The sequence below is a fragment of the Suricata suricatta genome, chromosome 1 (genome assembly GCF_006229205.1).
Source record: "Suricata suricatta isolate VVHF042 chromosome 1, meerkat_22Aug2017_6uvM2_HiC, whole genome shotgun sequence".
In the NCBI taxonomy this organism is placed as follows: Eukaryota; Metazoa; Chordata; class Mammalia; order Carnivora; family Herpestidae; genus Suricata; species Suricata suricatta.
Window position 1 is genome coordinate 184867166 of NC_043700.1, and position 72089 is coordinate 184939254.

The following is a 72089-nucleotide window of genomic DNA, read 5'->3' on the forward strand; positions in this document are numbered from 1 at the left end:
CAACACCAAGCTTAGCCTTCTTTGAGCCTTCTTTGAACTGCATGCTGGATTCTTCAGAGTTTTCAGATGCCAGCAACAGAAGCAGATATCGGCTACTTTGAGGAAAGGGAAGTATGAAAGGTTATAAACAGCTAACAATTTGGGGGAGCTCTAAAGGACCAGGCTTAGAGCCACACAGCCAGAACCTGTACCTCAAAAAGTAGACTCTTAGGGAAACCTGGAGTTACTTGATCAAATAGGGTGCAAAATGGAACTAATAGGGTAGGAAACAATAACGGAAGACTGAGGGTCAGGTGTGATGGTCCAAGCAAGAGATGATGTGGGTCTGAACTCAGGCAGGCAGTATTGAGATGGAGTGAGCAGACAGATTCAAGAAACCAATGAAAGATGGATGAATGGAACCTGAAGACAGTTATGAGGGATGAGTGAGTGGGGCATTCTCAGACCACTTCTGAGCTGCCAGCTGGCTCATGGGATGGATGTCAGGGCCACAAGCAGCAATAGGAAACATAACTGGAGAGGTGGAGCTGGGGCTGGGTGGCAGAGGGCCGGGGCTGAGAGCAGTCTGAAGTACACTCAGGTAGAGAAAACTATGGCACTCTCCATGATCATGTCCAGCGTGCAGATGGACTACAGCTCAGGGGAGACATTGGGAAGGATACACAGGAAGGGTAAGGACGTGCAGGTGTTCAAAGTCTGTGGATTGCGCGCGTCTGTCCAGGGAGCGCTCATGGAGAACAAAAGTGAATCAATGCCAGAATCAGAGTGGCATGACATTTTCCAGGTTTTAGAACTAAACATCCCATGTTACAGAAAACTCCTCAGTCCCAGGAAATTCAGAACCCGCCACGCAGGCAGCAAGAAATAACATTAGAGGGAGATGATTTGCCCAAGGCCATCTAGCCAGTTGGCTGCAAAAGCATGTCTAGAACCCAAACTTCCTAACTCCCAGGTACTTCCTTCACAGTCTGCTGGACAAAAACTATATTGAATGAAACAAGTCGGAAAGTGGAAGACTAAGGCCCAAATCCTAGACGCCAGACTCACTGGCGTATATAACTTCGGCAAACCAGCGACTCTTTCTGAGTCTTACTTCCTCCACCTTAAAAACAAAGGTAATCCATGTATATTCCCTAACCCCAGGAGGAAACATAAGATCAAATAAAAACACAGAGAGGAAGAAAAGTGAAGCATCTGTAGGCAAACTGACCAGAGGGAGAGAACCGCGCACAAAGGTACCTTTCCCTGACTTGGGAATCTAAGCCCAGCAGGGCTGGACCTTTCTTGGCCCAGATTTCACACTGGTTTGAAAAGTTTAACCCTCACGAAAGTGTCCTCACGACTCCTTTGAAAAATATGGTCCCACTACTAAAACTGTCTGGAGTAAAATATATTTCTCCCAGAAAATGCTAGTGGATTTATCACGACCGGGCCATTTATCTGTTAAAAAGCAGAATGGCATTTATTGCCTATTGCTCCCTTTATGAGAGAAACGAAACAGGGAGCCTAATAAGCTTGGTTAATTTTTTTCTTTTATGGCTCCAGCAACTGCACTAAATATTCCGTCTGCTTTTCTTACACAGTTTGGAGGTGGCTCTGAACCTCAGAAGTGTTCGGAGGAAGATTCCAGCAGAACCACTTGCTGCAGCCCCAGGAGGAGACACTGAGTAGAAAGAGACTTTGAGAACTGACCCCAGTAAATGTGTCTGCTGCGGGTTGCATGATCACTGATCAGTTTACACGATGTCACTTTTAGAGATCCATCAGTCAGTGGGCAAGCTACGTGTAGTGACTTGGCTGAAATAATTTTGAGACATATTGGTTTTCTTACTCAAATAAAAAAGCAGTGTAGGTTTCTGAGGGAAACATCTATGAAGTTACGTGGAGGTGTAAGCCCTGACACGGGTTAATTGTGTTAACCCGGTTGACATCAGGGAACCTCACAAGGTCTATTTCGAGTGCTCACCACTCAACATCCCACAGCACCCAAATATCCATCCTGATGTTTCTGCTAATTTCACTCATCCCCTACTTAAGGAGTTTGAGAGCATCTGGTAGAGGTGACACATCCTTTCTCTGGAGCACACCACTGCACAAAAGCATCAAAGGTGTGGATTTTTAGATCCCCACCCTACCATTTAAATGAACTTCCAGGCCAGTGCTATCCACAAGAACTTGCTGAGATGATGCGGATATTCTCATATGCACTGTCCAATATGGTAGCCACAAGCCACATGGAGCGACTGAGACTTGAAATGGGGCTGGGGTGACTGGTGAATTGAATTTTTAAGCTTATTCCATTTTAATTAGTGCAAATGCAAATCTAAATAGCCGTATGTGGCTAGCGGCTATCACACTGAACAATTAGGACCTAGCTGGTTTGAGCCTCAGTAACTTTATCTGTAAAGTACATCCTGTGCTAGGTTGCTTTGAAGGTCATATGTTATAATCCATGGAAAGTCCCTAGACTTGTGTCCAGCATGGAGTCAGGTTGGTAAGACAATAAAGTGGGACCCTTCATGGATATATCTTTATTTGGCCCTGGAATCTGTATTTTTTATTATAGTTTATTGTCAAGTTGGTTTTCATATAACACCAGTGCTCATCCCAACAAGCGCCCCCTTCCATGCCCATCACCCATTTTCCCCTCTCCCCCACCTCCCATAAACCCTGAGTTTGTTCTCAGTAATTAAAGAGTCTCTTATGGTTTGCCTCCCTCCCTCTCTGTAACTAATTTTCCCCTTCCCCTCCCCCATGGTCCTCTGTTAACTTTCTCCTGTTCCACATATGAGTGACAACATATGGTATCTGTCCCTCTCCACCTGACTTATTTCACTTAGCATGACGCCCTCGAGGTCCATCCATGTCGCTACAAATGGCCAGATTTCATTCTTTCTCATTGCCATGTAGTATTTTATTGTATAGATAAACCACATCTTGATCCATTCATCAGTTGATGGACATTTAGGCTCTTTCCAAGTTTTGGCTATTGTAGAAAGTGCTGCCATGAACATTGGGGTACATGTGCCCCTGTGCATCAGCACTCCTGCATCCCTTGGGTAAATGGAATCAGTATTTTGATGCTTGATATTAACTGGGGGTGTCAGGCAGCGTAAAGATTCCAACCAGCAGTTGTCCTGAGGCCATGGGACAGCAATCCATCTTTTAGAGAACTTTTCCATTGGTGGCCAAGAATGTTCTGCATGAGGAAATCTATTAACTGCTTCATGTGAGCGAATATTTACAGGAAGTCAGAAAATGCTGACTTTAGCTAAAGAAAATGTGCCTCTGTGGAGTTTCATGGCCAATTAATGCTCTGGAATTTCATTGAGGGGATTTATAGATAAAGGTTACTAATTAACTATACAAGTGCATTTTTAAATATGTTCTCACAGACTGGAGATTCTATTCAAGATGCGGCACTGGAGAGCTTCCAATGGGCAAAGGAGAGCTCTTTTAATACAGAACTGAATAATAGCAGAACTGTGTTGCTCCAAGGTTGTCAGCCACTGGCAGCATTTCACAAAGGCTTAGACTCTCAGCCTCAGAGGAACCTGGAAGACCGTCTCATCCCATCCCTCTTCCAATGCTCAAATCCTCCTAACACCTTAGCTTCCACTTGACCAACTCCTGTGTTAGAAGATCTCCCTGTATCCTAAGGCAATTGTTGCATTATTGGATGTGTGATATTGTTAGAAAGAGCTTCCCATGGTGAGCAAAAATCCACAGAAGAAACATGGTGTCTGAGAAGAGTTTTGAGCTCTGCCATTTTCAATTCTGTGAGCTTCAAACTCTCCAGACATAAAAGAGGGATGATAAAAATCCAGCAGAGGGTTGTTGGGAAAACTAAGCTAGACAGAGATGCAATGCAGTATGTTCCATTCCATTCCTTCCACTGGCTCTGCTTCTTCAGCTCTGGAAGCAAGCTGAAGATGGCTAATTTCTCACAGTGTCTGTCCCCACAGTGGTAATAGCAATGGTAGTAGTAGTCACACAACTATTGTTGTAACATTTTTTTTTTACTAATACTATTACTTTTAATAACTCTTACAGACTTGTGAATATATGGACATGTGCCATCTCCCTTTACCAGGCTTGGCAACTTTCCCTCCATTGATATCCCGTGTGTGTTAGAGTTTCAGATGTCCTGTGGCCTTATATATTCAACAAGTATGAATTGCTGTGCTAGAGACCAGCTGACACTTGTAACTTCACCGTAAGCTGACATCTGGAATCTGTCCTTCCCTCCAGCTTTACTTTGTATGTCGTTGGTGATAGTGTTGGTCATATTACAAGCAACACTGATAACATTGAGTTTTTTAATATTTGTTATTTTTTGTGTGTTTTATTTACTTTTAAGAAAGAGAGACAGACAGCGTGGGCGGGGGAGGGTCAGAGACAGAGGGAGACACAGAATCTGAAGACAGGCTCCAGACTCTGAGCTGTCAACACAGAGTCCGACGCGGGGCTTGAACCCACAAACTGTGAGATCATGACCTGAGCCGAAGCCGGACACTTAACTGACTGAGCCACCCAAGCACCCCAATATTTATTATTTTTGAGAGAGTGTGTGTGTGAGCAGGGAAGGGACACAGAGAGAGGGAGACAGAATCTGAAGCAGGCTCCAGGCTCTGAGCTGTCTGTACAGAGCTCGATGTGGGGCTCAAACTCATGACCACGAGATCATGACCTGAGCCAAAGTCAGCCACCCTACCAACTGAGCCACCCAGGTGCCCCAACATTGAGGTTTTAAGATGACCATGAATCAGGCAGTCACTATGATAAGTACTTAACAGAGACTATTGTGTTTAATCTCTAAAACCACTTTGGGTGGTAGGTATTATTATTGCCTAGAGATAGGAAAACAGAGCAAGACAAGTTAAGTACCTTGTCCAAAAATATGTAAGTGAAGTTGGGAATTAATCTCTCTCTCTTACTGCATAATAGAGGTATTAAAAGTGTAAGCTCTAAAGCCATCGCTGAAGGGTTTCTATCCCAAAGGCAGAGGCACTAGCAAAAGATTATTATATAGTAACAGTTCCAGCAAGAGACAAGGGGATGGCGACCCAAAAGTGGAAAAATGGAGGACCAGGTGAGTGGATTCACAGGACTCAGTACTTGATGGGATGGGAGATGAAAGGATCTTTTATGAAAAGGAGCACATTAAAGAAAGATAGGAAGAGATAAAGGAAGGATAGCAAGGCCAGTGTCCATCATGGGGAATAAGGTCCCTGAAAATTTGCAAAATGCTGAAACATCAAGACCCTGGAAGAGAGAACTCAAAGGCTTTTCAAAAGAAAGGTATGAAACTAAACATACTCTTGCCCTGCTCTCCAGCAATCATGCTCCTTAGCATTTACTCAAAGGAGTTGAAAACTTACATCCATAAAAAACTTGCACATGGAAGTTTACAGCAGCTTAATGCCTATTTGCCAGAAGTCTGAGGCAACCAAGATGTCCTCTAGTAGGCGAACGGATTATGGCGAATGGAACACCAGGACAATGGGTTATTACTCAGTACTAAAAAGAAATGAGCTTTCATAAAAAAGACATAGAGGAAACTTAAATGCATGTTACTAAAAGAACACATACTGTGTAATTCCAACTATATGATTTTCTAGGAAAGGCAGAACTATGGAGACAATAAAAAGATCAGAAGTAGGGGTTTGGGGAAGAGGGAGGTAGGGGAGGAAGAGATGAATAGAGCAAAGAGAATTTTAGGGAAGTGAAAATATGTGTATGACATCACAATGATAAATATATGACATTATACATGTGCCCAGACTCATGAAATGTACAATGCCAAGAGTAAACCCTGGACTTTGAGTGATTATGATGTGTCAGTGGAGGCTCATACTTGGTTTAAAAAATAAGAAGTGCATTTCTGGTGAGTGATGCTGATAAGGTGGAAGGAGATGCATGGGTGGGTCAGGGGATATACAGGAAATCTTCTCTCAACTGTCTTAAAGACCTAAAACTGCTCTTAAAAAATTAAGAAAACAAAAAAACAAAGAAAGGACAATCACCTACATAAAAACAAATTTGATGCTTGGGTCATCAGATGAGCATTATTCCCAGAGACCTGGCTCTCAAACTCCAACATCATTAGCCCAGTTTTCATTTTAGAGCCTTCCTTCTGCCCTTTAAACATGTTTATCTTCAAAACAAAGTTGCACCTCTTCTAGTGGTCCAGAGAACTCCTTTTTGACCTCCACATCTGGTCCTCCCCTCTGGTCAGTTCCACTTTGGCCTCAGTGCCTGAGGCGGGCTTACAGAAACCATGGGTACGCAGCAGGGTTCTGCATTCTGTGTGGACGTGTGCTCCATGTTTCTTAACCAGCCAGGAGCCACTAGCATTCACTGAGCACCTACTATGTGCCAGTCGCTGCTCTAGCACTTACATTTATTAAGCATTTCACTCCTTGCTTGACCCGGTGAAATAGGTACTATTAACCACCGCAGTTTTATAAGTGGGATACAGTGATCAAGTAACTTGTTAAATACCAAATAGTTCAGCCAGAATTTGAACCCAGGCAGCCTGATGTCACAGCCTGTGATTTAAAGCATTTGGTGTATTTATTGTTCAGTTCATCAAGATTGTTGAGCACCTAGCCTGTGCCTTTCAACGTGTGAGGGACTATAGCTTCCACTTTAAATAACACAAAGTATCAAAGCATCATAGAAAAGCAGAGTTCAGGTCCCAAATCAGATACATAAGTTGATACCCACGGAAAGACAGTCATCTAAGGTCATTTTGCCGCAATAAAACCCGATTCAAGCTTTGGTCTCTCATTTTTACTGCACTCTGAATGATACAGTGCGGTACATGAAAATAATTTGAAAAATCTCCGCAAGTTCATGATATATTTATTATTGTTAACATTCCTCTCCCACAAGGCAAAATGTTTTTCACACAATAGGTGGCCGACAGATATGTTTAGACTATAAAAAGTGGACCTAAGAATATAATTCAAAATTCAAGGTCTTAGGTAAGAAAGGCCTTTCTGGAAATATATAAAAAGGTATTTTTGCAGGGCCAACACTCCATTAGTACTCCAAATCATTAATCATATTTTGTGCTTCAAGTCAACCCAATGCCTTTGCCTATAAACTTTTAACAGATTGGAAACAGGTGACCTGCTTCCTGGACTCTCCTTCAGTAGTGAAGCACTTAGGAAAAACTGCAGGGGACAGAAACTCAGGTCCAGGCTAATGAGCCTGGACTGCCTATAAAATGTCACTGTGGAATCAGCTGATGTGTCACAGGAGCTCACAGCTCAGACCAAAGAAGCCAGTCAGGGAAACAAGATGATCACTTAACAGAGTAGAAAACTAAAGTTCCCTGAGGGGCTGTGTGCACAGTGACCGAACAAAGACTAACAGAAGTAGAAACCAAACTCATATCTTACAACTCCAAAACTCTAGGGCATTAATCAAATACCTTCATCCTAAAGAGATAATTCCATTATAGAGGGAAAATAATCAAGAGCTAATGGAAACACATCTATCGATCAACTGCCTTTTATCCAGAACTAGACTGAGTATCTTGAGATTTCATAGTAAGTGTTGGACATGATTTCACCCACTCAGAGTATCTATATCAACAATTAGCTTTAGAAATATTTTGGAGAAATCTCTAAGGGCCCTTTCAATTCTTGCATAATTCTGCATTGGTCCTAAAGCCACATGAAAGAATGGCTAAGAACATGGACTGGAGAACCAGATTTTGGAGGCTCAAATCTTATCTCTGACACTTACTAGCTATGAAACTTACTAGCTTGATCTTAGGCAAGTGACCAGCTTTCTAAGCTTCAGTTCCCCCTTCTGTAAAATGAGGCAATATTAGTACCTCAGAGGGTTGTTGCAAAGATTAAATAAGTAAGAATCTGTAAAGCCCTATGTTATGAATGAACATGTACTAAGCATTTTGTCAATACTCATTATGTCTTTATAGATTAGAAAACCAAGGCTGACAAGGGTAGTTGTGTCCAGAGGTAGTGCAGACAATAATGTCCGTGTCAGAGTGGGAAGCTCAAGGTCTGGTGCAGTGATGACATGCTAGAACGGATGTGTCTTCCTTTGACCCCCTTCGGGATTGCAGAAGGAATCCCCAAGCTATCCGACCAACACTGGAAATGGGCAACTCTACTCAAGCTGCTTGGGATAGGTACTTGTTTGGATCTAATAATCTGTTTTTAATCTTGTGTGTAAATGAATACAGAGGTTAGTCACTGGGTGCATATTAATCTAAAATAAATGAATACATTTGAATTAATCAGATCTTCAGTCTATGTAAATTGATGATTTATAATGATATTAGCACAAATTGCAACGATAAATCATTTTAAAATTAGATCCAACGTGCCTTAAGGCAGCAAGGACTCTGGAAATTCTAACATAACTTGTGACAACTTTAAAATGTAGATTGGTAGGCTGTAGCTTGAGGGCAGAAGCAAGGGACTGGAAGACCAGAGGGCAATGTTGAACCACATCCTACGAAGGGGCGATGATGATGGGACCTACAAGGTGACAAAAATAAGAACGGAGCAAGAGAAAGTCGATGAAACAGACACATTCTGCATTTCATGGTTTCTTTTCTGGCTTGAGACAGAAGACCTTGAGACTTTGATTCAATTCAATGCAACAAGGAGAAAGTAAAGTGAGACAGCCTAATGAAAAACAAAGATTTCAAGGGGTTCCTCCACTTAATTAGTGAGTTAGGGCTAATTAACTTTGCCGAGTCTAGTGATTTCATCTAAATAATGGGCTTCATCATCCCAACTTTAAAATACTGTTAGAAAAATTAAATAATATTGGATTCTCAGTGAAAATCCTCAGTTTATGAATAACTGAATAGGAATTTTAAAAATGGAGTCGTACTGCCTGGTACAAATCCTGGCATTACCACTTGCTGACTGTCAGACTTCAGATAACTCTATAGTCTTTCTGGGCCTCTGTTTTCTCCATTATGGAATGGGGATAATACTATAACATAATACTATTATTATATATTAATATTATATAATGTATATAATTATATAATTATAGTATAATAATATCTTAGGATTGGTAAGAGAATTAAATGTAAACATTCAGGTCCTGTAACCAAGGAGATACTTGGTGAATATTAGCTATTAGCATAAATGACTGTCATTGACATTACCATGAATCCTGGGTGGTGATATTATGGGAAACTGACCTAAGAATAAAGAAACAACTATAATGAACATACCAATGGAAGAGAGAATAAGTGACCAGAAAATCGAGGGGAGGAGGAAGCAAATATCTGTAGGGGGAGGCAAATGTACAGCATCCAGATTCAATCCTCTTTCCTCGTGCAAGGAAGACGCTGCTGACCACATGCGGTATCTCCCTGTCAACCCCTAGACTGTCACTCTTTTCACATGTACAAGGTTAGAGAACTGCCTGAAGAGAGGATCCCCTAAAGGTAAGAAACTGAGCGATATTTTGCAAATGAAGGGGTCAGAATCACACTGGGCTTCCTCTCCTGGGAATGAGCCCTGAATAAAAGATCATTAAGGTCTTTGACGAGCTGAAATTTGCCCTGGTGTCCAAAGCTGTGATTCTCATCTGTAACTATTCCTAAATAATAGTACCAATGCCCTGGGATCCCATCAGAATTTTTGAACCATCTGACTGATGGAACCACTTTGGAGCCTTAAGAAAGAAATCCCAAGATGAGTGTAGAACACTGCTCCATAAACATCATAGGTGGGAAAGGAGAGTGAATAAGAAGTTAACTTTGGCAAGAAAGCATCATGAACTATGTTTCTGAACCAATGAAAATCTTTGTCCATGTGTCACAGAAGGACGTACTAAGACCATTGTCCTAACAGTTTGCGATGAGGACGTAACCACTTTTTTTAATGAACTGAGTATTTGTGTCTCCTCAAAATTCATATTTTGAACTCTTACCCTCACCAAAATGGTTTTTGAAGATAGAGGCTTTAGGAAATAATTAGGTTAAGATGAGATAATAAGGGTAGGGCCCTCAGCCCTTAAAAGAAGAGGAAGTTGTAAGGGGTGTTGAATGGCTCAGTCAGGTGAGCTTCTGACTCTTGGTTTCAGCTTGAGTCATGATCTCATGATCTCACAGTTCGTGAGTTAGAGCCCCGAATTAGGCTTTGTGCTGACAGTGCAGACCCTGCTTGGTATTCTCTCTCTCTCTTTCTCTCTCTCTCTCTCTCTCTGCCCCTCCCCCTCCTGTTCTCTCTGTCTCTCTCAAAATAAATAAATGAATGAATAAATTAAAAACTTAAAAAAAGAAGAGGAAGTTATAAGTGCCTTTGTAAGGGAATCTTATCTTGATCTTGGACTTCCCAGGCTCTAGAAATAAGTAATAAATGTCTGATTGAAGTCACCCAATCTAATAGCCGAGGCAGACTCACAGTTATTCTGTAAATAGCACTTGCCAGAGTTAGGGTAGAAATTCAAGACAATCACACCTCATCTTTAAATTACAGTCCTCTTATGTGTATAATTGTGCCTGTATGCAAGCAGACACACACGCATACACACACAAACACACTCATTCATGACATATGCAAACATATCTGACTGTAATTTACAAAATCACATTAACCATTTATTCTTTCCCCTTCAAAATCACACTGTTCCAATTATCTTACAATTTACAATAAACAAAAATATAATGCTTTCCTCTAGCCAAAAACTTTCTCTTCCTAACAGTCAATTTATAGCCAGCCTATCTATCACCAAATTGTTTCTGGTAGTTCATCGCTGCTATAACTTTGAGGCATTGACTCTAAATCATCAAATCATCACTAAATAAGCCATTTCTAAAATGGTCAAATCAGATCATTGAAAGGACACCAACGTTTTCAAACGCACATAGCACATTCATTTAAAGATAACCTCCTAGAGAAACACTCAACTTGGGTCGAAGGAGTCATGCACAAGATGCTCATCACATCATCATTTCAAATGATACTTAGAGTTAGGAAATAACCTCTATATCCATCAACAATGGATGGGCAAAGGTGTTTTGCCTTGTTTTGCATTTAATGTGGCAGCTCTATAAGTATTAGGTGTCCAAAAAGTATTATTGATGGAGAAAAACTTTAGATGGGCATACAAAGACACTTTTCATGTCAAATAAAACACAAACATGAGGCACCTGGGTGGCTCATTTGGTTGGACGTCTGACTTCAGCTCAGGTCCTGATCTCCTGGTTTGTGGGTTTGACGAGGAAGCAGATGGAGGCACACACAATATAACACTGGCCATGAGTTGGTAACTTGAAATTGTCTCATGGGTACATGGAAATAATTTATTATAGTATGCTCTCTACTTCTTATATGTCTAAAATTTTCTATAATAATTTTTAAAATGCTGGGGCACCTGGATGTCTCAATTGGTTAAGCATCTGACTTTGGCTCAGGTTGTGATCTCATGATTTGTAAATTCAAGCCCCATGTCAGGCTCTGTGCTGACAGCTCAGAGCCTGGATCCTGCTTCAGATTCTGTGTCTCCCTCTCTCTCTGTCCCTCCACCATTTGTTCTCTGTCTCTCTTTCTCAAAAGTAAATAAATGTTTAAAAATAAACAAACAAAAAAACCAAACACAAAATAACACTTTGTGTTGTCTATGGAGACATGTCAGCAAATGCCTCAAAAGAACTGGAAAACTGGAAAACTCAAAGTTGTTTACTTTGAGAAGAAGGGAAATTAGACTAGAGAGGAGATGGGAAAAGGGCATTTCAACATGCATAAAACTCCACTTTAAATAAGGATGCATATATATATGCACATTATAAGTAGATAATAAAACTACCAATTTTTTAAAGGAAGTCCAAAATCCATCACGTCACCTAGGTCACTTGCAATATCACTGCACAGTCTGATGCTGCCCATGCAGAGGGAGTGCCAGACTCCACCGGCTGGGGGCGCAGTCTCCAACTAGACTGCCCTGACTTTAGACACCTGCCACAAATTTGGGAGTCCTCAGGACACCTGCACTTCTGACCGATTCCCTATACATTCAGAGGTTCCCATGACACCCCTCAGTTTTGATAATTTGCTAAAACAACTCATGAAGTCTATCCTTATGTCTACAGTTTTATTATAGAGAATATAAATCAGGATGAGGAAAATGAAAAAAAACACAGGGCAAAGTCTAGGAGGGTCCTGAATGCAGAGCCTCTTGTTCTCAACCTGTGGAATCAGGACAGGTCTCCCCTCTGGCACACTGATATTTTCACCAACCAGAAAGCCTCACTAAGCCTCCATGTTCAAAAGTTTTATTGGGAACTCATTATGAGGGCATGGTTGATGGACTCATTGGCCATATGATTGAACGCAATCTCGAGCCCCTCTTTTCTCTCCCTTCCTGGTTAGTGAGAGATCTGACTCAAAGCCCCAACCCTCTAATTATTTGGTTTGCCTTTCCAACAGGACGAGCCCACGTCCTGAGTCACCTCATTAGCATAAACTCAGGTGTGTAGGTCTGAGGGGCTCATAAATAATAAGGACGCTCCTATTCCTATTACTAAGGAAATTCCAAGGATTTAGAGTCTCCTTCCCAGAACTAGAACAAGGGCTAGTCACATGCTTTATTAAACCCCATCTTCTGGTGCCACACACTCACTTCAGGCTGGTGGATCTGTAAGGCATCAAGGAGGCATAACTTATCAAATGTGGGCTCACATGTCAGGAAAGAAGATACACGTTAGATGTGACTGGAGGAGCTGCTCTGTGTTATCTATGTGCATGTTATAAAACTTATTTTGTTCTCATATGTTCAAATTTTCTTCCTCTTTCTCTCTATTAGTCTTGTTATAGTTACATTTTGGTTAAACATAAGTTTATTCTGCAATGTCTCTTGGTCATCCAATCTAAAATAAAACAAAACAAAAAAAGCACAAAAACTATCCTGTCTGCTCCTAAGTCTCCCGTGTAGCAGTGCTAATACCATGAAGACCAGCCACGTGGAGAAGAGCTTTAGTTATCAAGCCAGCTAGACCTGGATTCAAATCCCGGTATCACACACTGGACTCAGTCCGGCTCCGCACGTCTCCTACCTGCACAACATCTACATGTTCTCATGGTGATGATCAGGAGACAAGAGATTTGGAACTAGCACATCATCATTCCCACCCCATTCTATTGATCAAAGAGCATCATATGGCTGAATCTGGACACCTAGTGGAAGACACTAAAAAGTTACATGCAAGAGGATCGATATAGAAAGGGAAAAGAACTGGGGCCAGTGGGGAATCTACCACAATAGCTAATGCTTTCTGCGACTTTATATGATCCTAGGATGTTTTGCTAAGTATTTTACATGCATTAATACACAACAGCGTTATTAGGATTCTGCAGATCAAGAACTTTAGGCTTACAAAGCTTAAGTAAATTGAAGGTCACACAGCTGCTGAGAGGCAGAATTGGAGTTTGAACCCACATTGTTTGACTCCAGACTCTAAGTTCTCAGCCCCAAATTATGTAGCCTTTCTCAATAGCCCATACCTTGATGAAACCAAAAAAGGTCAGCAGAAATCACAGCCAAGAGGCATTAGAGTGCCCAGCTTTTATGTGGTATCACTCCTCTTGGGATGAAGTGTCACGTTTCTCTCATTATTCAGTCCTCTTTATCTAGATTGCCTGGTTTTGAGTTCCAGTTCTGTAACATTAAATATGGTTAGGTAGGCTAAGTTCTTTGACTATTCTGTCTTAATTTCCTCATGTATAAAAGGGGAATAAAAGTGAAATATGTCTCTTAGAGGAGTGTTACATAAATTAAGTGATAGAAGAGTCATCATTTATAACAAGGCTATCTAACATTTATATAGGGCTTCCTATATGCCAGGCATTATTCAAACTCTTTTTTATAAATTATCTCATTTAATTCTCACAGGGACCTATAGGAATAGTACCATAATTTTTCTCAGTTTCTATTCAAGAAGACTGAGACATGAATAATTTAGGCAACGTTCCTCAGGTTATAGAACTAATAAATAGCAGAAGTGAGATCCTAACAAGGCAATTTGCCTCTTGATATCTCCTTTCAAACCAAGAATATTCTATTACCAAATAGCATCAATGATTTTTTTGTTGTGGCCAATGCTGTGTTATTTCAGAGAAAGTACTCAGGGATTAAGGGTACACAAAGGTCCTATCACTGGGCTCTTTCACCCCTGTCTGTGAAAGGACAACCTAATGGTCCAAAAAGAACCAGATAATCTACCTGGAGGACTCCGGTTTCTTAAAGAGGATGGCTGAAATGCTAGGGTTGTAGGACTCCCACCAGGCTGTTCTTCTCACAGCAGATTAAAAACAAATAACTCAAGAGACCCACTTGTGTGGCCTTAAACTGGATCTTCTAGCAGAGAGCTGAGGAGGCACTTAATAAAGTCAGGACCCTGAAGTGTGACTGCTTCTATGAAGATTGATCTGAATGACTCCAAATAAATAAAAATGTGCTGGAGATGGTGTCTTCAGCTTTGAGGGCTGAGACGCCATGCGCGCACGCACGCACATGTACACACACACACACACACACACCACCTACAGTTGCCTTATGGCTCAAAGTCCTATCTTTCCCAAAGCCAGGCTCTGTCCTTTCTGGTAATTTTTTTTAATGGAGATTGGAGAGTCATGATAATATGGCTTTCATGTCATCCCATAGTCAGACCTGTGTAGTCTCTCTCTCTCTCTCTCTCTCTCTCTCTGTGTGTCTCAAAAATAAATAAACACTTTAAAAATTTTTTTTAAAAGACTCAAAAAGATTTTGATCTATTGGTGGTTCTCACAGAGTGATATTTAAAGATATTAAGTGATAATATAGTGTATGGATTATGTAGAGTGTATGGATTATAATATAGTGTAGAGGAAGAGTCTAAAGTTACAAAGACTAGTTAGGAAGTAGTCAGTAGCAAAGACAATTTTGCATTTGCCATGTCATTTACTCTTCCTATACATACAAAAAGTCTAAATTTCCCAGTCCACCCAGCAATTAGGTTGAAACTAGAACTGGGTTCCGGCCAATAGAAGATGGGCAAAAGTGATATAAGTCGTTTTCAGCCATTCTCTAGAAGTGATTTATTCTAAAGAAATACTTGTAAAAGTTGCCTGAAATTATGTCACAAGAATATCAATATAGCATTATTCATAATAGCGAAAACTCAGAAAAAGACCAAAAGTCCAAGAGGGCACTATATAAATGGCATATCTGAAACTTGAAATTGTGTGCAGCCTTCAAAATTAATAGAATAGTCCCTATAATTTTGACTATTATATGTCATACTAACCCTTTTAGTAAAAACAACCTAAAAAGCAGTTAAAATACATTTTTAAAAGATACTTTTTGAAACTACCAGAGAGCAATCAAGGCAGATAAGAATTAAGGGGTCAGAATCTCAAAAAAGAAAGAAAATGAACTAAGATGGGTCATACTCCATGGCCACTTCTGTCCTTCGGGGCTTTGACAATCTGCAAGAAGGGGCACTGAGGATACATAGAAAGCAAATAGAATTGCAGCAGTCTCACTGAAACAGAAAGACAAAAATTGGAATTAAAGGCGATGAAGGCAGCCAGAAGTCGAGGGGTCCAGAGAAAAGGGCACCAAAGAAAAGTAAGACCAAAATTACTCATGCAATTTTGCCCAATTACTTCCTGATTCTTAACTGGATTCATGGAGCTAGCTAATGGGGAAAAAAATCAAACAAAAAGCAACTGCTAAGAAGTTTAAAATCTAAGCAAAGATTTCGACATTCTTATAGTAGTAGGGCAAGATAACTTGGAGCCCAGAGTTCATCATGAAAGAAGCTCTCAGTAGAAAATCCAGGTTTTAAATTGAGAATGTTACAAGGCTATGCCCCAAAAGTAAGGAAACACATAAAAAATAAGCACTAATAGAGCCAGAAATCTAGCTTACTTGGATCAATTCTCACATGTTATATAACTGCAAGAAGAAAAGTAAATCCAGTCTCCAGGAAAGTAGGGTCATTCAGAGCCTCTGAAATTTTCCATACACAATATTGAGCATTTAATTAAAAAAAAATAAAACTCATGCCAGAACAAGACAACAGGTGATCAAAAACCAAAAGAATAAAAAGATAATAGAAACTTCTCCAAAGGTGACATCGCAATTGGATTTTCATACAGACATTAAAGAAATTATAGTTAGTGAAATCGATAAAAAATAGGACAAGAGAATTTTACTATATGTAAACTTGTATCTATAAAAAACAGCCCAGTAGAAATTCTAAAATTGAAAAATATAATAACTAAAATTAGAATACAAAGGAGAAAATCAGTGAACTGAAGAAACTCAGGAAAAAATCTTCATATGGAGGCATAGAGTGGAGACATGAATATAGAGAAAAAATGAAAAAGATTCATGAAATGTGGAGAAAGAAGGAAGAGAGATAATTGATCAGAAAATATTTAAAGACTGGTTGAGAACTTTCCAAAACATGCAAAACAATAAGCCACAAATTCAAAAATATCTCAGAACTCAAACAAGATGAATACAAACAAACAAAAAAAATCCCAAAAGGAACATCACAGAAAAACTGTTGAAAAACACAAAGTGAAAATCTTGAAAAACAGAAAGAAAAACAAAAAATATCTTCTGACTTCTTAGCAGGAATTATGAAAGCCAGACAATAAAATGAATTTTAAGGTGCTGAACATGTCCTGATTTTGGCCCAGAATGTGATCTCGTAGTTTGTGGGGTCGAGCTCCATATCCAGCTCTGCACTATCAGGGGACCATGGATTCTCCCTCTCCCTCTCCCTTTGCAGCACCCCTTCTCCCTCCTTCTCTCAAAATAAATAAATAAACTTTAAAATAATAGTAATAATAAATCAAATACTGAACATAATTTACCAATCTAGAACACATTGCTCAGTAAAATTTTATTTTATTTTATTTTTAATATAGTTTATTGTCAAGTTGGTTTCCATGTAACACCCAGTGCTCATCCCAACAAGTGCCCTCCTCCATGCCCATCACCCATTTTCCCCTCTCCCCCACCCCCCAGTTTGTTCTCAGTTTTTAAGTCTCTTATCGTTTGTCTCCCTCCCTCTCTATAACTATTTTCCCCCTTCTCCTCCCCCATGGTCTTCTGTTAAGTTTCACCTGACCCACATATGAGTGAAAACATATGGTATCTGCCTTTGTCTGCCAGATTTATTACACTTATAATACCCTCCAGTTCCATCCACTTTGTTACTAATGGCCAGATTTCATTCTTTCTTGTTGCAATGTAGTATTCCATTGTATAGATAAACCACAGCTTCTTTATCCATTCATCAGTTGATGGACATTTAGGCTCTTTCCATGGATTTGTCTATTGTTGAAAGTGCTGCTGTGAACATTGCGGTACATGTGTCCCTATGCATCAGCACTTCTGTATCTCTTAGGTAAATTCCTAGCCGTGCTATTGTTGGGTCATAGGGTAGTTCTATATTAATTTTTTGAAGAACCTCCACACTGTTTTCCAGTGAGGCTGCTGAATAGCCAAAGTAATATTGAAGAAGAAAATCAAAACGGGAGGCATCACAATCCCAGACTTTAGCCTCTACTACAAAGCTGTCATCATCAAGACAGCATGGTACTGGCACAAAAACAGATACATAGACCAACAGAATAGAATAGAGAGCCCAGAATTGGACACACAAATGTATGGCCAATTACTCTTCAACAAAGCAAAAAGGAGTATCCAATGGAAAAAAGACAGCCTCTTTAACAGATGATTCTGGGAGAACTGGACAGCAACATGCAGAAGAATGAAACTAGACCACTTTCTTACACCATACACAAAAATATACTCAAAATGGATAAAGGATCTGAATGTGAGACAGGAAACTATCAAAATCCTAGAGGAGAAAGCAAGAAACAACATCCTTGACCTCAGCTGCAGCAATTTCTTACTCAACCCATCTCCAAAGGCAAGGAAATCAAAAGCAAAAATGAACTATTGGGACCTCATCAAGATTAAAAGCTTCTGCACTCCAAAGGATACAATCAATACAATTTTAAAAAATTAAAATGAAAGCCAAATACATTTTTAGAAAAAATAGAAATAGCAAGAATTTGTAATTAGTAGATCTGTGAGAAAGGAAAAACTAAGGGGAATCCTTCAGACAAAAAGAAGATAATGCCAACCCACATCAAACATCATCTTCAATGGTGAATAACCGAGTTTTTCCCCTTAAGGTCAGGAAATAAGACAGGGATGTCCACTCTCACCACTGTTATTCAACATAGTACTGGTAGTCCTAGCCACAGCAATCATACAACAAATGGAAATAAAAGACATCCAAATCCGTAAGAATAAGTAAAACTTTCACTATTTGCAGATGACATGATACTATATATAGAAAACCTAAAAGATTCCACCAACAACTGTTAGAACTGATAAATTCAGTAAAGTCACAGGATACAAAATCAGTGAACAAAAATATGCTGCATTTTTATACACCAATAGGAAGTGGCAGAAAGAGAAATCAAGGAATCAATCCCATTTATAATTACACCAAAAATAATAAGATACTAGGAATAAACCTAATCAAAGCAGTGAAAGACCTATACTCTGAAAACTATAAAATGCTGATGAAAGAAATTGAAGTAGACACAAAGAAATGGAAAGATTTCCATGCTCATAGATTGGAACAACAAATATTGTGAAAATGTCTATCCTATCCAAAACAACCAACACATTTAATGCAATCCCCATCAAAATACCAACAGGATTTTCCATAGAACTAGAACAAACTATTATAAAATTTGTATGGAACCACAAAAGACCCTGAATAGGCAAAGCAATCTTGAAAAAGAAAAGCAAAAGTGGAGGCATCACAATTTCAAACTTCAACTTATATTACAAAGCTTTTGTAATCAAAACAGTATGGTCCTGACACAAAAATGAACACAAAGATCAATGGAACAGAATAGAAAATCCAGAAATAAACTGATTATCATATGGTCAATTAATCTTCAACAAAATAGGAAAGAATATCCGATTGGAAAAGGACAGTCTCTTCAACAAATGGTGTTAGGAACACTGGACAGCAACATGCTAAAGAAAGAAACCAGACCACTTTATTACAACATATACAAAAATAAATTCAAAGAGGATTAAAGACCTAAATGTGAAACTTGAAGCCATAAAAATCCTAGAACACAAGCAGTAACTTCTTTGAGTAAAAATTTAGTTCTTTTAAAGATAAATAAAATTTATAACCTTCTTGTAACTTTAAGAAAAATTAATGAGGAAAGGGCACAGATTACTAATATCAAAGAGAAAAAGAGAACACACATATAATTTATGCAGTCTTTACAAAGATAATAAGGCAACATCATCAACTTTTGTGAATAATCTTGAAAGCTCAGAATAAATAGACAAATTCCTTAAAAGTATAGTTTACCAAAACTGACATAGAATAAATAAAAGATCTGAATATTCGTGAACCATTAAAGAAATTTAATCCATAAACGAAAGTCTTCCCACAAAGAAAATTCCAGTCCACAATAGCTTAACCAGGGAATTCTTTCAAATAGTTTAACAAGAATTCATGACAAACTTACATGAACTCTTCCCAGGAGTAGAAAGAATGATATCTCTTGTTAGGATATTAGCATAACCTCAATCCCAATATCTGTCAATGAAATTCAGAACAAAATAGTACAGACCCATCTCTATAATGAACACACATTCAAGACTCCAAAGCAAAGTAAGAGCAAACCAAATGCAATGACCCATAAGAAGAATTTATTCTGCTGACCAAGATTCTTTCCTTAGTCAAACTGTAGGCAAGCTTCTAGGAGCCCTCTGTTTAAGAAGCCTAAACTTGGGCTTCTGCCTCCATCCTGTTGAATCCAGTGTTAGCAAGAATCCTGCTAAATCAGTTTAGCAAGAATCCCTCACTCAATCTCATTATCTAAACAAATTCCTCATCTTCTACCATCCACTACGTTAATATCTGGTCACCCTGGCCAGCCTTCACATCAGAAGTTCTATTAGTTCCGGTTGAAGAAGAAATGCCCTACACTTTTAGTAATTTTTCATCCACTGCCTCCCTCCCCCAAACCTTGCCCTGTGGCTGGCTATAAATCCACACTTTTCTTTGTTGGATTTTTTTTAAATTTTTTAATGTTTGTTTATTTTTGAGACAGAGTGTGAGTGCAGGAGGGGCAGAAAAAGAGAGGAAGACACAGAATCTGAAGCAGGTTCTGAGCTGTCAGTACAGACCTTGAGGTGGGGCTCCAACCAACCAACCACCAGACCTGAGCTGAAGTCAGAAGTTCAACTGACTGAGCCACCCAGTTGCCCCTTCTTTGCTGTATTTTTTTTAATGTTTATTTATTTGAGAGAGAGAGAGTTGAGGAGGGGCAGAGAAAGAGGCAGACACAGAATCCAAATCTAAAGCAGGCTCCAGGCTCTGAGCTGTCAGCACAGAGCTGGATGCAAGGCTCAAACTCATGAACTGCGAGATCATGACCTGAGCCAAACTCAGACACTGAGCTGCCCATGTGCCCCATTCTTTGTTGTATTCTGAGTTGAGCTTACCTCCTTTCCTTAATGCAAAACTCCACTGCAGTGGCCCTGGACATATCATGATAATCCTGAATAAAGTCTGCCTTACTATTTTCACAAAAGTCATGAATAACTCTTTCATTAAGACTGCTATCACTTCCTCTATTCATCATACTCTAGAGGTTTTAACCAGGGCAATAAGATACAAAAATAAATCAATAAAAATTATAATTAAAATTAAATAGCATCTGGGTGGCTCTGCTGGTTAAGCCTCCAACTCTTGGTTTCATCTTAGGTCATAATCTCACAGTTCGTGGGATTGAGCCCAAGGTTGGGCTCTGGCCTGACAGCACAGAGCCTGCTTGGGATTTTCTCTCTCCTTTGGTCTCTGCTCCTCCCCCACTTATGCACACAGGCTCCCTGTCTCTTTCTATCTCTCTTTTTCTCTCTCAAAATAAATAAGTAAACATTTAAAAAAATTAAATAAAAATGTTATTGTTCACAAAAATACAACAAAAATAGGAAATGTAAAAAAACTACAAATAAAGTATGATAATAAATAAGTTTTTTAAGATTTCTGGCTTCAATGACAACATACAGAAATTAATTGTAATTCCACATCCCAGCAACAAATAATTAGTAATAAAATTTACAGGGGTATCTGAGTGGCTCAGTCAGCTAAGCATCCAACTTCAGCTCAGGTCATGATCTCATGGTTCCTGAGTTCAAGTCCCACATCAGGCTCTGTGCTGACAACTCAGAGCCTAAAGCCTGCTTCAGATCCTGTATTTCCCTCTCTCTCTCTGCCCCCCCAAAGATAAATAGACATTAAAAATTGTTTTAAAAACCAAATGAAACTTAAAGAAATATAAGTAACACAATTTATCATTCAAATACATCAATACTCAAGAATAAATCTAATTTTTTAATGTTTATTTATTCTTGAGACAGAGGGAGACAGAGTGTGAACAAGGGAGGGGCAGAGAGAGAGGGAGACACAGAATCTGAAACAGGCTCCAGGCTCTGAGCTGTCAGCACAGAACCTGATTCGGGACTCAAACCCACGAACCGCAAGATCATGACCTGAGTCAGAGTCAGACACTTAACCAACTGAGCCACCCATGAGGCCCTAAATCTAATTTTTTAAATAGGCAGTCCTCTGCACAAAAAAATACAAACATTAATTTTTAAAAAGTTGAAGAACTAAATAGATACCACATTCATGAATTAGAGGACTCAATAATCTAAAGATATGAATTCTCCCCAAGTTGATTTATAGATTAAATTCCAACAAAAATTTCATGGAAATTGGTGAGATGATTCTAAATGGGATGAATATGGACATGAGAAAGGTTCAGAATTGTAGAGAGAATCCTGAAAATAACAAAGCTGAATGACTTACATTCCCAGATACCAACTCATATGAAACTATAATTCTAAGTGTGATGGTGGAGATGGGATAGACAATAGACAATAAAGTAGAATAGAGGCTCCAAAAACTGAGCTATCCACGTACACACTTCTGCTATAGCACAAAATCTGCCCATGAAATGCAGTGGAAGAAGCATGGTCTTTTCAGTAAGTGATGCTAAGTCAATGAACCTTACCCCTTTCCTCACACCATACACAAAAACTGAATTCAGAGGTATCATAGATCCCATTGTGATAAGTGAAACAATAACACTTAAAGGAGATACTATAAGACAATAATTTCATCAGGATAGGCAAAAAACTCCCAAACAGAATACAGAAAACAGTAATCGTAAAAGAAAATACAGATAAATTGGAGTTCATTAAAAGATGTCTCAGAATGAAAAGGCAAAACACAGAATGAGAGAAGATATTTGCAATAAATGCATCCAATAATGTACTTATATTTAGAATATATAAAGAACTCCAATAAATCTGTGCAAAAGAGAAAATCAACCCAGTAAAATGAAGGCAAAAGGCATGTCCAGGCACTTATCATAAGTTAACCAAGTGGCTAATAAACATAGGAAATGGTGTTCAGCATCCTAGTCATAAGGAAAATGCAAGTAGAGGCACAATGAATTACTATTTGATGGTCACAAAATTGGCTTAAATTTAAATTTTAAAAAATTCTACCAAGTGTTGGCAAAGACATAAAGCACCTGGAACCTTCATACACTGCCTGTGAAAATACAAACTCTTACAAACTCTTTCAAAGGCATCTATGTATAAAGAAATTATACATAGTAGCCCAAACTACAATCTGAAGGTCCATCAAAAGCAGAATGGACAAATAAATTATAGTACAACCATATAATAGAATACTCTGCAACAACAACAAAAAAAAATGAACTAGCTACTACTCCACGCAAACAGTGGAAGAATTTCACAGCCACAGCAAGCAGAAGAACCCAGACACCAAAACAATTTAATGTTAAATGATTCAACTTATATTAATCTCAAGAAATGGCAAAACTTATCTATCGTGACAGAATTCAGAATAGTGATTACCTCAGGGAGAATGGGTAAAATGATTTGGAGAGGTATGAGGGAGAATTCAGAGGTAGTTATATTCTACCTTAATTTATTTTTTTCCATATTTTTATTTTTATTAAAATTGTTATATAGTTTATTGTCAAATTGGTTTCCATATAACACCCAGTGCTCTTCCCCACAAGTGCCCTCCTCCATTACCACCATCTCTCTTCTCCCTCTCCCTCCCCATTCAACCCTCATATTCTACCTTAATTTAAATGGTGATTACACTGGGCGCCTGGGTGGCTCAGTCAGTTGAGCATCCAACATCAGCTCAAGTCAAGATCTCATGGCTCATGGGTTCAAGCCCCGCATCGGGCTCTGTACTGACAGCTAGCTCTTCAGATTCTGTGTCTCCCTCTCTCTCTGACCCTCCCCTGCTCATGCTGTCTGTCTCTGTCTCAAAAATAAATAGTGAAATTTTTTAATTTAAAAAACAATAATAAATAAAATAAATGGTGATTGCATGGCTGTATTCACTTGGGAAAAAATCATAAAGATCTATACTAAAGTTCTGCACAATTTATGGCATTCTTTAAACCAAAAAAAATTTTTTTAGGTTTAGATCTGCCTACAGAGACATAGGAAAATGCCCAAGCTATAATGATAAGTGAAAACAGCAAACCGTAAAGAGTCCCTGTAGTATAAGCCTCTGTTGGAAAAATAAACTTAACAAGCATAATGTGTGTGGATCCAGAATTATATGCTACCTGGAGTGAACTGAATATGGTAGTAAGAAACTGTCCCTCCAAGTTTATATTTTTTTCTGTTTTTTTTTTTCACAACAAGCATAATTACTTACTGATGGGGGTTTTCTTTTAATAAACTTCTGAAAAGCAATTGGGAACGTGAAGGCTTGGAGTGAACTATAACTGAAATAAAGACATGGCCTCGAGAAACATTTGGTAGAAAATATCATTTGAATTTTATCTTTTTTGCCCTGAAAAGTGCCTGAGCACAGGAAGTGGGAGAGGGGACCAGACGTCTGTAATGTTTCAAGCTGATTATAATCCCTGTATCAAAATCACATATTTTAACACAATGCCGAAAATCAGAAGATGTTCATGTCTTCTGTCGCCCTTACAACCTGCTTCGAAGCCTTTCGGATATGCTGTATTTTAACCAACGTTATTTCCCTCCAACGTCTTCTATATTTCCCCCCTCAGGAGTAGAATGTATTCTGCCATATTACTTTCAATTACCACTTAATAATTTATGAAATTACTCAGCATCATACCTGCAGTATTTCAGTCAGGCCCCATTACATTGTAATGAGGTTTGATTTAACATGGTCGTTATAAATGCTGCTAAAGGTTAACAGGGAAAAAAAAGTTTCATTCCAATGCATTTGATTTCAATCATTTAAGAATAAAACAAGCATCTGTCACCGAGCATGGAACCTCCTTTTCCTATAAGCATCAGGGTATGATTATTTCTCTCACAAAAGTTTAGCAGAATGGAAGGGACTATGGTCTGGCAGAAAGCCAACTTGCGTGAAGCATGGTACAGAGCAGAGATTTCCAAGGATTGTGCCCTAGATCCGAGGGGCAGAATCATTCTTTGCTGTGCAGCACTTTCCCTTGGCAGAATAGTCAGCATTCCTGACCTTTGCCTGCTAAATGCCTATAGCATCACAGTTATTGCTACAGCCAAAAATAGCTTCACAAATCTCCAAATGCCCTCTGGGGGGCAGCGCTTCTCCCATTTCAGTACCACTGGTTTGAAGCGCCAAGCACTAGTTTGTAAGTTTAGGGAATCTCATTTTGAAAGTCTAATTTGTGCTAGACATAATTTTTTATGTCATCAGACGGGAAAAAGTAACTGTGATTTCAGTCATCCTCTAATGAGGATGGACCCTTTGCTTGGTGAACCCCTAAGAGTGACTTGAAGAGCCAGTTTCTATCAGCTCTCAAGAGCTGATCCTGTGCATGTCTCCCCAACCATATGTTGAGTGACCTCACATCTGTACTTTGAAATCAGCCATGGTGGGAATTTGGGGAGAGTCAGTTGTTACACATTCATCAGTGTACCCTGTTCTTGATGTACACAACTAAGTTTTGGATAGGAGCTAGGGAAAGAGAAAGAACTTCAAAACATGGATTGTGAAAAGGAACAAAGAACAGAAAAATGCAGCCTTACTTTGTTGTCTTCAGTAAATTCTTTTCAATCTAAGAAATGCCTGAAGCAAAGGAGTAACCAGTGAGGACACCGAGTTTTGCCTGGATGCCGGTCTCTTTATTCACTCAACAAATGTTTATTGGGCACAAATCAAGTGCTAAGCACTGTTCTCAGCATTAAGTTGTCATGGCCATTCAAAGTCAACACACACCATTACAGGAACATGAGACAGAGGAGATGCACAGTAAAGTAAATTCCACAGACATTCTGTACAAATTTTAGGGGGGATTTTGAATATTTCATTGGAATCAGGAAGCCCCAAGCAAAGCAAAGCTGGTTGTGAAAGGAGTTAAGGAACAGAATTTCATATAGAAAATGCTAATTTAACAAAGGTTTAGTTGGGCAAAGCAACCAATTTCTTGGCATCCAAAGCTGAATTGCTTTCCCTGCCTCAAGCCCGAAAGCAATATTCTTCTCCAATCCCTGAACCGTGGCACTTGGGAGATGCTGAACTCAAGGGAAACCAGATGGTGACAAGTCTAGAGGCCATGTAACATGAAGACATTGCTCTTGGAGACGCTCAGGGGAACATTAGATCTGCCTTCAAATGCTGAGGGTCACCAGTTTAAAGAGAAGTTAGATGTTGTCTCACCAGCCCTAAGGACAGCAGTAAAAACAATGGACAGAAAAAACAGGGTGGCAGATTTCATCTCAAAAAGGGAAAAAGCTTTCTGGTAGTTCACAGCTGTGTGGCATTGGAGCAAATAATAACCCTATTCCACCACGTCAACAGGATAAAACCCAAGTTCTTTTCCGGCTCCTAGGGTTTTCTCTGGCTGGCCCCACCAGCTCCAGCATCTTCCACTCCTGCTTTGCATCTAATGTCCTATGAAAACCAAACCACTTATAATTTTGGCACATGCAGAGTTCTTTATTCTTTAAATTCCCGTCTTATGTGGATTCTTGATTTGGCTCTATGCTGTTTATGGGAGTGCCCCTCTTCTCTCCTCCCATAGCATTCTATATACATCTCCACCATTGGCCTTCTTCATGCATCCGAATAATAAGAAACCCCCATATATATTACCATAGCGGTTGAAAATAGCTAAATGGATTTTCATATAATTTGGGCACTTAATGGAATGGTCTGTATTAAAATACAGACTATTCAGCAAATGTAAAATTCACTTAGGTGGGCCTTGGTGTCACTCCCAAACAGAGAGACAGCCATCATCCAGAGCAGCTAAAGCTGAGGTACCAGGAAAGAGACTGGGACTGCCACCTGGGGCAGGCATGCATTATGGGTGGCAGGTCTACTGATGGCTAGAGAAAAACACTGATGGCTTTAAATAAGAATCACAAATCAAAACTCAAAAAGATAGGTATTTTGAGTCGCAAATATGATTTGAAGCTGGGCTGCTTTCATAAGTATAACTTTTACTCAGAGTTGAGAAATGGTTTGGATCATCACTCCATAGACTAGCTAGTCCTATTTAACATGTCTGATGACTTCCTTTTTCTCATTAGTCAGTGACTTGGTCAAAGTCAGAGATGTTGTATGTTCTGTTCGCCATTACATTCCCCAAACTTAGCTGGAGGGGAAGGAATTAAAGTATCTGGTCTATGATTCATTTCTCTTTCAATTATCAGAGAACTTTTGAGGGAAAGAAAAAAAGGAAGAAAACCCAATCTAATGTTCTTTAAACATGCCAATAACTGGAAAAGAAAGACATGACATTTCCTAGAAGGGGGCCATTATTTACAGAATGCTCTTAGCAAGATGTCCCTGGTTTAGAATGACTTGTGGTAACCAAACCTAGAATCTATGGATTTATGTGGCATAATTTCCCAGAGAATGTCACATAAGTCGTACAAATATCAGAGAGTAAAAAATGGAACTATTTCCTAACCCAAACCTTCTCCTCGGGGTGCAGTAAACCACAAACCTTCCTTAGCAAATTTACCTATTAGTCTGGGCCAGAGATTACATATGTGGTACAGGAAGGAAAGACCTGGGAAGTTGTAGAGAAGGTCCCAGACCTCTCTCTGCTTTGTTTGGGCAACTAGATTGCTTGCATCTCTGAAATTATTAGTAAATCTTGGTGCTGTATAAGAACTTTGATCCTTTTTTTTAATAATTTTTTTAACTTTTTATTTATTTTTTATACAGAGAGAGACAGAGCATGAGAGGGGGAAGGGCAGAGAGAGGAGGAGACACAGAACCGGAAGCAGGCTCCAGGCTCTGAGCTAGCTGTCAGCACAGAGCCTGATGCGGGGCTCGAACCCACGAACGTGAGATCTGACCTGAGCCAAAGTCGGAGGCTTAACCGACTGAGCCACCCAGGCGCCCCAAGAACTTTGATCCTTAATAAGTCTGATTTGAGAATCCAATCCTCTATGTTAGCTAGGGTAGACATTTATTGATGTAGCTCAATAAATACTGACTAAACCAAGTACCTGGAGAGAATGCGCCTTCTTGTAAGTAAGTGAGTTCCCATTGCTGGAATTATTACAATTGGAGATGAAAGACAGTCTTTTCAAAGATGCCATCTAATGGAGTTCTGACGTTTGATGACTGCTTTTACTAGATTAAAGTTTAAAGGCCTCCAATGTTAATATTAATATTCCATATGTTAATACGCTATAACATAACGATCAGTCTTTGAAAGCTTCAGTGTCTGCACTCATATTTCACCCCAGACCTCAGTGCAATGAGAAGCAAACTTCAAAAAGAAAAAGTTCAACTTATATGGCTCCTGCAACCACAGACTTGACTTGCGAGACAGAGCCTAGAATTATTCATTCTTAACAAATCCATTAAAAAGAAGCCCTTGAGATAATTTTGGTATATTGATTCTATGATCTTTGTAATAACTCTGTGAGACGGTAAAAGTTGCAAGGCTATTTTTCTAATTAGGAAATAGACTCAGAGAGGAAAAATGATATTTCTAAACTCACACAGCGAATATTAATCAGAGCCGGGCCTCAAATGTAAGTGCTTGGCCTCCAGAGACCGTGCTCTGTCCTTCATGTTCTCCCACTACCTAGCTAGTTCTTTCACCTGTGTACAAAGAAGTAACCACAAGCTTCTCCGAAGCTCAATTTTCTCTTTTGCAAACATGGCAATAACAATTAGCCCCGCCTCACGTATAGAATTATGAACATTATGATAGCAAATTTGTACTTAGTACTCTGACAAAATTCTGAGCACCAAATAGTAATATAAAAATGATTCTATGTGTCTTTATCACACTTTATAATATCCTACCCCCTTCACATTCATTGCCTCATATTTACTCCAACCGATATTCAAGATGGATAGGATGGCACCAAAAACAATAAGATACCTAAGAATAAAGCTAACCAATGAGTAAAAGATCTGTACTCTGAAAACTTTGAAACCCTTATGAAAGAAACTGCCAAAGCAATCCTGAAAAAGAAAAATAAAATTAGAGGCATCATCGTTCCAGACTTCAAGCTATATTACAAAGCTGTAGTCATCAAGACAGTATGGTACTGGTACAAAAACAGACACAGAGATCAATGGAACAGAGAACCCAGAAATGGACCTGCAACTATATGGTCAACTCATCTTTGACAAAGCAGGAAAGAATATCTAATAAATAAAAGACAGTCTCTTCAGCAATGGACAATTCCAGGGTCATGCTAGTGCTAAGGACCTGGCGGTAAGTGAAACTAACAGGAGCCTTACTTGCAAAGAGATAGCATTTCACTGGGGAAACTCAATACATACATACATACATACATACATACATACATAAAAACACACAAAGTTTGGGGCACCTGAGTGGCTCAGGCGGTTAAGTGTCCAAGTTCAGCTTAGGTCATGATCTCACGGTTCATGGGTTCAAGCCCTGGGTTGTGCTCTGTACTGCCAGGTCAGAGCCTGGATCCTGCTTCCGATTCTGTGTCTCCCTCTCTCTCTGTACCTCCCCTGTTCATGCTCTGTCTCTCAAAAGTGAATAAACATTAAAAATATTTTTTTTAATGTAACCATGACTTAAAAAGTAAAATGAAATGCTTAAAGGTGAGGAACTGAAAGTAGAACTCCTTGAGTCACCTAAATGGTTCGGATGATTTAGTGGATTGAACACCTGACTCTTGATTCTGAATCAGGTCATGATCCCAATTCTTCCTCCCACTCTCTACCTCTGTCCCTTTCCCCTGCTCATATGCTTCCTGTCTCTAAAATTAAAAAAAAAAAAGAAGAGAATTCCTTATTGTCTGATTCTGAAACCCCATTTTAAACGCTACAAAGATTTTATAAAACAGCCAGAAATTTCACTTCCTCTCCTCTTGACAAATTTACAGTTTGTGAACATGTAGGGCTTTTTAAAATGTCATGTATATTATACAAAACCGAATGCATCTAGGAAGTAAGGCGTGTGACTACAGGCAGATCAAATGCAAAGAAACTTCATTCTCCAGGCAGCATGTGCAGAAATCACTCTTCAGTGGGAAAGCCAAGAGAGCTATGACCACCAATGAATTCCAAGCACATAATGCAGATACAGAGGTAGGGACCCTGTAGATGTTCTCTAAACCCTTGGCTTTATAAATAATTGCATTTCTGGCAGGAGTATAAACAGAAAGATAATAAAGCAATCTTGAATATTCCCCAATCCATGTAGCTGATGGTTTCCCCAAAAAATTCAGTTAACTAGAATTTCACTGTCTTCATTAGTAAAATAGAGATCAGAGTACCCATTAGATCTGCTGTGAGAAGAATTCCAGCTGATGCTAAGACCTATTCTTCCTTTCTGCCTAGGTGGAGAACTAGATTGCATTTCCCAGCCTCCTGTGCAATTTGGCGTGATCATGTGACTGGGTCTGAACCAATGGAATGTGAGTGGAAGTGATGTCAAGCTGAGCTCTGAAAACCTCCAGACTCTTCCATGTTCTCTTTCCTGAGGTTAGAGACCAATAATGATAACTTGGAGAGCCTTGGAAGCCACATGAGAGCTACTGTCAACCTAAGTCTCTGGAAGACTTCACGGAGGCAGAAACTGTCTCTCCACCACAAACCATCTCTGCTGACCTGGGACATCCACTCCTGCCAGACTCAGGTAAGAAGCACACAAGATTCCCTGTGTTTGAGCTACACTACATCAATTACTTTCTTTCGTGTTGCAACGTAGTCCACATAAACTAAGACAAACGTTAATGTATTCCACAATTGTTAAGGATTATTTTTCCTCAGTATCATTATTCTAAGCTTGGCTCTTCCCCAGTTTAATTTTTCATGACATATGTCAGCTTTAAAGTCAGCCTGTTCATTTTAATTATATGTTGCTCACAATAATGAAAATATCTCTTTGCTACCACTCTACAATCTCTCTCAAACTGTAGCCTCTATCGGGGCGATTCTAAGTCAAGGGAATCCAGTGGTTCCTAACACCAGTAATCCCAAATTTGGAATGATCTGCTGCAATAAGCAAGCTAGTCACACCTTGTGGGAAAAGGTGTTTTATGGAATTGGTTAGTTCCCATTCACAGCTAAGTACACGGAAACCCAGAGAAGTGTGTAATATGGTGTGATTTGGGAGCACCAGGGAGGCCTTCCCTTCTGGCATGTCTGCCATTTCCAGAGCATTGCTGGAGAAAGTAGTTTAAACTTTAAGCTGAATTTTTTATTTTTTATCTTTTAATTTTTTTTTAAGAGAGAGAAAATTTTAAGCAGGCTCCATGCTCAACGTGGACGCCAAAGTGAGGCTCATGACCCTGGGATCATGACCTGAGCCAAAACTGAATTGGACACTCAACCCACTCAGCCACCCAGGCATACCTACACTAAAATTTAAAACAAACAGCAACAACAACAATAAACATGGTGATTTGGACTGCTAAAGGGTATAGTAAGGGTTTTTAGTCTCTCCTATCTGAATTCATCTCAAATATCATTTTCAAATTATTGTTTGTAAAGCACCACTTTATCTCACTGTTTAAGAACTTGTGATGGCTTCCTATTTTCATATACCCTTTCTTTCAAGACTCCCCTTCAGGCTCTGGCCCCATTGCCTATAAATTCTCTCCCATGCTCTGCACTCACCAGTCTTCTGTGATGCTCATTCCACATCTAGTGAAGACAGCAACTAGTCTCTGCTTCTCTGTCATCTAAGTCTTGTTAACCCTTCCAGGCTCAGTCCATTCTGCCTAGACTATGATGAACATGTTTATGCCAAACACTCTGACTCACATCAATCTTGATTTCTGAAATCCATGGCCCTCCAGGTCAGTACAACAAACACTTCATTGTTCACTACTTGGTTTCATATGTTTTCCTCCTATTGTCCATGGTGGATTTTAAATTCTATAGGAAGAAAAAGTTCACAGTAAGAAACATCATAGTGGAGGTATCAAGGAGTGGGATTCTACTCAACAAACTTGGGAAATTTACTTGGAGTCCTCAGTTGTACATCATTAAAAATGACTTTAATAAAGAACTATCCAGCTTCTGCAATAAGTAAATGCACTTTGCATCCCCGGTTCACTAATTCAACAAAGACTCACTGGGTCTCTGCTAAATGCCACACATTATTCTAAAAGCTGAAGACTCAGGGATGATTTATCTTCTTCACAAAACGTTCTCATAGTTGTGGTGAATAAGCTTGCTCTGGAATGTAGTGAGTTCCCTATCATTAGCGGCATGCGAGCAGAAGCAAATGAAGTGTTTGTTGGAAGTGTTAGAAGTGTTTTAGTAAGGACTTCTATGCCAGAAGAGGCCTAAATAGACTGTCCTGTTAGGGATGGGGGCCACACCAACTTCCCACCTTCTGGAATCCAACCAGTAAGACAGGGTCTCAAGGGTCAATTTGCCTAAGTCAAACGGTAAGCAAGCTATAGATTCATGTATTGATTCGTTCAGCTTGTCACCAGCTAGACCCCAAGACCTGACATTTACTGTCCACCTGCTTTTGTACTCACTGACCTTTGTCCAAAATTTTTGCTTAAGGTCTTCCTTCCAGCTTACCTGCGAATTCAGGCAAATGAAACCCTGAAACCTCCCCTCAGGATGGAGACTTCCCTGACAAGACCCCCTACCATCCCATCCCAGCGTTTTGATCTAAACCCCTGACTAGTGCCTGCACAGATGGACCACGGAGTGACCTCTGGAATGATCTACCATTACTTTTCCCTCATTAGACTACTAAAATCACCCAAGGAGGAGCCTCAGCCTCATTTACACGTATGTTAATACAATGCATGCAGAGGCAAGTTTCCTTATGGGATATGTGCGACCTTACACCCACCTCTACATATAGTGACAAGGTTTCTCTATCTAAATATTCACCCTAACCTAAACAAAAGGAACCCATTCATCCTCTCTAGAGGAGCCATGGCTTTGATAGCCATTCGCTGTGATCTCCTTGTTTGTTGCAAATAAGTTTTCTCGGTTCAGCAACTCTTCCTGGTACGGTTTCTGACTCACCACTGGGTCAACTCATGTTGGCTGGGTTACAAACTCACACCGCTATAACAAAATATAACAGACTGGGCATCTTAAACAACATTTCTCACAGCTCTGAAGGCTGGAAGTCCAAGATCAAAGTGCTGGTTGATTCCCTTCCTAGAGAGGACCCTCTTTTTGGCTTGCAGACAGCTGCCTTCTCATTGTGTCCTTACATGTCAGAGAACAAGTTCAGACTTCTCCACCTCTTCATATAATGGTCCCATTCCCATCATGAGGGCAGTCTCCCCTCAGACCTAAACCTAATTACCTCACAATGATCCTACCTACAAATACCATCACATGGAGGCTTAGGCCCTCAACATATGAATTAAGATGGGCCGTGGTATAAAACCTTTCAGTCTCTAGTCTGTACTAACTGATGCAAATATTTGTATTAAGGTATTTATTAGTTACCCATGTAATAATTAAATACAGAGAAAAAAATTAATAGCCACACAAGCCTCAGATACTTGTTGGCAGAGTTCTCGCAAAATATGGGATGCTAGAATGTGGCTAGTCCTCAGGCTACCCACCTCCCACCTATAAAGAAACCTTAAGGGAGGTTGGTGGAGTGGAACGGTAGAGGTGAGCCTGGGGAACAGCCTCTGGGCAGCCTTTCCTAAGGGTCCACCTCAACCACTGAGTCACGCCTTCTCTCTGAAAAAAGAGGGACACTGCAAATGTTCTCCGGTTCCTTCTCCCATGGTTGCCGGACACAGGAAGCGGGCTCACCCGCAACACTGTCAATATCCTTTCAAACATGCAACAGTAAGATTTAATCTGTTGTCGCATCTAGCACAGCAGAGAACGCTGAGAAGCCATCAGACCATCCCCAGGCCAGAATGCGAGGCCCACAAGTCAGCGGATCTCATTGACCATCCACAGCTCACAGACCCGGCCCCACGAGACCTACAGAAACCTCCCCTTGCACACTGCACCCCCAGATCTTGTCATCATCACTCATCCTACATTCAGTCTTGCCCTGCGGGTTCTATGTTCCTGCCTCCGGGTCCTGAGCCTCTTCCGGAATACAGCTCCATCTCCCCCCAGCTCTGCCCCCACCGGCCACTCCAGAAAACGCTTCTCCCCCAGGGCCGGCCCTCTCAGCCTTTCCAAGTCTCACCCAACATCCAGTCCCATGCCTGTGAGAGCTCCCGCTTCAGAAACCAGGGCATGTGGGAGGAGCTTGGTAAATGTCTGCTGACCTTATCCTTTTGAACACTTAACGGTTGAGATGTGTCCATCTTTACCCCTGTGTTAATTCCTAATGGTAATAACATAATCATTCATTAACTGCTGCCTATGTTCAACATATATGCCAATGCATCCACATGAATTATGTTCTTCGACTCTCAAAACAGCCTTTATGGTAAATGTTTCTATTATCAGCCTCATTTTATAATGATTTTTTTAGAAGTTTACTTATTTTTGAGAGAGAGAGAGCAGGGGAGAGGCAGAGAAGGAGACAGAATCCCAAGCAGGCTCCGCATTGTCAGCACAGAGCTCAATGTGGGGTTTGAACTCACAGAACTGTGAGATCACGATCTGAGCCGAAATCAAGAGTCAGACACTTAATCGACCAAGCCACCCAGGCACCCCTATCAGCTGTATTTTATAAACCTGAAGACGTTGGGACCTTGAGCAAGCTCCCTCGCTGGTAAGAGATGGTAAGGGCTCAGTGTCGCTATTTGCCAAAGGGGGTGGCTTTCTACCATGGTTTTTAACAATACCTGGAAGATTATGGAAAACTTTCCTTTCATGTTCTGCTATTGATTCTGGAGTTTGTTCTCCTTGGAGGAGTCATCTTTGTCCTTGCACACTGAGTTCCAGTGGCCTGGACCTAGATGTGGAGGACAATTTCTGACTCCAACAGATTGGGAGGCCTTCAGTCAGTCCTGTAACCTCTATAATCTTGACTTTTCCATCTGCAGAGTGGGGATAACGCCATCAGATTTGCCTTTTCCTGCCGGCTTTCCAAAATGGTGGTGAAAATCCAGTGAGCTGCCGCACAGGAGAGCATTCTGGGAAAATAAAACAGATAACTCAGCATATGGCTGAGCATCAGAGTCACCCAGAGGGCTTGTGAAACCCAGATCGCTGGAGCCCACCTGCAGTTTCAGACTCAGAGTCAGGGGAGGGCCTGAGAATCAGTGTTTCCAACAAGGTCCCAGGTGCTGCTGCTGCTGCTGGCTTGTGGTCCCCCATTTTGTAGTATTATTACTACTTTACATTTTATTTATTTTTGAGAGACTGAGCACAATTGGGGGAGGGGAGGGAAAGGAGGAGACAGAACCAAGCAGGCTCCAGGCTCCGAGCTGTCAGCACAGAGCCTGCCACCGGGCTGGAACTCACAAACCGTGAGATCACAACCTGAGCCCAAGTCCGACACTTAACCAACTGAGGCACCCAGCCACCCCTTGAGGTTCCCATTTTGAGCGCCACTGTCCTGTGCTAACCCCGGCTCTAAAGGAAGTGGCCCAGGTGTGCTCCCAAAGTCATTTCCCTCCTGTGTCAAGCAGGGCAACGGTGCAGGCTGGGTTTCAGTCCCTATCAGCCATCCTAGGGACATCACAAACAAAGCCACAAAGGCAAGGGCACAGGAATGGTCCTTACTTCCTCAGAGAAGCTATTTGTCAGGTCAGGCTCTTGATGGCTTCATATGAGGGTCCGGGTGCCCAGCCGGGGATTCGTGGTGACCAGCACAAGACTTACAGGTTAAATTACAGCAGCCACCAAACAGGCGGGGACAGAGTCACAGCAGCGATGTCTGAGACACAATATTACGACAGCACGGACTGCAAGGCCAGAGAGAGCTGGCTCCAGGGCCCGCGTCCTGCGCGCAGGAACAAAAGTACTCCGAGCACTCCGGCAACCTCCCGGGGACGCTTCAGCCCAGATCTCCTGACAGCCTCTTAGGAATTTTCCCTTTTCGGGACGCTGGAGCCAGTCCCTCCTAATGCCTTTCTGAGTGTGTCTGTGGTTGATAACAGCGTAATTTGCCTCGGAACATGTCCTTTCCTTCTGTCCCTCTCATTCACCATTCAGTGCCTGCTGCAGGGGAGGGCGGGGCGGCGGGGGGGACCCTGCAGAGCAGGCTCTCTCTGCCTTCCTCCAGAGCCGGCTCTGGCCCAGGGGGCCAGCACAGGGGGGTGGGGGCCAGCGTACCGGCTGTCTGTCACCTGCCCCAGTCCTGTAAGTGGGTACCGAGTTCCCCGGTGAAGGGGGCACCTGGGCAGCCCCAGATACCCCGCTGTGGGCGCTCAGCAGCCACCATCCCGGGGAACAAGCCCTCTCTCCTCCCTCCTTTCCGCTACCGGGAGCCAGTGGGGCTCCTGGGGGACGCCCCTAGGTCACCTGATGCCTGGCGCCTGGAGCCTCCGTGGGAACCGGGAAGGGGAGGGGCCCTCCACCCAAGCGGCTTCTCCCGGATTCCTGCCTTCGAAGTTCTCCAGGGTGTCCCATCCACCCCCTCGCCTGCAGTAGTCTGGGCTCCTCAGATATGCGAGTGACTCATTTTCCATCCATCAGATGAGACTTAAATAAATAAAAAGGTACTTCGTGGGGCGGCTGGGCCTAATGATAAGCAATTATAGGAAGCCAAATGAAGGCAGTGCTTTGTGCGGGGCCTGTGAAATTGGTTAAGCAAAAAGAATAATGGCCCGTTTCAGTGATTCATCCCTTTGCTCATTTCAGAGGGAGCATTATCTCAGTTAAGTGATGCAATTAATATGAAAATGAGGGAATCATTGTTTAAGGAGATGAGAGGAAATCGGGGAGGGGGCCCGGATGCCACAGTGGGGAAGAATCCGGGCCACTGAGAGGGAAATTTGCATAGGTCAGTAGCAATGTGAAGCCTTGAGCACGTATTCAAAGCTTAGCTTGCATTGTAATACGTCGCCATTAAATTCTCATTATGGTGACCTGTGTCCAACACAATTCAATTTTTCAGGATCTTAATGATAAAAAGTTAATTACGTTAAGGTGAAAACCTTTTGTGCTGGGCCCTAAAATAAAACACAGAAAGGACACCTCAGGACCTCAGGACACTGCGCATAGGACCAGGAGGGCTTTAAATTACTGTTTTATTAACCGTAACATGATTTGCACGTTGATTTTTTGCGTGTGAGCTTTGCAGATCTTTTGTAACGAAGTCAAGAGTGATAAATAAGGTGTTTGTCTCTTCTCTTCACTTTTTTTCCTCCTTCTTGGTTCTCTGGTGGTATTCTTCCACTCAGCTGCAAGCAGACTGTATTCCAAGGACAGGTCGGCACCCTTGGACATGGAAAAGGAAGAGAACAGGGATCTGGGACCAAGTATGTGGCAGAGAGCACAGAGAATCAAGAGTCCCTGGGCCAGGACCTCATGCTGGGCTGTCACCAGCACCCTCTGTGACTTGGGTTTGGTGTTTTATAGCCAAGAGCTTTCAAGCAGAGCAGAGGAAGGGAACGTGGCCTGGTGTTTACAGCATAGAGCATCTACTATTTCTCTGCTCTGTGTCCTTGAGCCAAGCACCTAACCTCTCGAAGTGTCAGCATCTTTTTGGGCAAGAAATGGAGAACGTTGCCTACCTTGCCGGAGTTGTGAGGATTTGGAATCAAGTATCTAGCACATTTCATGCCAGTGGGGGGAGGGGGGGCACTGTTACTGATGCAGCTTTGGAGCTGTGGGGATCCAGAGCTGACAGCCAAGAAAGAATTCTTGAGAAATATTTGGTGCAAAAGGTGATTTTATTAAAGTGGGGGACAGGACCCAGGGGCAGAGCTGCACCGGGGCTGTGAAGAGTGACTGATTGCTTACCACGGAGTAGGGGGTGGCCGAGGCAAAGGGGAGGCCTCGAGAAGGGCTTTCATATGCTAAGGAGGACTCCTAAGATCCTGGGGGCCTTTCTAAGCTATGGTTGTTTGCCCTTTAGTGAGGCATTAACATTAACACCGGACAGTTGAGTTTATTGAAGGAATATTGTACTGTGCCTATCTCAAATATTTGTCAGCAGGCTGCAGGTTATAAAGAAATTTAATCATATTTATATTTTCATCTTCCCTTTGCTCTCCACATCACCATGGAGGGGAGAGGGGTATTAGGGCTTCAGGAAACTGAGTCTATGGGTTTCTGGAGGTTAGGCTATTGATAAGATTGCTTTTTTCTTGTAATTTACTGCGACATTTGTACACTGAGGATGTAAACCTGTGCTGTTAGTGTTAGACCCTACCCCCTCGGGTCAAACTGGACCCTAAAATACCAACCATTGTTTCACTCACCCACTCCCATTCTGGTGAATAATTAAAGGTTGAGCAACTGGGCCCTGGAAAGACCCTAAGAATGTAACTCCCCAATAATGAACATTGTGACCGTGGCCGAACGTTTAACTTGTTTTTCAAGATTTTGTTAACCAACCCCACCCTTTTAATAAGACCTGACCGAGGCAAAGTCCAAGGTGAGGTTAAAGTCACCTAGCCCCTAGACACCTAGACTTAGGTGTCTAACTAGGATTAGTCATTTTAAAAGATTAAGAACTTTAAAATAATAGATTTCCACCAAAACTAACATCTGTGTATTACAATATAACTGGCTACAATGGAATGCTGTAAATTGTCATTGGTTAACTACTTGATGACCCGGCTTGTCTTGCCAAAACCCTTAAAATCCCTCAGCTCCTGGTGGGCGGGGCTCACTTCAAGGACTTCCAGCTACTCCAGAGGGGCCGTTTGGCTGAACTAAAATACACCCATTAACCAATTCTGTTTGTGTTCGTGGATTCTACTCTCAGTGACTCGAATTGGGAAAAAACAATTAGAACCTACACTTCAAGAGCAGCAAGAATACAGTAAACATCACTTCCCCTCCCAAGATGAGCCTCCCTTTCTTCCATTGTGAAGCCAGGGAGTGAATCTTGATTTTAAGATCCAGACAAAATAGAAAAGTAGCAAAGACCGCTGTTCCCCAGCTCCCTGCACCCCCACATAATGCAATCCTGGCAACTCCCGAAATAGGGAAAGGAAGGTTGACAGACGTCTGGAACTTGGGGAACATCTAGAAGAACCGAAGGAGCTGGAGAAGATGAGTGGGCCCCCTGGAGACAGAGTGCGGTGGGCATCCCAGAGGAAAAGATGTTCAGGGCAGACTGTTTGGCCGAGGAAGAGGGTGTGACCTTCAAAAACCTGGGCAACAAGGGCCACCTCCCTACCTCAATATGACCCCACCTGGAAACTTCCCAGAAGACCATTCACGAACCTTCCCGCCATGAACAATGGACATGTCCTCACCCGGAACAAGGAATTAACACAAAAAACCTACCCTGTAGGGACATACCAACACTCCATACCCCCGTCCCCCTAGCCAACTTCATAAAAACGCCCCATCCCACCCCCGGGCACAACTTCTCTGGCCCCTTCTGTCCGGACCAGGGAACCGCGCCCAAGAGCACTCCCAATAAAGGCCTTTTACATTTATTTCTGACCTCAGTTTTCTGCATTGTCTCTGCGGCCTTACACAGACCAATGCAAGGCAAAAGTAAATAGGGTAGCATCCAAATGGCACATGGGCCACCGGAAGTGGGAATATTGAACTACATCTGCAGGGCTCACCAAAGTCTTCTTCCTCTCACACCTCCAAACTCCAAAGCCAGGTATTTGCAACTGAGAGAGAAGAAAAGCTCAAAGAGAATCAATGCCAGGGCAGAGGTAGGGGTTATAACTGAAATGTGACCCTCTTTTCTAGAGGAAACTCATCAAGAGAAGCGATGACCAAGACCTGGAATTTAACTTTTAATGCTGACAAAAAAAAAAAAAAAATCAGCTTAGAGGGGGAAAAAGCACAATATCCAAAGAGTAAAACCACCCTGGTAATAATAGTAAAAACCTACACATCACTGAGCCTATGGAAAGGTTCTACATGCTGCAATCATCAGTCTCTTTAATCCTCACAACTACTCTTTATATCGATTTTAAATATGAAAGAAGAAAAGCACAAAGAGGTTAAATGATTTGTCCAAGATCACACAGCTGGCCTTGGGCAGTACTGGGCTTTGAAGGTAAGCAGTCTGGTTCCAATGCCTGTGCGTTTACCGCCACACTTTACTGCATTTCAGACAGAAATACAACAAACTAAATTATCTGTGCCAGATGAAGAAATTTAATATATCAGATAAAACTAAAATTAAAGAACAGTTTATTAAATGTCCCCAAAGAGATAAGGAGGATATCCAAGACATAAACCAGGAACACAAAATTCACTATCAAAAGATAACTCAATAAAAACCCTATGCATGAAAAACATGATTTGTAGTTGAAATAAAGAATTCAATAGATGGATGGATTAACAGAATAAATATGGCTCAAAATAAATCAATAAATTGAAAAGTGAAATCAAAGATGCTACCGATGGGAATGCCTGGGTGGCTCAGTCAGTTCCGTGTCTGATTTCGGCTCATGTCATGATCTCACAGTTCATGGGTTTGAGTCCCATGTCAGCCTCTGTGCTGACAGCTAGCTCAGAGCCTGGAGCCTGCTTCAAATTCTGTGTCTCCCTCTCTCTCTGACCCTCCCCTGCTCACGCTGTCTCTCTCTCTCTCTCAAAAATAAATAAAAGACAAAAAATTTTACAAAAAAAAGAGATGCTACCAATGGCATCAGGAAGAGATAAAGGGATAAAAACCATGAAAGAAAGTCTGTCAATCTTATAAGCATACACACAGTAGGAGCCTAGGAAGAGAAAACATATTAGGGAGAAAATACACAAATAAACGACTGATAACTTGTTCAAATTAGAGAAACCTAAGCGATTGAAAATTTATAGAATCCAAACTTACAACAGACCACCCATACTTAAACTCAAAAAAGAGAATAATAACATCAATAAACACTTGAAAAATGACTTAAAAGCTTCCAGAGAAAAAGGTCACCTACATTGGAACAAAGATCCAAGTCACATCTGATTTCTCAGAAGCAAGACAAATGCACGGAAAAACTCTGAAGCCAAAATTTTACATCTATCTAAACTTCTGTTTGAATGCCAAAGTATTTTCAGGTGCATGGGACCGCACCTGAATTACCACACAAAGATTCTCTTTGTTTTTTTGGGGTTTTTTTTTTTTGTACTCATGCATTTACTTTATTTTTTTTTATTTTATTTAAATACATTAGTTAAGATATGGTATAATAATAACTTCAGGAGTAGAATTTAGTGATTCATCATTTGCATATAACACCCAATGCTCATCCCAACAAGTGCCCTTCTTAATGCTCATCACCCCCTTGGACCATCCCCCACCCCCATACGCCTCCAGTAGTAACCCTCAGTTTGTTCTCTGTATTTAAGTCTCTTATGGCTTACCTCTCATTCTATTTTTACCTTATTTTGCCTTCCTTTCCCCTTTGTTCACCTGTTGTGTTTCTTAAATTCCACATAAGAGTGAAATCATATGGTATTTGTCCTTCTCTGGCTGACTTATTTTACTTAGCATAATACACTCTATGTCCATACCCACTGACCGTTAAAGTACGGGTGGTCTGTTGTAAGTTTGGATTCTATAAATTTTCAATCGCTTAGGTTTCTCTAATTTGAACAAGTTATCAGTCGTTTATTTGTGTATTTTCTCCCTAATATGTTTTCTCTTCCTAGGCTCCTACTGTGTGTATGCTTATAGGTGGCAAATGGCAAGATTTCATTTTTTTTTGATTGCTAAGTAACATTGCTAAGTAAGTAAGATGTTTATAACACATCTTCTTTATCGATTCATCAATCAATGGATATTTAGGCTCTTTCCATAATCTGGGTATTGTTGATACTCCTGCTCTAAACATGGTGGTGCATGGATAAATACTTAGTAGTGCAATTGCTGGGCTACAGGGTAGCTCTATTTCTAATATTTTGAGGAACCTCCATACTGCTCTCCAGAGTCACTACACCAGCTTGCATTCCCACCAACAGCGCAAAAGGGTTCTTCTTTCTCTACATTCTTGCCAACATCTGCTGTTTGAGAAACAGGTATGAGGCAGTATCTCATTATGGTCTTGATTTGTATTTCCCTGATGATAAGTGATGTTGAGCATCTTTTCATGTGTCTGTTAGCCATCTGGATGTTTTCTTTGGAGAAATACAAAGATTCTCTTTGAAACATACTTAGAGAAGTTCTATGTGAAAAGAAATAAAACTTTACAAGATATGGGTTGTATAATAAGCTACAAAAAAACAAACAAAACCAGGAAATATGGCTGAAAGATATCTGGAAATGTGTAATAACTACATTAAATAGTAAGAGATTAAAGTCACTTCTTGAAAGGCAGAGACACATGGATTGGCTTAAAAAACAAGATCTAGTCAGGGTGCCTGGGTGGCTCAGTCAGTTAAAGTCCTGACTCTTGATTTCAGCTCAGGTCATGATTTCATAGTTTTGGGGACTGATCACTCTGCGTGGGATCAAGCACTGACAGCATAGAGCCTTCTTTGGATTCTCTCTCTCTCTTTCAAAATAAATAAATAAACTTAAAAAAAAACAACACTCCATAATTTGCTGTGTACAACAGACCCACTTACAGGACTATTTCAAAAAGTTGAAAATAAATAAATGAATGAGCTGTAGCAGGCAAATGTGAAGTGGAATGACAATTTTGATACTGAGAAACTAAATAAATAAATAAAGTAGGAGGCAAAAAGAAATGAGAAGGGGATAAAGGATAACACTATATTTTACAAAAAGAAACACTATGTCAAGAAGCTAGAGAAGTCATGAATGAACATATCTGTCCCCAAAAATATGGCATTTAAAACTCTGTTGATTTTAATGTTATATGTTTAGGTTCTTGCGTCCTGGAGATAGTAATAAAGTCCCCAAATGCCACCCCTATGTCCTACATTGTTTCATTAATCCTGCCCACACCTTCATTAAAGTCTCTCCAATTGAACTATCTGAGATGAATTCTGTTTCTAACCAGACCTTAACTGATCTCACTTTACAGTTTACAACCTTCTGCAAACAAAAGTCTATGTTTGTATCAAGAAGAGGGCAGGGAAAAAACCATAATATATAGGTTCTGGAGTCTGACTTAGCAGGTATGAGGAGTCTGAGCTCCACTGCATACCATTTGCATGACCCTAGGAAAAAGCGCCCAAATTCTCTGAGCCACAGTTTCCACAAATATAAATATTATGCGGTAATGCCTGCTACATGATATTTTCTGAGTATTCCCAACATAGCAATCACTCAATACATTTTGGTGATGATCGAAATGCTTGAAGTGGTAATATTAATACTAACGCTGATGGCAGTGCTGACAGTAACAGAAATTGTGGTTCTTGGTATTATTATTGGGCTTTTTATAGTGCAAATAGTCCTCCGTGGTCAATAACACTAAGTGCATAAAAGCAAGAGATATATTCTTTCTTCAATAGTAAGAAAACCCAATTTATAATTCTGATATTTTGATGATGGTGCAAAACACCCATAGTTACCTACCCTGATGTACTGTTAATCTACCCTTGAGGTGAAATATTTAATATATGAAACAACACACCTGGTAGATCTTACTCTGAATACACTCAGATGAGGTTTCACAGAGTCAGTTACCCTAGATGACACCCGGATTGAGGAGGAGAGAGGGGAGAATGCCAAGATCTGGATAACAATGGATCAAAGAGAGAAAGCAGGAGGAAGGATATTGTTCGTCAAACAAGAGAACTGATAACATTTGGAGGGTAGAAAGGGGATATGCAAACATGACAGGCAGTAAAAAACCAACAAGACTCAGGAAATCAAAAGGATGAGGTGAGGAATCAGGAACCCAGGAAAGGTCAAAATAGGAGGAGACTGAAATTGAAGCATCCTCCTGTCCCCATCCGGAAGCCACTTAGATTCTTCCTGGTGGGACACAACACTCCAGAATCCGTTTGTAAGCCTCAGAGATTCGTGACTAAGAAAAGTATACAAAAATAGTAGTCCCAGTCTCATGAATGAATATAGCCTATCTTCAGCCAGTGTGACTCATTTTACAGATCAAAACATTCTTAAAGATTCACACATACAATACCAGTGACTCCCAAGCATGGCTTAGCATATAGTCACCTGGGCAACCTGTCAAAGCACACATTCCCAGATAAGAAAGCTCTGGAATAAGAGTCCAGGAATCAGTATCTTCAACAAGTGGTCCAGATCATTCTTCTGAAGCCAGACAGGAAGATGAGTGTAGGGCATAAGCAATGTGTGGAAACCCCGTTCTGTAGAACCCCAAGTGTCCATCTCTCCAACAAGTGCAACGCTCAATATGGTTGTTTGCTTATTGACTTTCTTGGGATATTGGGATGTCCTATGAACACATTTCTTCATAAAATAAGTGTTTATTGCATATCTACTATGGGCATGAATGAAAAATAAGGCCATTCCTGACCTCCCTCAAAGAATTCAAAATGTAGAGAAGTTCAGGCCTGGGCACCATGAACTATAACACAAAGTCAAGTAACTTAAGCACTGTAAGGAATTAGAGCAACAGAAAAGAAAGGAACTATTGATTTTGACTGGGGGTAATCAGGGAAGACCCCATCAGAGAGGGCAACATTTAAACTGAATCTTAGGTGCGGCTGGGTGGCTCAGTCGGTTAAGCCTCCGATTTCGGCTTAGGTCAGATCTCAGGTTCGCGGGTTCAAGCCCCGCATCAGGCTCTGTGCTGACAGCTAGCTCAGAGCCTGGAGCCTGCTTCCAGTTCTGTGTCTTCTCTCTCTGCCCTTCTCCCTCTCATGCTCTGTCTCTCTCTGTATCAAAAATAAATAAAACATTTAAAAAAAAGTTTAAACTGAACCTTAAAAAAATGAGCAGAATGTGAATTATAGAGGAAAGAAGGAGAAGTGCTCTGTGCTGAAGGAACAGCACAAGCAAATGCTTGGACAGGTGAGAAGACAGAAGGCACGTTTAGCTAATAACGAGTAGCCCAGTGTTCTCACAATATCCAGGGTACATCTTCTGGGACCAGATTATCAAAGGCTCTGAGTATCTCCCAAGGATGTTGCATCTTTGGTAATAGGCTGTGGGGAGGCAGTAAAGATCTTTAAGGAAGACAGCAGACACGATTTAAGCCTTGTTATAGGAAGATGACTCTACCGAAGTGTACATCAAATATTCCAGTGGCAAAGGACTAGAAGTGGGGTTGTAATGGTCCGAATAAGAAAGAGTGAGTCTTAACCAGCGCAATAACACTGCATGTGGGGAGAAAGGGGGTGTGACAGCCCTAATCTCAGCGACATCACTTACTGAATGCTTCTCCTTGGGCAACGCATGACTCTCTCTGGGTCTCAGTTTCCCCCTCTGTAAAAGAAGATTAATAATTACCTACTAGGTCTCCTTCCCTGGATTTTTATGGGAAGTATAATACCAAAATCACGTCAAGTGCATTCCAAGGATAGGAGTTGTTAATGTTAATGGTCATGATAAGGTTTCTATCTGTGGAAAAGCAAGCAGTCAGAGGGAAGTATGAAATGGCCACACTGAGGATTGCAGGCAGGCCTTGCCCTTTTCTTCCGCACTTCCCCACTTAAGCTGTTTGAAGTTCTTAAGGAGTCCCCTAACCCACAATTCCAACCAATTGTAAATCAGCTTTGTCTTGCTCATTCAGGACTCTAGCCCTTTGTGGCACTGGTGCATTTTAGCTCACTTCGCTACCCAGGAGGCACATTCCAGCAGCTGGCCATAGTTAGAAAGTAACAGAAAGGCCCACCTCTCACCTGAAGCTTAATGCCTGTAGGCAAGGGAGAGAATGCTACAGATTTACTTATTAAGCAGATGGGCCATCTTCCCTGACAGGAGGAAAAGAAGTAACACAAAATGTAGATCCTTGGGGACAGGACTAGGGCCACTATGCTGAATGTGCATTTCATTCTTTTCTTGCAGAGGTGGCAATAGGAGGTGACACTATTCACGATTTTAAGTGATGTATTTGGCTTCAGCGTGCGACCATAAGGAGCCTTCAGCAGGAATCCCTATGGAATTCTCCACTTGCCCTCAATTCATTTTTTTCTCCCTCATCTGTCCCTAAAACCCCTGCTAGACCTCTCTCCTAAGGCCTAGTCCTGATCAGACATTTGCGTATAAATATGAAGAAACATCAGGTCCCAAATACTCCCTACCATGATTTTTGACCCCCAAATCTGCTTCTTCTTTGTCACCTCTACAAAAAGCCCATAGAAACCCACTCTCCCCAAGTCCACCTGCCCATCAGGTTCTCCCCCAAGCCCAAGCTGATGTGCACCGCAGGAACTGGGCCAAGACAAAAGTCTTGACTCACACCCACTTGCTTCTTTTTTAAAATGTTTTATTTGGGTACACTTACCATACAATGCTACGTTAGTTTCAGATGTACAGAATAGTGATTTGACAAGTGTATACATTATTCTGTGCTCACCATAAGTGTTGCGTACCTACTTTCAGTGTACTACCTAACCTCTTTGCCACACAACAGAATCCCTTGGGTAACATCAAGGTCAAAAAGGAGTCAAGTGGGTTCCAACTAGCCCTGAATCAGACCTGATTCTAAAACTACGAAGACGAAAAGCTAGGTAATGGCCAACTGATTTATAGAGAGACCAGAAAACCATGATATTAATTAGGATCATTATATCCCTTAATAATGAGATTCAGTTGACTTATATCCAGTTACAGGTGCCTGTCTTTCGCTCTGCATTGTTAATTGTACTTACTCATTTTTACAGTTGCTAAATTATAAGATATGCTATAGTTGTGACAGAGAAAGAGGGATTTATGTGTGTTCAGTGCTAGGCTGTGTGATAGAACGTAAAATTGAAAGTGTTAAAAAGCCCACGAGAAGGCCAATGTTATTCTCCCCGATGCGCAGGCCTCAGATCCCGAGATAAGAAATCCTCCACAAAGGAGAAGGCCGGGACCGCCATCTTCCTCTGGAGCCATTGCAACCAGGCTTCAGCCTAAGGCTCGGGTCTCCTAAAGCAGTTTGCAATTACAGAGTGGCTCCGAATCTGTGTCACAAACACCCCCCAGGAGACCCACGCCGTCTTCACTACCCAGATGGGGCAGTGAGAGAGCTGTCTTCGAAGACCAAAATTATCACCATCACCATCGTTAATTTTCTCCAACATGCTGTGTAACCTTGAGCAAGTCCCTAATAAACTTGACGCACCATTTCTGGTCCGTGGCATGTGAGTCGGCATAGCTTGTACCCCCATCACACAGGACCTCACACACAGAAAGTGCCCAGGTCATATCGGCTCCTGGTGGTACCAATCAGAGCAGTGTGTGGAACCAAAACTTACCCAGACTCAAATCTTCTACCCAACCAAAGAATCCCCTACCTTCGTGCAGTTTCCATCTCCTAGGCAAGCGTCACCTGTTTCATTTAGCAAGGAAGATCGACACAGGCAAAGAGTTCACCCCTCAGATAGAGCCCTCTCTGCTCCATACAGGAAAGGGACCCTGCCTCACCAGCCCTGAGTATGTTGTAGACTGTCTCTCATTAATCAGCTGCACACACATATACATACAGCATATATGCAGAGACCATGACACTGGAGAAAGGGCACCGTAACAGCTTAATAAGACTCCCCCTTGTGAAAGATGGTGTGTTTTTGTTTTAGAAGAAACAGTGGACAAAATATTTCAGCTAGGGGTGAGACCCCAGGGAACATGCACAACTGAAAATAGATGCTTTCTCTGCTCTCTTCTAAAAAAGATAGATTTTTCTGGCTGCCGGAACTTTATTTTGTTGAATTCCTAGGTGTCTTGGCTCTATAAATCCAGGGACACAACCTAGGAGGAAGAATTTGCTCTGCCTAATAAAGAGATGGAGAATTTGGAGTTTCCCCAAAGAAAACCTAGGAAAGAAAATCCATAGACAGTATGGAGGCTTCACCTTGGAGACAGAAGGGAGAGGAGAGAGTTCCAGAAGTGATGAGGATTCGGCGAGTGACACTCCCTCTCTGGTATCGGGACAGACAGTGGGAGAGCGTGAGGCGGGGTGAGAAAAAACCCTTACGGACTCACGTGAAATCTACAAAATATGTAGCAGGGCCAAATTAAAATAGGTTCAGTGAGGCCTTTCCACAGCTTAACTAATCAACAATAATTTATAAATTAATGCTCTGATAGTTTATCCATTCTAAGATGCACATTTTTTTTTGCACACTTTAATATCTTTGCAGGTCAGGATTCACCTTACAACTGATGGGTGTAACTAGTAATTGACAATCTTGGGGCTTTTCTGTCTTTTGGATAAGAATAGTGTGTCTTGCAATCAGTTACATCTAAGATTTTTTGAAATATGGTGGTTTCCTCAATAGATGCACAGGGGCACCTGGGTGGCTCAGTTGAGTGAGCATCTGACTCTTGATTTCAGCTCAGGTCATGAGCTCACGGCTTTGTGGGTTCAAGCCCCACATCAGGCTCTGCACTGAGAGTACAGAGCCTGCTTGGGATGCTCGATCTCCCTTCCTCTCTCTGCCCCTCCCCAAAATAAATAAATAAACTTAAAAAAATAGATGTACCAAAAACTTCAACTCTCCACACCACAGTTCACAAATACTGACATTATCATGGCCCTCGGGGTTATCAGGCAAGATCCTGGCCAGCTAAGACAAGCTCTGTTAATTTTTCATTTAAACTGACATCTCTCAGAGTTCAGAGAGTTCTTATCTGATCTCTAACATGTGATAGAGCACAGAGCAGAGGCAAATTTAATTTTACCTGACACCTTTGCCATGAGCTGATTAGCCAGCTGACAATGCGCTTTGATTAACTCACTGGGTCATTAATATTTTGAATGTTTCCATTTTTGGATCACCACAAGGAGGGGCAACTCAGAGCACTGCTCCCCTGTAAATGAGTAATTTTAAATCCACTTATTATGTTCTCCCTCTGCAAAACTCACTGTCTGTTCTTCCCATTCAAGTAAGGAAACATACATGAGTTTCATTTGACATTTTTCTTCTCCAAGAGACTTGAGTTTCCGACTTCTTCTTTGCTTTGTGGAGACTCTGGAGACAAAATGTCCCACCCAAGGTCTTTTAGAAGACGGAGGAGCACTGCATGAGTCCCTTCCTCAATGATGCTACAGACCTTTAGTAAAAACCCCCAGACACACAGCACACACACACACACACACCCTCACTATACACATGCTCACAAACACATTTTTTGTTAAGGATCACGATTTTTGTATCTAGATATAGAGACAAAACACCCGATGTACGTGGTTGAGGGAACTGCTGGCATCTGTGATGCACCAACATTAACTAGAGTCATTCACGTACTGCCAGAGACCCGCTGCGGCTGGTCCAGGGCTCCCTGAAGGGGTAGCGGCGGACGCGAAAATGGATCGAGAGAGATTCAGGCAGTTTCTTTCTTTCTTGGCATCATCTCCCTGGCATCATCTTCTTGGCATCATCTTCTTCCTTGCCAGGTTTTAGGCCTTTATTTATAGACTTACGACATCAAAAAGTGGAATTTTTACAAATAATTCTCAGTGACAAGGATGCTTTGAAAAGGGTGCAGAAACAGGTTTTACAGAGGCATTTTTTCAGAACTACTCTAATTACAATGAGGTAATTTACACATCATAGAATAACAGGATATTCTCAGTGAAAAGCAGATAACATACATATTTGTTTGAACCGCTAGTAAATCTTACAACTAAGAAGATAGCAGGATGTTTTCAGTGAGAAGCAGACAGCAAACACATTGGTTTATAACAATAACCCTAAGATTCAGGCATAAACAGGGCTAGGAGGCATTCTATTTGGCTCACAAGGGGAAGAATATAAGTAAACCTTTTGTCAACCTTGTTCTTTGATGTTGAGAGTGTAAACGCCATAGGCACCCTAGATGAGCCGGCCGTTGTGTATGAGTTTAAGTTGTAACTACTCTTACCCATCCTCACAATGGGCATCAAATTAGCATATGTATGCGCAGTAACTTATGTCTGGCTCTTGTTTGTTTCTTATTCTTAAATTAGGCCTTTTCTCCGGGCCAGGGTAAACATTATTCTTGTGTTCTTTAACCCCTTTTATTATCCATGTCTTAAGTTTGTCAAGCTCAATAAAAGAGCCTTTCGACAAACATCTGCAGTGCTTTGTTTAACTTCCTCTTCATAGAGGTGGGAATATGCTTCCTCCCATGAGGTTTCTGGGGAATATCGGTCTGATCTGGAACATTGTGAGGCCTAATCAATAGCAACAGGCTTAATTTTACATGAGCATCAGTAGCAGAAGGAGATGCCAGTTTCCGTCACTCGTGGCAAGAGCCGTGCAACGTCTGCCATTTCCTTCCTGTGACCTTGTCATCCAGCAAGGCCAGTGCGGCTCCCAGCAAAATGTACAAAGGTTTAAAAAGATGGGCCAAACAGAGAAAGGGGGCTCCAAGAATTTTTGTTGAGGAGCACCTGGGTGGCTCAGTTGGCTTAGCGTCTGACTTCAGCTCAGGTCATGATCTCATGGTTTGTGGGTTCAAGCCCCATATTGGGCTTTGCACTGCTTCGGATTCTGTGACTCACTCCCTCTCTGCTCCTCCCTTGCTCTCTCTTTCTCTCTCTCAAAAATAAACATTTAAAACATTTTTATGAAAGCAATTTTTGCTGAAACTTGTTATTTGGGTGACTAAGACTGGAGCAGCAGTAGCAAGACTCTACGATGACTTGCTACGCTCCATACAGTATCACTAACAGCCTCTAAGGAAGGATCTGTGGTCTCAGAGGCTATGCAATGGGCCTGCGGTCACAAGATCAGCAGACACAAAGTCTGGGAATCAGACCCAAGACCATTTATTGTCAAAGTGCTAGCTCTTTCCCATGGCCAACCGGCTTGTCATCATCAGCCATCGTGTCCCTTTTCCAGGGCCCGAGCTTCCCTGCTCTCTCCATCAGCCCAGCTTCTCAGAAGGAGACTATGGCAGCGTTGCCAACCTCCAGGTGGTGAGTAACCTTCTCGCTTTGCATCTAACCTTCTGCTCCCCATTCAGTGCTGACAGGTAGGAACAGTCCTTCCTTTCTGAAAATGTCACTGAGCCATCTTCAAGGGGAAAAAGGCGACGCTGACATTCTACTTGTCCTGTGACTCCCTGGAGAACGTTTAATCCCCGTGACCTTCTGGCTATTTAAAAAGAGCCAATCCCTAAACCCTGTCAGTTGGTGACAGCGAGCATTTTGTCTAATGGGCCCGAGGGTGGGCACAGTATGCAATGGGGAAGGGTAACATCTGGCCGGTGTTTAAAAAGCAAATGGGGCTTCTCAATGATTATTATTCATCAACGGTATTTAAAGGCATGTTTCGTCTGCACTGTTGTTTATGGAGAAAAACAAATCCCAAGCACAGATATTCAAAATCCTCACTGTTTTTACGTTGAGCTGGCAAGATGCTGCTTTCTGCTGAAGAATCGGACAAACTTCAATTTGGTTTTTGAGACACCAAAAATGGAATATTATGGTATTATTAAGGAACATTAAAGCATAATAGCCGTGGAACATTAATAACTACCACTTATTAAGCCAGACAATGATTTCGGTGATTTGCACATCCTCATCATAACTCTCTATATGTAAAACCATTCCCCATTTTACAAAAGTTTCACTAAAGTTGTACACTAACTTTAGTAACTTTTACCAGCATTTAACACTGACATGACAACAAGCTCCATTTCATGTTTTCTAGTATTTTCTTTGTATTCCTTTGTATTGTACAGAAGTATCAGTCTATAATGGATTAGAAATTAAATAACGATTTGTCTTTCACCACAGATGGCTTCAGAAGCACTCTTCCAAAAAATCCAACACACACGTGAGCATGCGTGTGCACGCGTACACACACACACAGACACACACACACACAAAACAAACCACACAAACAAATTCTTGCTCTGAATGAAGGGTCAAATTGATAGGAGAAGAAAATAGGTTCAAATGATTTTAACTTGCCATTTAATGATTAGTTATCCTTCATCAACATGGTAGGCCTCCAGGGCATCTGATGGAGCCCCAGCATCCATTTCATTTAAAGCCCTACTAAAGATGTCAGATCTGGGGAAGGAGTATCTATAGTGTGTCTTGTTCACTGGTCTGCTACTAAGGAGATGCTTATTAAACATCGTTGAGTGTATGAACAAGTGAACAACTTCCAATGGGCAGACATGCTTGAGAACCATTATTTCCACATTCCCGTACACCCTCAAGATTTTACCCATGTCAACAGGCTGAAGATTCCCATGGACTTTCATCCTAGTAGGTAAGAGAAACAGATAAAACCAAGAGGGTAATGAAGACTATAAAAATCTAGTGAAGGGTGGAATCTGGGTGAGGAAAGCAAAGATGTCCACACCCTAAAATCCAGAGCTGGGAATGTGCCGGGTTGCATGGTAAAGGAGAAATAAGGGCCTTAATTAAGGCTGCTAGTCACTGACCTTAAGACGGAAAAATTATCTTGGATTGTCTGGCTGGGCCCTGTGTAATCATGGCATCTTTCAAAGTGGAGGAAGGAAAAATGTTGAAGGAAGAAGAGTCCAGACAGAACTGAGTGTTGGGTCTCAAAGGGAGGACATTGCTGAGCATGTTCCAGGAGCAGAAAGGAGGCCTGAGTGGCTGAGCTGAGGGAGTGGGGGTGGGAGGGAGATGGAGCTGGAGGGAGAGGTGGGCAGATCTGAGAGGCCACCGCAGGGGACTGGGGTTTATTCTAGAAGCAGTAGACTGCCGTAAATGTTTAAGCAGGGAGAGAATACAATATAATAGTGAGCTGGTGGCTTATAATCTCCTGGGTACTTCACAAGGAGCCTAGATTCAACCAAGTTCAAAACTGAAGTCATCATGTCATATATCCTGAGCCAGTGGTACTGAGATTTACCAAGTCACCTACCCAGAGGCTGAGAGTTATCCCAAACGTCTTCCCAACCATGCTCAGCAGTTCCCCCTTCCGACCAGTCATCCAGACACATTTCCTTTGCCACATCCACGTATTAGAGATGAAGATCTCATTACTACCTCCAAGTGGAAGGCCCTGACTGTGACATTACCCCCCTGTAACCATCCTCCATGCTGCAGCAAAGCCATGTGCCCAAAGGGCACACCTGGCCATCCCCTGCTTTAAACCCTCCAAAGGTTTCCTACAGTATACCCGATGAAATTAACTCCTGGGGCTTGCACTAGGGTGAGACAAGAAAGGCACTTTCCCCAGGCCCAAAATTTAAGGGGGTGCCAAAATAGTAATCAAGATGAATAATATATTAACAACTTTATTGAAATATCATTTACAAACCAAAAAAGTTCAACTATTTGAAGTATATAATTCAAGGATTTGGTACATTCACAATATTTCATAGCCATTACCAAATTCTAATTTTAGAACAGTTTTATTATTTCAAAAAGTGGCCTTCTACCTGTTAGCAGTAATGCTGCAGCACCCTTGCCCCTTGCCATAAGCTGAACAATCAGTAATCTACATTGTAGATCTATATAATTGCATTTTCTGGATATTTCATAGAAATGGAATCATATCCTATTTGTGTCCCGCCTCTTTCACATAGCATGTTCTCAAGGGTCATCCGTATTGCAGCATGGATTGGTAGTACATTCCTTTTTTTGTGGCCAAATGTTATTCCATTGCATGGATGTGGCACATTTTATTGATCCATTCATCAGCTGATGGATATCTGGGGGTCGTGGGTAGGGGCTCTATCCTGCTGTCAACAATCATGGACATGTTTTGTGTGGGCATGCATTTTCATTTCTCTTGGGAGGGTACCTAGGAGTGTAATTTCTGGTTCACATCTCTATGCCTGAGTTTCTGAGGAAATGCCAAGATGTTTTCCAAAGTCATACCATTTTACCTTAGCACCAGCAAAACCAAAGGGTTGCGATTTTTCCACATCCCCACTAATATTTGTAATGCTCTTTTTGTAAGAGTCCTTCTAGTGAGGGTATAGTATGACCTCTTTGGGGCTTTGATTTCCATTTCCCAAATGACCAAGGATGCTGTGGGCCATTTCATGTGATTATTGGCCATTCAGGTATCTTCTTTGGAGAACTGTCTATTGAAGTCATTTGTCTGATTTTTTGATTGATTTATTTTTCACTTTATTTATTTATTGAGAGAGAGAAAAAAAAAACACAAGCAGGTGAGGGGCAGAGAGAAGGAGGGAGAGAGAAAATCCCAAGCAGGCTCTATGCTGTCAGCACAGAGCCCGATGTGGGGCTCGAACCTATGAAACTGAAACCATGAGATCATGACCTGATCCAAAATCAAGAGTCAGACACTTGACTGAGCCACCTAGGTGCTCCTTCCTGGATTTTAATTGGGTTATTTGTCCTTTTATCATTAAACTGTAAGTGCTCATTATATATTCTAGATACAAGTTCCTTATCAACTATATATGATTTGCACATATTTTCTCTTGTATTTTGATTATCCTTTCAGTTTCTCAATGGTATTCTTAAAGATACAAAGTTTGAAGTCCTACATATTAATCTTTTCTTGTATTGCTTGTGGTTTTAGTGTCATGTCTAAATCGTTGTTTAGCCCAAGATTATGAAGATTTTTTCTGGTGTTTCATTCGCGGAGTTTTGGTTTTAGTCCTTACATTTAAGACTATGATTTACTTGCAGCTAATGTTTGTGTATGGTGTGAGGTAGGGGTACAACTTAATTCTTTTGCACGTGGATATACAGTTGTCCCAGCACCCTGTGTTGAAGAGATAAGTTATAGTTTAATATCATGAAGACAAGATCAATAACAGTGCCATACCGAGTCATACAGGGGCCTGAGGCAAAAGAAAAGAAATCAGTAATATTCATCATTATTTAAATTTTTGGTATATTTTTCTTGATTACTGAGCTTTTGGAGCCTGTTTAAATTTGGCATCTGAAGTAAGTGCTTCACTCACTCACCCTCGTCACAGTCCTGATGACTCCTAAGCTAAGCATACCAAGCCTCCCCCATTTTCTCTTTCCTACCTGCTCTTTGAAACAACTGCATCTCAACCCACATGCCTTGACTTTTATTAGTAAAATATGGTTTTTTTAATGTAGATTTGTTCAAATACAGATTTGACCATGCTATGTCAAACATCTGTCATTTTTATCACACTTTTCACTTGGCTTGGAACATATTTCTCACTTTCCATTGCTTAGCTCTTTCCCATCCTACAGGATCAGGTACCAACCCCTCCAGAACTTCCTTGAACCTCTGGTTTTGGGTTAAATGGTCCTTCCCTGTGCTCCCACACTCTCTGGTTTTCCTGCAACATGGCACATATCACACTTATAATGATTACCTATTCCCTGTCTTCTCTCCCTCTGAACTGCTGCTCTTTATCCCTTGTGTCCAACTATGTCATATCCCACTGAATATTCCCAGGTCCTAGAACAGTGCCTACAACATGACAAACACAAAAAATAGATGTTTAGTATCTAATGGGAGCATTGTGGACTAAAGTGATCCCATCTGTCTACAGTGAACAGAGTTGGTTTCCTCCAGGAACCCTGAGGAAGGACAAGAACTAAGCATCAGTCACAGAAGTCCTGTGTGCTGGAAAGTGAGGTATCCCAAAGAGCAGAGGCTGTACACCACACAAGAGCTCCCTGATGACACTCCTGTGATAAAAGCAAAGACACCAGAGACCTCATTGGAAGGTCCATTTGGTACAGGAGGGTGATACAGAAATTCAGTACCAGGAACTGATCCTAGGGCCCCACAAGTGAGGAAGTGAAATGGTGGCTTCCAGAAAGTACAGTAGTGAGCAAAACCTAAGGACAAAATTCCCGCTGAGTTCACTCATTCATTCATTTATTCATTCATTCACTCACCAGGTATCCCATAACTATGTATGAAACATCTTTTGGGGACTGGGCTGGGCGCTGAAACACAGGAGTCAAAGATGAGGCTCTGACTGAAAGAAACTCATAGTCAAGTAAACTGCTACAACCCTAGTGCATGCAATGGGACTCCAAGAAGATAAGGATGTTGACCATCAATTCCAGCCCTCAGTGGTTTTACTGAATTCTTCTAGTGGCCTTGCTGAATCCACTCTCCACCTTAATCCACTCTACCATACCTGGGAGATGGAACTTCTTAGACCACACTGTTGGGCTCCCTTCCTTACTGACTTACAACTTGCCAACCTTTCACACCAACAGGAGTCAAGCAGAGAAGGAATCAGGAGTGTAGCACTGATGACCACTGCTGTGGTCTGGTTTCATCCAAGGTCATGTGACCTGATATTAGCTTCATCCCACACAGCACCCCTGGTTCCTGATTCTCCTTTCCTTCTCTCCATGCCTTCAGATCTACAATGGCAACTAGATTTCATAGCCCTGTAGTATTGGTCTATTCATTGTGCTTTCCCTAAGCCCTGTTCCCAGCCTTGTAAATAGTCCTTCATTAAATTCTTCTCAAATTACCCTAAAGTGAGTGTGCCATCTGTTTCTCACTGAGAACTCGACTGATACAATGAGCTCCTAGGGGAGATGTGACAAGAACATCAATAAATAGAGGGTGGAAGGAGGAATCCCTTTGGAAACGTGAATGAATACATATGGCCACCCACTGGGGAAAGGGGCCATGGGGAACAGTCAAAGCCGATGCCTTGGAATTGTTTGTTTTTGTGCCCAGGAAGCTGGAACAAGGTAGGGCACTGATAAAGTGTATCTGGCAGTCTACCCTTAAAGGATAGCATATTTGGAGACCTGAGAAAGTTCATTTCCTCCAGAGCAATGCCTGGGGGATAGTAACTTTGACTTTTCTGGGAGTAGACAGCAATGAAGCATTAATGAGCTTAACCCTTCAGGGTCACTCCCTCTTCCCATGCCACCCTGAAGCCTCAGAGTAAAGGAAAGGGCAAGCTCATGCACCCCAGCTCTAGAGGAAGAAGGAAATAAGGTTGTTTCCTAAGAGCTGTAGAAAATACCAGTAAATAAAAGATCAAAGCACAACTCTGCCAAATCATCTCAAAGAGACAAAATTATTTCCAAGGCCTATGAAAGTTGCTTGCAACCTGACATATCTAGAGGTTAGCTAGGTGTGCCCAGTGTGGGAATGTCCAAATTAGAAAGCATCCTCAGGCTCTTCTAACACACCACCACTGAGTATTCAAATCACACCTCTCACATCCCTCCTCCTGTTCCGTCTCCCTCAAAACGCCATAGGAATATTATTTGGTTTCGCATGTTGTTTTCTCACAAGGAAAAGGATACTTGATGTTGAAAATCAATACATTTGGCATCAGTTATTATTATTCCTCAGTCTTCTGGAAGCACTGTTAGCTTGACTTGTTTTCCTCAAGTCAGGTCGGCTCTGGTACATTTGGAACATAACCCCCCCTGCCCCCCGCACACACACACACCACAAAGCCGAGGTCAAACCCTGGAGCTAGGGAGAAGTCATGAAGCTGAGTCCTGGGCAGAGGCCCCTGGACACGCACACACACACACACACACACACACACACACACACACACATTGGTACCTTGGTGAGCCCTGTCTCCCTCTTCCCCTCCTTGATCAATTGATTGATTGACCAAAATTCAGGACTTTCTTTTAATCCATTTTCAATTTCATAGGTTGACTTTGCCCCATTGTTCTTCTTGACTGATTCTATCAGTCACTGTGTTTGCTGCCTCTGTCAGACTAGAATAATCCAGAAATGTGATAAGCAGCATGACCCAAGTGATTGATAAAAATGTTAAACAGACAGGCTGGGATCTTCAATCCCATCCTGGGTTACTCTTCTTTTAAAACTCTGGCCAACCTTTGTCCTTTGAAATGTAGATCCCAGAGCAGAAAGCAACATTACAGGTGTGGTCTAATCTGTGTGCCACAGAGCGTGGCTGTCACCTCCCTCTCTTCATTCCTGGGCTCCTACTGACACAGCCTAGAACAAAGTATCTCCCTACTCCAGCCTGTCTCATATTGCTACCAATTAAAGTACCTCGATCATTCTTCGCCCTGCTGGCATTAAGTCACACTAGTGCATCTTGTTGGTTTTCTTTTTGACTCAAGTGTAGTCCACTTGATTCTTGTTCAGTTCAGCCTCATGATGCATCAACTGTTGAGTGAGCATGTTGAAATCTATTAGGATCCTGGAACAATGGATCACATTCTGTGACTTCCATCTGACTCCCTAGCATGATCTCATCCCCAGTTCTGTCTCTGTATTTTAATTCCAGCAATATAAACCACTTCTGGGTCCCCAGAGTATCCTTTAGACTGTGAATACACTGTGGTCTCGTTGACACCCATGGTTGCAGATTAACACAAAGATCCACACTCTAGGCTCTGACCCATGCCCTGAAGCACTAGTCCGGGCTTCAGAAGGCACAGCAGCAGGATCTGGGAAGTCTCTGAGTCATGTGAACAGGAGGTGGTTGGTGATCCAGCCCGGGCTCCACACTTAGGAGAAGAGCACATGGTACAGAAGACTGAGGAGACACTGAGTGTCCGTCTGTCTCTCTCTAGTATGGCAGAGGCTGTTTATTGCTCCCCTACATCATTCTTCTCTTCTCTTGAGACCAGACCTCCTTGTTAGCAAAACACATATGACCATGTGCAATCAAGACTGTATTTCTCACTTCTTTACAGCTGACAGTGGCCGTGAGACAAAGTTTTGACCGATGAGATGCAAGAGATCGTGTTATGAGGGGCTTTGGGAAGGTTCCCTAGAGGGAGGGGGTGAATGAGCTTTTGTCCTCACCTGCTAGCGCCTGCTGTCTGTCTGGACTCTGGACGCGATGCCCACCTTCCCTTCATGGGCTTTTCCTGCCGCCATCTTATCACCATGCAGTGCACTTGACGTTTAGAAGGGGCTCTGGAGGCGTGTAGAGGAGAAAGATGGAAGCCTGGTTTCAAAGCAGCCATCCCAGGCCTAGACTGCCTCTACCTGGCTTCTTTTATGGGAGAAGCAAGGAGGTTTCATTAACAAAAGCCCGCTTCCAGAAGCCGCTTTCCGCTTTGACTCGCAAAGGCTCCTGCTCTTTGATAATTGTGTCTCCGACTGCAAGATGAAACTGCCAACCCGATGAGGACGGAAGAGCACACCGGGGCCCTCTCTCCTCCCCCCATTTACTCAGTTCTTACTTTGCGCCTGTCATAGGTCTAGTGCTGACAAGGTGCTGGAATGCAAAGGCAAAGGATCCACGGAATTCAGTCTGCAGGATTTGTTTTATGACTGTTTTTCTTACTCTTTCTTCTTTTTTTCCTTCCAACAAAAACTTAGTAAGGACCAATGAAGGTGCCCTTCGTGGGACAGGCCATGGGACCGAGGCTAGCACATTCAGCAAATAATAATACAAAGGCAACAATTTTTTTTTTCAGTATAAGTATGTCACGTGCAGTCATTGTTTCATTTTTTTTAAGTTTATTTCTTTATTTTGAGAGAGACAGAGAGCTGTGCAGGGGGTGGAGTGGAAGGGGAAGAGAGAGAGATGGAGAGAGAGAATCCCAAGGAGGCATCGCTGTAAGCACAAAGCCTGCTTGGGATTCTCTCTCTCTGCCCCTCCCCAGCTTTCTCTCTCTCTAAATAAATAAACAAAGAAGAATAATGGGACACCATCAGAAAGTTATTAGCAGGGGAATAATAAGATCTAACATTTATTTTAATTAGTTTTTTTAATTTTCATAAGAACATTTAACAGGAGCTCTACCCCCTTAATAGACTCTTAAGTGCACATTACAGCATTGCTTTCTATACACGTGATGTTGTCGAGCAGACCCCTAGTGCTAACCCCTCTTTCACAAGTCAAAGTTTGTATCTGTTCAGTAGCAATTCCCACCTCCCCCTTTCAAGCCCTGGCCACCACCTCGCTCCTTTCCTCTTGTATGACGATTGCAGCCACCTGGCATATGTGGAATCCTGGAGAATTTGTCCTTCTGTGTCTGGCTGTTGTTACTTGACTAATGATTTGAGGTTCATGCATGTCGTCGCAAACGGCGGGTTTTCCTTCTTTCAGTTCTGGAAGACCTTCCTGCCTGCTTGATGGAGGTGACACGGAGCCGGAAGAGTAGCCGAAGCTGCAAGGGGAAGAGGGAGGAGGCTTTTCAGTACCTACCCCACCTATGGAGGTTTGAAAGGGAGATTGCAGCATGGCCGGTGAGAATGACCTGACGGCATGCATTCTGGATGCAGAACAGACAGGACCAGTGACTAGGTGAACGGAGGGGCTGCAGGAGGAAGGTGAATCGAATATGACGCCGAGGGCTTAGTTCTGAGTAACTGACAAGGGACGGTCTCATGTCCCAAGTTGGGAGCCCTCCTCCAATGAGCGCAGTGGATAGAACAGTAATGGAGTCGGGCTTGGCTGGGTGATTTCTATTAAATATTCGAATGGAGAGATTGCCCATTCACACTTGCTCTCATTATCCCCAATTTACAGGAGGGAAAACTGCAGGATACCCACTCAAGTCTGTCCAGACACAGTTTGTTTCACTCCACCAAGTTATTTTAAATCTCTGCACCCACAGAGGTGAGGCATGCACCAAATGAGATCATAGATTTTAAACTATAAGGGATATGAATGCGGGGCACTGTATGAAGACGGGCCACGGTGAGGAACCCACAGGGGTCAGGGAATGGATAAAGTGTGCCCAGCTGTGCCTGGGAGCTGCATCCACCGCCTGCCGGGGTCTCTCACATTTCCCAAGACAGGCTGCTCCAAAGCTAGGCTTCACACCATCACCTCTGAATCATTTACACCACCATTGCTAAATAATTCACCTCCGTGTAGACAAAATGGGTCCACAGGCTCCCCAAACATCCCCGGGCTGGTGCATAATTTACAGAGCAATGCTCAGCCTCCCTGCGCAGGGAGCACAAGGCTTGGACACCTGCCAAAGTCGAGAAGGGCATCAGCTGGAATAGATAGGAAAAGCAGCTCCTGGAAGAGTGTGTCAGGGAAGCAAAAGCACCTACTGAATCCTAGATTCCCAAGGCAAAAGCAGGGCTGCGAAATATGAGGGTTAGGCTGTCTCCATGCAGGAGTTGGAGTCCGGGTGGGAGAGCATGTGTTTTGGAATATTACCGACGCCACACTTTTCCTGATTGCTGAGGACCCGAGATCCAGTCAAACGATGCTGTCTTTTGCAAATCTGCATTGCCTCTGGCAAGAAGCATATTTAGCAGATAGCCAAGGATTTTGAGATGGATGGGCTATAACGGCCTGTGTTTGGGGAAAGATTATTAGGAAGTGTAATCTTCTTTGCCTGGAATTCTCTCCTTTTCACCCCTCAGGCACTTGACTAATCCCTCCTCCCTTTTGAAGAACCATCTCAAAGGTCATGTCCTCCGGGAAGTCTTCTTTTCCTTAGGCAGACCAAGTCTCCATTCTCATAAAGTACTGCATTTGGTAAATGTTGGTCTCCTACACTGGACTGTGAGCTCATTAGTGACACGGACTGTGGTTTAAATCTGTTATCCTAGTGCACAATTGGGTCCTAACCACATAGATTAAACGTTTGTGGAAGGAAGGAAGGAAACAAACAAGACAAATGCTGTGACTTACAAAATCTTTCCCCCAGCCATTGCATGGAGCATCGCTGCTTTGAAGATCGGCATTGGATCAGAAGAAGATGTCAAAATGTGTATGAAGGCAGATAATTCACAGAGGTTCCTCTGCATCTTCAAGAACCATTCTGCACCTTGCTCTGTGTGAACTGATACTTTCGTTTCTGACCACCTTTCAGCTTCAGCCCTTGAGTTTGACATCTGGTTGGTGCGGTAATGACCTGACTCTTCATTATGTGGTTTGGTTCCTAAATCAGACAGGCACATTTTCAATGTGAGTTTCTAGCCCTGCCACTTAGAAGCTGTGTGACCTTCATTTAGTAAGTTTACCTCTCTGGGCTTTCGCTTCCTTATTTCTAAAACAGGCAGATTAGTGGTATAGGAATATTAACAGTAGCTACCTCATTATGATGTGAATATCAAATGAGATAACGCATGTAAAGATCTTAGCACAGAAGCCGACACATCGTAAGCATTGAGTAAATGTTGGCTATTACTCCTGTTCTCACTCTGTTCCAAGATATGTAATTCATAGTCTCTGCACATGTCTTCTATCACCTTTATCAGCTTGGCTCTGCGATGTGCTGTCTGAATACCTAAATCCCAGAATGCATTTGCCAACCACAGTCTCCATCCTTCTGGTGATGACCTCTTGCCTATTTCCAGAAACTTCTAAAGATCAGGATTAAAGACAGGAATTACCTTGAATTATTTTTAGGTTTTCAACCTTTGCTATTTTGAATGCAACTCCTCACAAAGGCTGGGCTATATAACGTCCAGCTTATATTTGGGTTATTTCTACTTAATTCCAAAGATACAATAGTACTTAGAATTCAAACAGCATTTACTGTGTGTTTGGCATTTTCCTAAGTGTTTTACGTTTTGTCCTCAAAACGACCTATGTGATACCAGTTATGATTCTGCTTTGTGAATAAAATATCGAGGCACAGAAAGGTATACTTTGTAGGAAGCTTGAGTTTGTCATACTGTACTTGGGAGAGCTTGCAAATTGAGGCTAGGTAACAAATTCACCTCCATGGGAAAAGAAAAATAAAAAGCCAGAGACTTCATCTTTTTCAATTTTAGACATCAAAGAAAAGGCAGGTTCTGGTATACAAAAGCAAGCGTTATAAGGCAAAGCTTAGATGGGCAGAAACAGAAGGCATCTCCTTTTCTTCTGAGCTCACTGTTTAGCTAAGATTTTGATGTAGCTGAAAGAATGTAGGAGAAATTGGCCCTTGCCTCAAAGAAGTGTGTGGATGAGGGCAAAGCAGGTAGGGTGCCTGAGGGGGACCAAAGCTGCATTGGGTAGCAAGTACCTTCTAAACCAAAATGCCAGGGTGCCTGGGTGGCTCGGTCAGTTAAGTGTCCGGCTTCAGCTCAGGTCATGATCTCAGTGTTCATGGGTTTGAACCCTGCATCAGGCTCTGTGCTGACAGCTAGCTCAGAGCCTGGAGCCTGCTTTGGATTCTGTGTGTGTCTCTCTCTCTGACCCTCCCCTGCTCACACTGTCTCTCTATGTTTCTCAAAAATAAATAAAAAACACTAAAAAAAATTTTTAATGCCAAGTAGTACACTGTCTGGGGTTAATTCCTTTCTGTGACCTAGGAGCCCTGCTACCCATTCATGCCTGCCTCAGTTGTACCATGGGGAATGAAGGAGTGAATTTAAACCACCTTGGGCATGTATGGGGGTAAGATGGACAGTCTCTGAAGATAGCCTTGTTGGGAGCAGCAGTCATGAGAGTCCAAGGGAGTGGGTGCATCTCAGGGATGAAAAAGAACCCTCCCCCACCCAAGGAGGCTCCCCCATCCATTGCCATCTGACACAGTTGAAGATTTGATTTCATCAAAGGCTCCCACATATTTCTTTACCTGCCCAAAGGTGAGCAAGGCCTAAAGGACAATGAAAATGGAGACCCCTTTCAGCCAAACCTGGAGGCTGCTCTAGGTCAGCCAGCTGGGGTCCCAAGGGAAGAAAGAAAATAAATTAAACTCCTCCATCTGGAAAATAAATACCAAATGGCAAGTGATTATGTGCACTGCATGACTGAGAAAGGGAGGTTTAATTCTCTAATTATTGCCTCTAGTGTCCCCATGGAGATAAAGAGCAAGTTGGTGGGGAGAGATAATCAGGGCATAAATACTGTGTCTCCTTGTCTTCTCTTACTTAATGAAATAAAAATATTTCCCTCTAAGTACTCAGTTCCAGTGAAAAAAAAAATCTTGAGATAATATTGTCTTCTTATGCTTGGTTCAAAACAAATCTATGGAGATTTACTGAGCAACTACTATGATATGGTGTTCGATGTTGGGGCTGCAGAGCTCATTACGGTGAGCTCTGCTCGGGAAGCACTAACTCTGACCTTTCCAGCACACTGCCCACGTATTTCTAAGAAACTCTAGATCTCAAATGGGTTTTTAAAAAAAGATACCTTTGTTTATAACATTCACCAGGAAGAGTCTATGATTTAACCAATAATCACCTAAGTTCTATTTGAAAGATTGTGTCTATTAAGCAAACTAGCAAACTATGTTTAAGTAATAATTAATGTCCACATTTTATATTTAAAATTTCTAATAAGAATTTATTTCAATGTATGAAATCATCATAAGTCAATAGAATCCAGGCCAAAATTTATATATTCATTTAATAATCATGTATATAGTGAGTGCCTGTTTTGTGACAGGCATCATTTGGGTATGTTGACTAAGACAGAGATCGAAACATTAAGAAAAAAAAAATCCAAGTCCTCGAGTAGCATCAGTTCTACTTGCCAAGTAAAATCAAAACTAATCGGGGCACCTGGGTGGCTCAGTTCTTTAAGTGCCAACTTCAGCTCTGGTCATGATTTCACAGTTCTTGAGTTCAAATCCAGTGTCAAGCTCTATGCTGACAGCTCAGAGCCTGGAGCCTGCTTCATATTCTGTGTGTCTCCCTCTCTCTGCACCTTTCTTTCTCATGCTCTGTTTATGTCTCTTTCTCTCTCAAATATAAATATTTTTTTAATTTTAAATAATTTATAAGAAAACAATAAGCAAATTATACTGTGTATTTTAAAATGGTAAGAGTTGTTAGAAAAGAAAACCATGACCGTGGAGATACGTGGAGGGGAGTAATGAATGTGAGGAATGTAAGCTTTAATTTAAAATAGAGTTATCAGCACAGGATTCATGGAGAAGCTGACAGTCAAAAAAGCTAAGAGTGAGCCACATGGGTTTCAGGGGAGTGAGCATTCCAAGCAAAGGTGGGAACAGCAAAGTATGCCTGGAGTGTCAGAGGGACAGCCAGACTCAGTGCAGCTGGACAGAATCCAAGGACAGTGTTGCAGATGACCAGAGAGGTCGCTGAGAAAGAGATGGCAGAAGGCTGTGTTGGACATTGGAAAGACGCTGTCTCTACTCCAAGGGAAATGCAGAGCCTTAGAAGATTTTTAAACCAAGGAATGACAAGATAAGAAATGTGTCACGTTTCCTAGCTTGTGTACTTTTGGTTAGCCTACCTATAAAATAGCCAGTGGGCTTCCTGAAATATTGGAAATTCCTGAAGCAGCTTTCAGATCACCTCTGAGCTACAAGAAAGGTACAAAAACCCAGGTCTGGTGCCAACATTGGTTTTATAAAGATGAACATGAAAACCCTGAATGGGCAGTGGACTAGTCTATGGCCCGCATCTGACTGAGGAGCTGACCTACAGCTGGACACAGGACTCTGGAAGCCAGAAAAGTGTTCTTCCCTCCCCATCGTGCAGTAACTAAAATGAATAGGCAAGACGCAACCAGTCTTAGTGCATTTATTTTATTTTTTTCAACTCACCTTTGTTGGCCAGGCACCAAGCTACATGCTTTACAGGTGTTCTCTCTCTTAAGACCCACAGAGTCCATAATGGATGAGTTGTTCTTCCAACTCGTGATGAGAACTGAGACCCAGAGCATTTCCTGCACTTATGTGAGACACACAACTATGCTCAGTGGGGCCAGAATTCGAACCTGGGCTCTGCATCTGACTTCAGAGCTCCTCTTTGTCACTGCAGAGAAATATTTCTGCACCATATTGTTTTGCTCTTTTTCTACTTTATGAATCTCAGTGAGACTTTCCATATTTGTTGATTTAAATTCACAAGCTTGGGGATAAATTCTAGTGAGGAAGTGAGGTCATTACATATAGCACATAGACTTCAACCAAGCACCTGCTAATATATGAGAAGGATAGTTTCTCAAGAAAAAGAACAAGTCCCACTGCCCAGATCAAGTCAAACCTCACTCCCAGGAGCTCTTCTGCTCCCTTCCTCAATGGGGAAGAGTCCCCTCCCAGTTCCAGATATACACAAACCTGACAGCTGTCTCGTGTCCAGCCCAGACTATGGGTCAGGCATTTAATCTCCATAATCTCCAAACTTCTCAGCAACCTCTGAAGCAGGTGTAGTCATGGAGACTCAAGTAAGTTCAGAAATTTCTCTGGAATCTCACAGCTAGTGAGGGGCAAAACGTAACTCCACACTGCCTTGGAAAGCCACCTGTTGTACTGAGCAGAAGACCTGAGTTCAAGCCCATTTTCAGGTGTGAATAAGTGCCAGGAAGACAGGAAGCTCCTCTCTTTTGGTCATGCTGGATCCCTAGCACCTATATTTCAGTACTGGGATGCTTGGTGGCTATTTGCTGAATGAATGAATGAATGAATGAATGAATGAATGAATGAATGACGTCCCCTCTGAGGCTCAGATTCCTAATGTGTAAAACTCTGACTCCACATACGGATCGAACTAGGAAGAGGAGAAAAGACTTTGTGAGGCATAAAGGCCTAAATAATAGTTATCCTGAATCATGATGCTATGATTTGACCTTGTGTTGCTGTTATGTCTGCGCTTTTTCCTCCTAATAGCCTATAAGCAATCTGTAGTGTCTGATGGGACACTGTGCCTCAGTCAGGTCTGATAAATAACTAACCAGGGAAAGCATTTCATTTTGGGGAGTGACAGAAAAGAATAAAAGGATTAAATCAGAATAACTCTGCATTCCTCAAAGAGCACCTGTGTACTGTAGGCTATGGGACCTGGCCCTTTAAAAAAGAAGCAACAAAAAGTTGTCACTCTCAGGAGTGACAGGGCTCTCTCAAGGTCAACTTCAGATTTGTGGGTCATTCTCCTTTAGCACCTGAATCAACTAGCAAAAATAACTACAATAATCAATGGAAGCTACATGCTGGATGGGGAGAGACTGCAAAACAGAGGGATAACAGGATTATCCTTCCTCAGGAAGACAGGAGATAAAGGGAATTGATTGAGGGTGTCGGGCCTTCTTTCATCGGGGCCTTAGGAGGGAGGGCTCAGAGCCCACAGAAGGGTGGGTTGCCATTCTAGCAGCACGGGGTCCCCTGGGAATGTTTTCTTTGTATGTCAAGCTGCTTCTGAGGCCCAAACTGGCTTCCTGTTCTTCTCCAGGGACCTGGCCTGTTTTCGTACCAAAGTCACCATGTCAGCCTCCACATCCTCTCTGAGTTCTCTCTCTGAAGCCTGCTCGTGAGAGAGACCCTGACTCCTCAGCCCCAATCCGCCCACCCTGGATTCCTGCCACCAGAGACATGCATGAGGGCCCTTTCTGTCCCACATGGAGAGGCAAGGTCTCACAGTGGTCATCTGAACCAGCCTGGGCTTCCACACTCCAGGCTGTGCCTGAGGCGCACCCGGTGGCCCAGTGGACTCTGGCTGTCTCCTCTCATTCTTGCCCTGTCCTCTGGAGCCTGAGCCCTGTCATTCCCACACACACCCCCACATTCACCACAGCCCCGTCCCCTCCTGGCCCCACCCTCTCTGGATTCCTAGCAGTTCCCCAAACCACTTTTTTTAATGGGTCCCCAGGAGTTTCCTCATCAGACATGGTAATGCCTGCAGACATAGAAATGTCTGTCATGAAGGAGGAAGTTTTTTTACTCTCACACCAAGCCGTGCAGGACCACGTGAGGAGGCACCATTCAGTCAGGAGGCAGAGGTGGGGAGAGCCATGAACAAGACTTTTTACTCTTTACTGCAGTCTCTACAAGACAGACCAGGGAGGGGGTACAGAGTAAGCAGGTGTGGACTTGGCTAGTGTGAATCATTTCAGTGGGCTCTGGAGCCTAGAGATTGTCCCCGTGGTCTGGCACATGTCCCAGAGATGACTGAGGCAGGGAAGGGCAGCCTGGAGTGTAGAGCTGAGAAGGAAGATGGTGGACGGCTGAGCAGTGGGTGGATTGGTTCACACAGGAAAGATGCACCCACAGGCCAACTACTTCTAGGAATCAACTGGCCTCAGCAGGGCAGTCCCTCCAGGGTTAGCAAAGCCAAGATACCAAAGCATCAACAATACAGAATAAATATATACAATTATATTTGTCAATTATTCCTCAATAAAGCTGGAAAAAATACAGAATATAAAGACACGATGAACACACCCCGCATCCCCTCAGACATCCAAAAGGGATGGGTCTCAGATGTGTGGGTGTCCCAAGACAGGAGGCTAATCATTTCATACCTCTCGACTCTCCGTTCCCAGCTCCCCTCAACCAACAATCAATGGAAACTTTGCACTATTGAACCAGTTTTCTGAGCCCAAAACTTCCCTGGGCTCTGCGAGTGGGATTTGAAAGTGAGAAAGAGGAATTCTTGACCCTAAAGAATGGTCCCCACATATCACTGTTCAGTCGATGTCTCCAGGGGGCCATGAACCGGGCATAATGCAGGTTTCCCACGGTTTGCCTTAGCCACACACCACAAATGAGAGGGACTTAAAATAAGAGAAATTTATTTTCTGGAGGCTTGAAGCATGAAGTCAAGGCATCAGAAAGGCCGTCCTCCCTCTGAAGCCTCTGGGGAAGAGTCCTCCCTGCCTCTTGTAGCTTCGGGGGTCACTGGCGATCTTAGATGCTCCTTGGCTCGTGGTTGCATAAGTGCAGTCTCTGCCTCCGTCTTCACGTGGTCATCTTCTTGCAGCTGAGTCTGTGTCTTCACGTGGTGTTCTTCTCTTTGTGTGTCTGTGTTCACATCTCTCTCTTCCCATAAGGACACCAGTCATTGGACTAGGGCCGATGCTCTTCCAGCAAGACTTCAACGTGACTCAATTACATCCACAGAGACCCTATTTCCAAGTAAGTTTGTAGGCGCAAGTATTAGGGGTTAGCGGGGACACAAGCCATCTAGTCTGAAGAGAAAGACACATCCAGATAGAGCCTGCAATATTTGGGGGAGGGGAGACATATTTTGTAACGATTCCAGCACCCCTTAGCTTGATAAAATGTAAAGCTCTTCATTCATTCCATCCATCTTCTTTCTTCCCTCCCAACACCCCCTCTCTTGTGTCAGGGTGCTTTCCACCATGGCTAGGCAGTACCTCCGAGAATGCCAACCAAAGTCACCATGGGCCAAAGTGAAGAACAGCTGATCACATCTCATTTCTTGACCATGCTGCCCTGAAAAGAAAGTACCAGTGAATCAAGAAAGCATCTGTCTTAGTCTGTTCAGGCTGCACTACTGCAGAATACCAGACCAGGGGCTCAGAAACAACAGACATTTATTCCTCATGGTTCTCCAGGCTAGAAATCCAAGATCATGGTGACAGCAGATTTGGTGTCAAGAGAAAGTCCTCTGGCAGGTTGCAGACTTTTTCTCGTGTCCTTACATGGTGGACAGGGCTAGGGTGCTCTGTGGGGTCTATTTTAAAAGGGCACTAATCCCATTCATGAGGCTCCACCCTCCTGACCTGATGACCCCCCAGAGGTCCCACTTCTTAATATCGGGCATTAGGATTTCAGCCTACAGACTGTGGCAGGAAACACATTCAGACCACCACAGCATCCCAAATAACTACCCTCTGGGGGAACAAAGGTCCATTTGCAAAGCAATTGGAAATGTCAACTGTCAAACCGTGTTGTGGTGACTGAGGGGGAGATACTTCTGGGTGGATGTATACCCGTTTCCTATGCCACCTGCACGCAAAGCAGACTACAACTTCCTGCCTCCATCACAGTTAGGGGGCCCCTCCCATGGAGCTCAAAGAAATGTGATGTGTGTGTCATTCAAGCCCGGCCACTAAGCAATCTTCTGTGTGTTTTTTTCCCTCTGATCAGGACAGAGGATCCAGGGAAGGACACAGAGGCCCCAGGAAGTGGGGGATCAGCCCACGGAAGACCCTGAGCCCTCAGTAAATATTGGGGTGTAGGGATCCTGCAGAGATGGACAGAGACCCTCACTGACTTGGGGCAGCTGTGAGAAAAGAGTCATCGAGGGCTAAACCACTGAGGTCGGGGCTCGCTTTGTTCATAGATTAGCATACCCTAAGCAAATGTGAGGTTCACAGGAGAGTCAGCAGTGCAGGCTGCCGCCAAAGCGTGAAGTTAAGGCATGAAGGTACAAGGCCATCATTGCAGAGTTCAGATTTATGTGACCACAGAGAACACGACAAGAGTCCTGTGCTCACCGGGTCGCCCCTAGCAAAGGTGGTGTGATGGGAAAGTCTAATGTGTGTGGCAGGGATGAAGAAGGGGAAATGGCCGAATCAGGTGGGGAGGGGGTGCAGGTGGAAGGGGTGCGAGTGAGTAGTGATGGATGTCCTCAACCAGCTCCATCTACTGGGCCGATCTAAGTCTTAGGAGATTGGAAAGGAAGGCTGAGGAATGGGGGCTAACAAGAGCCAGTGGAGATGACCGAATAGGTCAACGACTTGATCAAAACAGTGCATCCAGAAGGCGGCAAGGCGGGCCCTGTGCCAGATGGACTTGAGGCTGGTGGGGGCAAGGAAGGGGGCATTGGAGCAGGGCAGGCGAGGGAAGATGCACCTTCACCTGAGCCGGGGGTCAGAGGGTGACGAGGAAGGCACGGGGAGAGGACAATGATAACAACTCTGTGTGGAGGCATCGACTTTAATCCTCAAGACCCTATGTGGTAGGGCTGTGGCGCTATGTGGCAGGTGAGGAAGCGCCCCAGAAGGGGATCTCTCCCCTCCATGCCCACACTCTCTTATCCCCCCAGTTCGCATGCATGCACCTCCCTTCTGCCAAGCTGTCCCCCTCCACCTGTGGAGATTTTTCTATCACTTTGCAGATTGAGTCCCGGGTGCTCCAAGTGTTTGAGGGAGGAGGGAAATCCTGATCTCTGACTTCTCCACCGTCTTAAGTCTTCTCCCTCTTGACACTTGAGGAAACTGAGGAACAAAAAGTTTCAGGACTACAGACTACCAAATGCCTGAACTGGGGCATTTGACTCCAGAGTCCTCTCTCTCTCCCTTTTTTTTTTAAGTTTATATATTTATTTTGAAAGAGAGAGCATGAGCAGGGGAGGGGCAGAAAGAGAGGGAGACACAGAATCCGAGGCAGGATCCAGGCTCTGAGCTGTCAGCACATAGTGCAGAGTCTAACTCGGGCTCGAACTCATGAACCCGTGAGATCATGACCTGAAAGGAAACCAAGAGTTGGACGCTTAACAGACTGAGACACCCAGGCACCCCCAGAGTCTTCTTTCTTAACCACCATGTGGAAATAAAGTGGTTAGACAGGAAGAAATTCAGGTACCCTGACAGAGTACCATCTCACTTATACCCTTCACAAATTCCCCACCTACACCATCCAACCCCGAAAGAACAAATGTGAGCTGCTAGAATGATGAATTCTGGATCATTCTATTAGCTTTGAAGCACCTGTGCGTGATCACATACTACATCCTTTTCAATGAAAGGTTAAAATGCAGTAAGAACATCAATTCTTCCTTGGCCAGGCTTCCCAAGGTCACAAACACAGGTTAACTTTGAGTAGCGCCTGGGACAGAAGCAAGGACTTCAGGCACAAATCTGCCAAAGGGAAGAAACCACTCTTGATTTAGAGAGAAAAAGGCAGCCCGGCTCCTCTCACCAGATATAGAGCAAATAAACTAGAAATTTTTAGAAAAGTTATATGTAGCATTGTGTTTCTCCACTCTGGCTGCATGGCAAAATTACCTAAAGAGCTTCTAAAAAAAATACCAACACCTAAGCTTTGCAGCGGATGACCTTAATCAGAAAGACTGGGTCGAGGCCCAGGCATTGTCTACTTTTTAAAAAATTTATTTATTTTGAAAGAGAGACAGACAGACAGAGGCAGGCAGAGAGAGAGAGAAAGGAAGAATCCCAAGCAAGCTCTGTACTGTCAGTGTAGAACCTGACATGGGGCTCGATCCCACCAACCATAAGATCACGACCTGAGCCAAGATCAAGAGTCTGATGTTTAACCCACCAAACCACCCAGGTGCTCTCAGGCATTGTATTTTTGCAACTCTCGTGGGTGATTCTCATGCAGGATGAAGGTTAGGAGGCACTGCTCTTGAGTGAGGCTGTGCAAAGCAGACGTTTATGCACCATTTGGGAAGCTTCATTCAATAGAACTCATCTGACCTCCATTTATTTATCCAGCATCTCTCTATGCCCAAAGGTGTGCCACGTTTTGGTGGGGCTCAGATGCATCACATGATCTGGTCCTCAAGGGTCTGACGGTGGAGTGAGTGAGGAGACCGTCAGTGCGGAGCGATTGGGTTGGCTGAGCATTAGAACAGAGCTGAGTATGGAAGAGGAAGGACCTTGAAGAGAAGTCAATGCCCGAACTGAGTGCTGCAGGATGGATAATAAGCCGGGTGAGGACAGAGTTGGGGGAAGTATTCACAGTGGAGAGAGCATCTCATGCAAAGAAGAGTTAGGATGTACAGCCCAGAGTACCGAGGGATGGAGAGAGATCTCAGCGATGGCGGAGCACTGATGCATTCCAGGGACGCTGAGGTAGGTAGGCTGGAGACGGAAGCAGGAGGGTCCGAGTGTCATGAAAGGAGAACTGATTGGATTTCTTCTGCTGGAGGGTGGACGGCACCTTTGAATAGCTGCCTGGGATCCAAAGAGGAATATGTAAAAAAAAATGCTGAGGTCCATATATGCAAAGTATTTATCCTGGTATCGTGTGCACATTTATTATACCACTAGCTCGCACTGATCACACTCTTCCCGTGT

The 72089-nt window shown here is 42.4% G+C and overlaps 1 long non-coding RNA gene across 4 annotated transcripts; it reads left to right on the plus strand.

The window, feature by feature from the left end:
* Window positions 1-5785: 5785 nt before the first annotated feature.
* Window positions 5786-46725, plus strand: LOC115286014. 4 transcript variants are annotated; one of them, XR_003905819.1, is made up of 4 exons: window positions 5786-5887; window positions 7955-8167; window positions 29936-30233; window positions 46453-46725. It is a non-coding gene; the product is annotated as an uncharacterized LOC115286014 (long non-coding RNA). The 4 variants fall into 4 exon arrangements; XR_003905818.1 differs by lacking the exon at window positions 46453-46725 and adding an exon at window positions 34549-34585; XR_003905821.1 differs by lacking the exon at window positions 46453-46725 and adding an exon at window positions 32120-32261.
* Window positions 46726-72089: the final 25364 nt, after the last annotated feature.